This window comes from Bubalus kerabau, chromosome 1, assembly GCF_029407905.1.
Source record: "Bubalus kerabau isolate K-KA32 ecotype Philippines breed swamp buffalo chromosome 1, PCC_UOA_SB_1v2, whole genome shotgun sequence".
NCBI classification, from domain to species: domain Eukaryota; kingdom Metazoa; phylum Chordata; class Mammalia; order Artiodactyla; family Bovidae; genus Bubalus; species Bubalus kerabau.
Genome location: NC_073624.1, coordinates 157,209,067 through 157,280,851, shown reverse-complemented (window position 1 = coordinate 157,280,851; position 71,785 = coordinate 157,209,067). Strand labels below are relative to the sequence as shown.

The 71,785-nt window shown below is 49.5% G+C and overlaps 2 long non-coding RNA genes across 3 annotated transcripts; one reads left to right on the top strand and one right to left on the bottom strand.

Annotated features, from left to right (window-relative positions):
* Nucleotides 1–26,001: 26,001 nt before the first annotated feature.
* Nucleotides 26,002–47,840, bottom strand: LOC129621216 (uncharacterized). Its single transcript, XR_008699150.1, has 3 exons — nucleotides 47,757–47,840; nucleotides 46,738–46,869; nucleotides 26,002–27,530 (listed from the first exon to the last, which is right to left on the bottom strand). It is a non-coding gene; the product is annotated as an uncharacterized LOC129621216 (long non-coding RNA).
* Nucleotides 44,936–51,158, top strand: LOC129621210 (uncharacterized). 2 transcript variants are annotated; one of them, XR_008699148.1, is made up of 4 exons: nucleotides 44,936–45,277; nucleotides 45,392–45,572; nucleotides 47,051–49,653; nucleotides 50,972–51,158. It is a non-coding gene; the product is annotated as an uncharacterized LOC129621210 (long non-coding RNA). The 2 variants fall into 2 exon arrangements; XR_008699149.1 differs by lacking the exon at nucleotides 45,392–45,572.
* Nucleotides 51,159–71,785: the final 20,627 nt, after the last annotated feature.

Sequence of the window (71,785 nt, the reverse complement as noted above, 5' to 3'; positions counted from 1 at the left end):
AGCCTGAGGTTTTGCAGAGAGGTTCTTGGCCAGGCGCTCACCTTCATATCTGAACCCAGTGGGTCACAGGAAATCAGTAGCAAGGTGTCTCTAAATGGATGCCCCCACACTTAAGTCCCCGAATTCTGCTGCGGTCAGACCCAAGCTGGAAGAACTGATCTAGCCCCTTTTCCAACCCAATGCATCTGTTCTCCATTTTAGGCCTGCTAGGCAGCTTCAGCCAGATGGGCTATGTCTTGTTCACACCCACTGCCCCTGAAGGCCCCGCCCCCCACAGTTGGTATACGCCTTTTGCAAGACCTTCTCCCACTCAGGTCCCCACTTCCAAGAATAAGCCTCCCTCAAGCCCAGGATTCACACAGCCAAGGAGCTGCCTCCCTGGATCCAAGACCCCATCTTCCATGCAAACCCAGCATCTTTATCTGTTGTCCTTTGGAGGGGTTCTTTTCTATCAGCCATCAGAGCCTCGTTTCTCAAAAGGGGTACAGCTGCAGACCCGAAATGCCCTTTGCACTGCAGAGGGGAGGAGGTGGTCGGGAGGAAATTATGTGGAAAGCCCAGATTCTACAGCCCCCTCGGAAGAGTAACCAAACACAAAGCATATTGAAGATTCTGAAGGTCCTTGCATAGGAAACACACTGAACCCCATTGAGTCAGTATTCCCCAGGCTCTTTGACCATGGAAACCTCTGTTCCCATAACATCTACTAACGGCCCCCAGGAGTGGCATGTGGTATGTCAGAGACTCAACTTTTGGAACAGCCCCATGAGGGTCTGTGGGGCAGCATAGCCCACCCTTCCTTAGTGGGACTGTGAGGAGGGGACGGGGGTGAATCACACCTGTGTTTGGCCTCTCCCCTGACACTGTGCCCTGCACCCGTGCGGCAGGCAGATGCAGGGAGATGGGTTAGGTGGAAAGCAGGCCTGGGCTCCCCCTCTGCCTTCTAAGCCCACTCCCCAGTACCTTGTCACGTGTCCCCATCCCTTCTCCACAATCAGAAGGACACTGAACTTCACCAAAAGGTGGTCAGTTTTAGTAACCACACAAAACTTCCCGGATAATGAGGCTGCAGATGGTGACCACAGCCATGAAATTAAAAGATGCTTGCTCCTTGGAAGAAAAGCTATGACAAACCTAGACAGCATATTAAAAAGTAGAGACATCACTTTGCCAACAAAGGTCCAGTAGAATGGTCAAAGCCATGGTTTTTCCATTAGTCACGTATGGTTGTGCAAACTGGACAATAAAAAAGGCTGAGCGCCGAAGAATTGACGCCTTCAAACTGTAGTGCTGGATAAGACTCTCGAGAGTCCCTTGGACAGCAAGGAGATCAAACCAGTCAGTCCTAAAGGAAATGAACCCTGAATGTTCACTGGAAGGACTGATGCTGGAGCTGAAGCACCAATACTTTGGCCACCATCTCATTGGAAAAGACCCTGATGCTGGGAAAGATTGAAAGGAGGAGGAGAAGGGGGTGATAGAGGATGAGATGCTTGGATGGCATCACTGACCAATGGACATGAGTTTGAGCAAAGTCTGGGAGATGGTGAAGGACAGAGAAGCCTGCAGTGCTGGAGCCCATGGGGTCGCAGAGTCAGACACGACTTAGCGACTGAGCAACAACAGTGGGAAAACCATGGGCTCTGGGGCCAAACAGACCAGGTCCTGCTCTTTGTACTTGGGCGATTACTTCACCCCTCTGGGCCTCAGTTTCCTGATCTGTGAAAGAACCACTGTGACACCAGCTGCAGGAGGTCGGCATGAGGTCTACCAAGGTACTCTGAGGCGGGCACATGCCCCAGCTCTGACACAGGTTGGGGGTGGGGCCCACAACATGCTGGGATTCCGGATCCTGTCTGGTGCCAGGTTTCCATCTGCTGACACCCATGGTGTACATGCGGGTCTTCAGTGCTCCCCTTAGAGTCTCACTCAAATCAGCAACAGATTTGGTGACTTGGGGCCCTGTAGCAGGGCCTGGTGACTTTCTGTGATACTCCTTCTATTTGCCAGGCCTGCTAGAAAGGAACAGATCAGAGTTGCCATGGGAGCACATGGAGCACTGGCTGAGCAGGACATGGTTCTAGGGTGGAGATCTGGAGATGTTGGTTCTGCAGCTCTGTCTCCATGGGCCTGGCATGGTTCCTTTCTAAAACCTCTGCCTCTGTCTATATACACAGTGGTCTCCAGCTAGAAGTTTTTTGCCTAAGTCCTGGAGGTCTGTCTAACTGCCTCTGGGAGAGGAGGGAGCTGGAGGAAACAGACTGGACAGCTCTTTCTAGTGTGGAACCCAGAGAGTCATCCCACTGGGAAGCCAGAAGGGCTGATGGTCTCTGATAAAGGCTGTGGAGGAGGATACACAGTGAGTTTCTAGCTCCTCTGTCTGGGTCTCCCTGGACACAGAGAGGAAGGGGCTGAAGAGTGACATCAACAGAGTCATCACTGGTCCCAGACAGATGAGCCCGGCACACTCCCATCCCCCACCAGGAAGGCAGCAAAATTCCCACAGACATTCATGGGATCAAGAAGACGAAAGCCTGGGCTCCAGGGCCCAGGAAGAACTGGGGAGGAGGAAAGGTCTGGAAAATGTGGCTGTAAGATATGTCTAGGCAGATGGGGCCTCAAGCAGCTTCACAGGTTTTCACGCCCCAGTGGATATCAGAAGCAGCACATTGGTAGTGTGAGTGCCCGAGCCTGGTGGGGAAGTGGCTGAGGACACTGCCAGGCTGCAGGCGGCTTACAGACCGTCCCGCCACATCTCAGTGCCACCCATGGGGAACACACCTGAGGCCCTGTGGCCTGAAGGACATATCCAGGAAGCCAGATGTCCCACCCACCCCATCACCTGTGTAACAACTCAAATATCCAAAGAAGGGAAGGACCCTTCCTTGGAGCCCTATGTGTATCCCCTTGGTGGAATGAGAATCAGAAATAGAAACTCACTTGTTATGGGAAATTCCATTTCTGGCACACCTGAGCATCTGACTGAGGTTCCCAGCCCACTGAACCTCACTCCAGTTTCAGAACCATCCCCCCACGACTGTCAGAGACACGCAGATCCAGAAGGGCACATGCTGGGGATGAGCTGAGAACCCGGAGCACTCCCTCCATCACTGTCTACTTCCTGGGGACCTAGAGGAGAGCAGCACCTGGTGTCTTCAGGGCATGACAATCTCACTCCACCTCCCAACTGCCTAAGCCTGGGACTTTGTCCCCATTGGGTCCCATGTGCTGTGGATGAAGCGAGATGCAGTGTGATGCCAAGTCCTTAGTGCTGTGCCTGGTGCAGGTGAAGCGACCCTTGGCGAGTGGTGCCTACTGTCCTTACGGTCACAGAAAGTACCCCTGTGCCTCTCCCTCTCCTGGGCATTTTGCCCCACTCCCCACCTCACCCCACCATCCCAGAATGGGCCGCCACTAGTCAGTTCAACTTGTGCTTGGCAGGTGATTGCTAACGTTTCTCTCCTGGCTGACATTTTCTACTGAGGACAAGTCACGGCCACCGCAGCCCCCATCCACAGCAAGGAGGGAGAGGGGACCTGAGTGGACATGGAAGTGAGCCCCAATTGGCTCATTTTGGGGCAGAACCAGCTGCCTCTGGTCCCTCAGTGTCACCTGTTGGAGGGTTGGGACCTAGAAGGACCCTGGATGGATGGGCACTCACACTGGTTCTACCGATATGAAGGCTGTGGAAGGAGGCAGGGCGTGTCCCTGGCCACACTGGGAGCAAAAGCAGAGGCCAGGCCAGAAGCCAGGGCTGCCAGCCCAGTCCCCCGCCTCTCACCCAGGCTCACGGAGGAGGGGGTGGGGAGGACTGCCGACACCTCACGTCTAATGACCGTATCGCTCACTTCCTTGGATCCAGTCCCAAAGGGGTGGTCTTGGGAAGTCAGGAGGCAGCAAAGCAGCCAGATAATCCCCCTGCCTGCTCTCCAGAGATTAGCACAGAGCTAATGGGCTCGATGCTGCCTCCTTCTGCACACCCTACAGAGCTACAGCCCAGACCCTGCAGCTGCCTGGCAGCCAGTAGGACCTGGCGGCCCCAAGAGGCCCCACCAGGTGGGCAGGTGGGAGGGACACAGTCCCCTCCTGGTCTGCAGGTCATGAAATTCCCCCTGGGAGGGATGTCACCTGTTTTCATGGACACTGCCCACGAGCCTGCCAGGCATGGAAGGGCTAAAAGGGAAGGAGAGGGGGGCCTGCTTGTGTGACCCCCACCAGGAGCCCCCGTTTCTGGAGCTGATGCACCTCGGCCACCCCGTTTCCAGTTCTTCTCTTTGCTTTCCCATCTGTCCAGGCACAGGTTCTAACCATCTGACTGCCTCAGTGTCCTGCAGCCATCTACACTCCGGGCCACAGTACCTTGTGCCTGTGGGTTAGAGCCCATCTCATCCTCCACCTACTCATCCTGTCCTGCACACACCTGTCTTTACCAGGTGGCTGGAAGTCTGACATCCAGGTGATGTCTTCCCCTGCACGATCACGGACCCCTAGCCACCCACCTTTGTGGCGGTGCTGGAGCCCAGACCAGCTTATTCCAGACCTAAGGGCAGCCATGTTCTCCTCCAACCTTCTGCTCCACTCTCCACCCGCCACGGGTGTTACTAGTCTGGTTTAGTGTATCAGGCTCATGGTTCCGGCCTTTGTCTCCTCCCTCTAACAGTTTTGCTGTCCGTGATAGATCATGCTCAGGCCCCCTGTGAGCTTGAGGATGCAGTCAAAGGTAGGATGCAAAATACATCTGCAGACCAGCAAGGCATTGCCTTACAGGTGATAGGTAGACCATGGACCACTGACATCAGCCTAAGGCCTAAATGCCAGTGACACACAAGGGGGCACCAACAACCGTGGGAAGGAGTCGATACAACCAGACTCAACAACTGAGTTACATCTCCCAATTTCATACTGAGACAGAAGCCAGAAACGAAGGAGCACCGAGGTCCTGGGATGCTGGTCGCATTCCATTTCTGGATCTCAGAACTGGTTACACGGATGCATTCACTCTGTGAGATCCCATCAAGGTGGACACTGGCTATTCATGACCTTTTCTGGAAGTATCTCGTACTTGAGTAGTGAGTCTATAGAAAAGGCAGTGAGCCTGCAGCTCTGGGCTCCTCAGGCCTGGAAGATTGCCCCAGGACATGCTGAGTTGTGTGCTTTGGGCACACTTCCAAAGTGAGGATGCACAGGGACCCATGCTCACCCCTGCATCCTGCTCTGGGTCCAGCCTCGGCACTGCTTACCTGCTGTTCAGCAGCAAACCCAGGTGAGAGCATCCACAGACTGGATCCAAGTGATTCTCACCAAGCCTTTCATCTAGACCCGGCAGTTGGGCTTAATCCATAAAAGACCAACCTTAAAATCTCCAAGGCAGAACTACTTCCTGCATCAGTTCAGTTCAGTCGCTCAGTCGTGTCCAACTCTTTGCGACCCCATGAATCGCAGCACGCCAGGCCTCCCTATCCATCACCAACTCCTGGAGTTCACTCAGACTCATGTCCATCAAGTCAGTCATGCCATCCAGCCATCTCATCCTCTGTCGTCCCCTTCTCCTCCTGCCCCCAATCCCTCCCGGCATCAGAGTCTTTTCCAATGAGTCAGCGCTTCACATGAGGTGGCCAAAGTACTGGAGTTTCAGCTTTAGCATCATTCCTTCCAAAGAAATCCCAGGGCTGATCTCCTTCAGAATGGACTGATTGGATCTCCTTGCAGTCCAAGGGACTCTCAAGAGTCTTCTCCAACACAACAGTTCAAAAGCATCAATTCTTCGGCGCTCAGCTTTCTTCACAGTCCAACTCTCACATCCATACATGACCACTGGAAAAACCATAGCCTTGACTAGACAGACCTTTGTTGACAAAAAGTCATGCCACACAGCTCCCCTCTAGCCATCAAACCAATTAACCATATTAATCTCCCAGAATCTCGTGCCCAGGTAGCTCAGAGGTAGAGAACCCGCCTGCCAATGCAGGAGATGCGGGTTCAATCCCTGGGTTGGGAAGATGCCCTGGAGAAGGAAATGGCAACCCACTCCAGTATTCCTGCCTGGGAAATCCCACGGACAGAGAGACTGTTGAGCTACAGTCCGTGGGGTCACAAAGAGTTGGATGTGACTCAGTGACTAAACACCACCACCACCACCAACTCATGTCCACTCTTGAATAAAATACAATTTGTCCAAATTCCTTCCCTTTTACTGGTGGGGAAACTGAGGTCCAAAGAAGGAGGAAGGAGCTTGCCCAAGGTCATCCTGTAACTCCCCTCAGCCATGCCCAGATTCCTCCTCAAGGGCTCAGACTGGGTCTTTCCCTGGCGGCCCCCACATGCCCCACACATGATTGCCCTTCAGTGGTTGGGAGCAGGATTATTTACAGGCTTCCTTCTTTTAAAAGAAGACTTCTTAGAGGACAAGGCTTAAGCCACATGGCAATCCTCCCCTGTGGATTCTGAGCATCCTGAAGATAGTGGTGGGGAAAGGGCATTTCTGGGGCACTCAAGGGGGCCCACGGCAGGGAAGCAGCCTTCATCCCTCTCTGCAGGGGGCGGGTACAGACGTCATCAGCCTCAGACTGTGATTTGCAAGGTGGTTCAACACTGTGTGCTGCCGTCAGAGAGAAGGAAGGGCAATCCCTCTCTGCCCCGTGCTCCAGCCCTGGAAAGGATGCTTTTGCAGCAGCCGCCCGAGGGGCCAGTCAGTGAGATTCTCGGGATAAATGCAGCCAGACTGGAAGTGGCTAAGGGGAAGAAAAGGGGAGAAACTTTGCTTGCTGCCCTTCCAAAGCAAATAAGATCCAATGCCCTCCCTCCTCTGCTTCTCCATTCTCCCTTCTGCCCATCCACTCACCTCTCACCCACTCTGGGCTCCCTCCTTCAGGCCACACTCATCCATTATTCATTCATTCAGTCACTGGCTCACGCACTCCTTCGTTTCTCCTTTCACTCCTTGATTGCCTCTCTCCTCATTCTCCTGTCCCTTCAATCATGCCACTGACCCATCTCTTCTTTCCATCCCTCTTCTTCATATCCTATGACGGGCATTACCACGTTCAGATACACCCAGCTCTCCCCTTTCCAGAGTGTGGTTCTCTGCCTGGCTCCCTCCTAGACATTGATGTTTGAGAAAGAGCTGTGGACTCGCTATCAACCTGGCCAGCTGCTGCATCACAGCCCTATGACCTTGAGAAAGTGACCCCACTTCTTTGAGTCTCTATTTCTCCATCTCTAAGGTGAAAATAAAGACACTAACCAACTCACAGAGTGGTTGTGAGCAAGATAAACAGTATAGAGGATCCTGTTTTGGTCTGCATTTAAGTATGCATGTCCACAGTCACAGGAAATGATCTGGAAGAATATATACCACAGCACGAACATTGGTTGTCTCTGGGCAGGTGAGATTTATGGGGATCATTTCTGCCTTTGTTTTCCTTAGCTGAGGTTTCGGTATATATCTTTTAAATAATAAGCATGAACTGCTTTCATAATGAGAAAAATATAAAAGAAATATATTTCAGGAGGGAAAATGAGTAAGTGAACGTGCCTGGTTTGCAGCAGGTTACCTGCCTGCAGGAAGGCTGTGGGCTCATCTTCTTTGTGCATCCTCAGCACCTCCCCCAGTGGCTAGCACCTAGAGGGCACTGATGGACACGTCAGACCTGGCTCCCTCATTTAGAAGATGGGGAGTCTGAGATCCATTGACGGAAGAGATCTGCCCAAAGCCCCACGTAAAGTGATTCTCTGTGGAGGAGCTGAACCCTAGACCTTAAGTCCCCCAGCCAGGCTCTTCGCCCACTGACAGAGACCAGGCAGAGTGGGGTGACTGATAAAAGCCCACCAGCTCCTCTCCTCCTACACCACCTGCTCTCCGGTTGGGTCCTGGCCCAGATTGGTACTGGCTCTAGAATGACTGCAGCCCATGTCCTGAATCTGACATTAGACCATAAGACCCACCAACGTGTCGGAGCACATCCAGGAGGGCAAAACCACTGAGACATGCTGGGGGTCCTATCAGGATTGAAGATTCCAAAGGAGACAAAGCCACCACATCACAGGGCGGAACAAAAGGGAATCCAGTTCAGAGACCCAGCACTGCCTGGTCCTGCCTCCACTGCTCCCTCCCCTTCTCCTCCTCCTCCTCATCCTTCTCTTTCTCTTCTTCCTCATTTTTAGATTAACATCAGGAAGACCCATTTTAAAATAAAGGCCAGTTTCACAAAGTTCACATAAACACCCACACTTGAAAGTGTTAGTCACTCAGCCGTGTCTGATTCTTTGTGATTCCCTGGACTGTAGCCCACCAGGCTCCACTGTCCATGGAATTCTCCAGGCAAGAACACTGGAGTGAGTTGCTACTCCCTTCTCCAGGGGATCTTCCCAACCTAGGAACAGAACCCAGGTCTCCCGTATTATAGGCAGATTCTTTACCATCTGAGCCACCAGGGAAGCCCTTGAAAGTAACACTAAATTTTTAAGGGCAGCAGAGCAGCTCTCTCCCATGACACTGAAACAGGCGTGGCTAGGGGTCCTCGCCCTGTGTTTCCAATTCCCCTTTCATGATAAAATCCTAGTTAAAGCATCAAGGACTCCCAGCATTCAGGGGACTACGACTTGTTTGGATCCTCTACTTTCCCAACCCTAAGGAAACAGCCATTTTAATATCAAGACCCCTCCTACCATCTACCCCAATGGCTAGGGTGGGGTGGAGAACACTGGAGCTGTTGGGGAGGGGTTCTCTAATATCAGGGTCTTGTTGAGGGAGAGAAAGCCCATGCAAGTGGACACTAAGCATTCATGACCATCTCCCAGTAGTCCAGTATTCTAACACTGCACACGATGAGTGTAGTTGGACCAAAGCCTGGCATCCAAAGGTAGAGGAAGCACCAGAGTCCACCCTATGGCACCCATGTGCCCTTTGTACCCCTTCAAGCAGCTTCAACCTGCCCAGAGTCCAGCACCGGAGAGCACCGGGACCCACAGCCTGCAGAGAGAACGGGGGACAAGGAAGGGCTCCGCGTGAGAGCAGATGTCTCTTAAGCAGGGCGTGTTTTACGGAGAGCCCTTCTCTTTTTTGACAAAGACCAAATATATATTTATTTTAAATTATAATATCACGTAGGTCAAATGTATAAAAATAAAATACAATGAAAATGTTAAAGGTAATCCAACATGTAGGGACAAAACAGCACATAAGCCAATGCCACACTCAATGAAAGGAAACCACCCCCTTAGTCACTTGTGGGTGGTTTGTATCTTTCCCTCTAAATTCTGAGAGCCCTTCTCTTTATGAAAGAGAGTAAGAGCAAGGAAAGGAGGCACAGAGGGAGGGAGGCAGCAGGGAAGGAAGGAAGACAGTAGCTAGGAAAAGAGCATGAACTCAAGTGAGAAGACTGTTAAGGACTGAATTGTGTTCCCCCTTACATTTAGTTTTCTTGCCTGGAGAATCCCCATGGACAGAGGAGCCTGGAGGGCCACAGTCCTTGGGGTCGCCAAGAGTTGGTCACAACTGAGCAACTGAGCACATATATATTATATTTACAGTTGAAGTCCTAATCCCCAGTACTTCATAAGGGACCAGGTTTGTAGATGGATCTTTAAAGAGGTAAATTAGCTAAAATGTGGTCATCAGGGTGGGCCCCAGTCCTAACCAGTATAACTGATGTCCTTATAGGAAGAGGTGACTAGGACAGAGAGGCCACAGAGGGAAGGCCACATGAGGACACAGGGAGGAGACAGCAGCCGTCTGCAAACCAAGGAGAGAGGCTTTGCAAGGAGCCCACTGTGCCAACACCTTGAGCTGAGACTCCCGGCCTCCCAGAGCGGGAGGAAAGAGATTCCCGTCACTTAAGCCACCCAGTCAGCGGTATCTGCCCTACATGTTGTGGCTGTTCTAGCAACTAGCACAGGACCTGAAGGCCACTCTCACTCACTCAGGGACATACCATGATTTCACGATAACTTGTTTCTCTTTGTAGGCCCCTTCCTATGGAAATATATATCTATATATTTATATATAGATAATAAATGTATTAATCTTAATTATATCTGTTGTTATTGTTGTTTAGTTGCTAAGTCATGTCTGACTCTTTTGCAACCCCATGGAGCCGTTCCCTTCTCCAGGGGATCTTACCAGCCCAGGGATTGAAACCGCGTCGCCTGCAATGGCAGGCAGATTCTTTGCCACTGAGCCACAAGGGAAGCCCATTAATTACATATACTTGTATGTAATTAGTATTAACACATTAATAATAGATGTTGATATTATATTATTTTACAATGCATTGATACAAAGATATCATATATTAACATGATATACTGAAAGACTTTCTTCAACCTAAAAGTTTTTCTTTTCTTCCGATTTTGAAAGAAATTTGAGCATTTTTGTGAGTGCATGAGAGTACCGTGGGTCCCAAGCACTGTGCCCACCACACCTGTTGGAGTAGTGGTCCTGCACAGTGCTCTCTGAAGTGCCCAGTGCTAAACCCATACCAACGGCCAGGCTGAGACCCAGCTCGGGCAGCTAGGAGGAGCGAGAGCCGAGCTCTTGTGCAAAGGTGCCTTGCCCAGGGTGGGTGGCTGAAGCGGCCCTGCACTTCGCAGAGCAAACAGAACACACTGCCCCTTCCAGGCGGGCTGCCTGCCTCCTGGTTCCTCAACAACGATCCAACCCAGAGGTGGAGAAGCATGCTTTGTATGGCTCCTGGCTGCGTCGCTGACTATTTCCAGGATGTTTTCTCCTGGGTCACAGCAGGCAAAGCCAACAGGGAGAATGAACCACAGCCCTTGGGCAGGCTGTCCCGCACTCCCCTGCCATGACTCAGCCCCTTCCGCTCTGGTCTGGTTCTCCCTCCAGGGATCCCAGAGCAGTGCTGGGAGGAGAGGCCCCAGTCCCCTCCTCTGCAGAATGCAGGGCTGGAAAACAACAGCACTTTTAGACTTTTTTTTTTCCTGCCACAAAGCGTTTCTCCCAATGAACTCCTACATGGGAACCCAGTGGACCAAAAGGCTAAATAGAGAGCCATTCTGCTTAAATCAGGGGCACACTCACTAGGGGGCTCCCTCAGAACCCCAAAGGTCCCAAGGGATGCTTTTTAAAAACCACTGCACTGGATCATCTCTGGGTCCCAGAGTAGGGAGGGAATGGCCTGAGCCCCACACCTAGTGGTCCGCAGAGTCCTCCTACTGCTGGGCCAGGGGCACTAGGGCTGCAGCAGAAGTGGGAACAGGCGGCCAGGGTGAGTTAATAGGGCTGGGGCCCCAGAGGGCTGAGCAGGGGGAATGACAGCGACAGTGGGACCTTGTTGGTGGCGGGGGGGCAGAGGATCTGACTCTGTACACAGCAATCGTGGGCACAGAGGACATAGAGCACTCACAGCCACTGTGATCATGGTCAGTATGGTCAAGGGTACAGGGGTCATGGGACAGCAATCATGGACCCAGTGGTCACACACACAATGCCAACAGACACCGTGGTCACAGGCACCGTCTTCGTGCACACAGCAGTCACAGACACAGACGGCACGCCTACAGAGGTCAGGGGCACAGTGGTCCAGCGAATGGCGGTCATGGACTCGGCACTCATACGCACCGCAGTCACGCACAGCCCACGGGGGCATTTCTGCGGAATACATTAGCAGACTGGCGGCGAGTCCACACCCCTCCTTGGGAGCTTCCTGGCAAACTAATCCCCACATAGCTAGGACGTGAAATCACTGCTTCTTCGGCCTGTGGGCTGCCCAGGTACATCTGGCTTCATTTAGTCTCCGTCATTGAACAGAAAACACATGTGCGTCCTGGCTGCCTCTCAGGTGGGAGTCTGTGTGTAACGGCTTCCGGGATGGGCGGGGCTGTGAGGCTATGAGGAGGGGTCTAAGGCATTCCTTTGAAAAGTGTGTTTCTTAGCACACAAGTGTCCTACGAGACGGAAATTAGCTATATGTGGGGAAAGTGTCCTCGGTCAAGTAAAGTTGGCAAACTCTGTGCTGAACAAAAGTATGCAGAGAATCAGACACTTATCTGATAAATCTGGGATTTATCAGACACTTCGATAAGTGACCCCAAGCAGAGGGGAGAAAGGACAGTGTTTTCCAAGCATCTTCCACTGGGGTACCAGAAAGGAAGCTTTCTGGCTGCAGGTGATAGGAAATCCAGTTGTAAACAGGTTAAACTCTCTGGGAAGGTAATCGCTCAGAAGTGGGCGCCAAGCAATGTCCCAAAGCCAGAGCCCCTCCATCTTCCCCCTCCGCCATCCTCAGAGTGTTCTCCTTGGGGTAGCTCCCCTCACGGGACCAAGAGGACAGGTGCAAGTCCAGAACTCCCAGGCGGCAGACACTATACCCGCCAGCAGCGGAGGGAGACGTTTCCTTCCCAAGTGTGTTTGTGAGCGAGGTAAGCCTTTCCCACAAACCTGCCAAGACCTTCCTTCTCCTTTCATTGGCCAGAGTCGTGACACGTGCTCCTGCTCAAACCAATGGCTGGTTGCTTTAGAGCCACTGTTCCCAAACCGCGGGCTGGGGCATCGCAGAACACCTTTAAAAAAATTCAGGGGTGCTGCAGGATATTTTAAAATTTTAAGGGAAACCCAGTGATACTGGCCACCGCATGAGCTACCAGTTCACACTACTTCATAGTTTCCACATAACACACACTGCATTCCACTGGTGAAGATGCAGCCTTGAGAAGCAGTTTTTGGTGGTTATTATGATAACATTCAAGCCTTGAATGGAAAACGACGTGGCATGGAAAAGGAGGGTGGTGATATCTAAACCAGATTCAAAGTTTGAGACGTTGTGCAGTGCCCAACAGATGCACCTATCCCCTCAGCACCAAACTGTGGTCATTTAAAAATAAATTTACATGATTAATTTTTCTTTTCATGCATGTATATTGGTTCTGGTGTCTCCCATATGGTGAATTGGTTAAAAAAAAAAAAAATTCCACCTGCCAATGCAGGAGACGTGGGTTTGTTCTCTGGATCGGGAAGATCTCCTGGAGAAGGAAATGGCAACCCACTCCAATATTCTTGCCTGGGAAATCCCATGGACAGAGGAGTCTGGTGGGCTATAGTCCATGGGGTCGCGAAGAGTCAGACACAACCGAGCGACTAAGCACACAGATTGTTTGTGCATTTGTCTAATCTGTTCCAGCATAAATATAATATTAAGTTGTTTGAGCCAAGCTAAGCAGGGACACTGTGAAAAAGAAAATCACCGAGACAGAAGGCATGTGAACAAAGTTTGGGAACTTGCAGCTTAGACGTATTATGGCTTACTCCTTGTGACAGAGGCTGGGGCTTGAACCTGCCCCATCTGAAACCCATAAAAGGTTTATATTTGTGCAAACCCTGATAAGGCCTTCCCAAGTGGGTCAGTGGTAAAGAATCCACCTGCCAAGCAGGAGATACAGGTTCAATCCCTGGGTTGGGAAGATCCCCTAGGGAAGGAAATGGCAATCTGCTCCTGTATTCTTGCCTGGGAAATCCCACAGACAGGAACCTGCAGACTACAATCCATGGGGTTACAAAAAGTTGGACACAACTTAGGGCCTGTATTCTTGCCTGGGAAATCCCACAGACAGGAACCTGCAGACTACAATCCATGGGGTTACAAAAAGTTGGACACAACTTAGGGACTACACAGCAGCAGCAGCAAACCCTGATAAAGAAAGAGGGAGGGGGATGTGTTAGGAAGGCAATCTCAATGGTTGCTCAGCTAGGTCATGGCTCTTGCCCATGTAGGGAATGGGTGCTCAGCAGAGCAGACTTTCAGAACTGCTGATCCAAACAAGCAGCTCTGTTCTGTAGGTTTCTCTCTTCCCTTTGCAATGTCACCTCCTGGGACTTGGTGGTCCCCCTACCCCCAGAATGCCTGTTGTGTCCAAGGAGCTCCAAGAAAAGCTGACTGCAACAATTCTCCTCCCCTATCCTTCAGCCCCACCAGCTCTGCTCTGTCCTCCCTAATCCTTCCCTCCATCCACCAGAAGCAGACTGAGACCTTGCAGGCCCCCAGACATGCTCAACCAGCAGCTCCCATCTTCCCTCAAGGCCTAGACTGGACCTCTGTGCTCTGAGAGAGGCCACATGCCAGCCTGTGCTGTCAGACTCCTACCTGGGCTTGCCAGGTGTGGGGCACACATGAAGGCCCCCCCTTAGTGTCCTTCCTGTCAGATCCGGCCTGAGCACCTTTGAGCACATACTGCTGGCTGGGCCAGCTCACCCCTCACACCCCGCTACTTCTCCACCCCATCCCTCCCTTCTCCCACAGGACACCAGCTGCTGGCCTCACTCCTGCCTCAGGACCTTGGTGCCTGCAGATTCCAGGGATGTACACCCCTGCTTCCCACATCCCCAAAGGGCTCCTACCATACCCCATGCAATCCGCTGGTGTTGACACTGCTGTGTTGTACCATGATCTCAACGTGAGCAGGTCCTGTTTATTCCTTTTTTGCTTGTCTTTTGGCTGCCTACTCCATGAGAGAGGGGGCTTCCTGAGGACAGAGGAAGCAGATCCTCAGCAGATCATACCCGCTCCCCTCTCTGGAGCAGCACCTGGCACTAGACGACACCTCTCCAACCTGTTCAGTGAATGATGGATCAACACAACAGACCTAGGAGGTCAAAGCCATGCCCCCATTTCACAGATGAGGCAGGTAAAGCCCAGGAAGTAATGACACTGGAGCCATGCCACAACCTAGATAGACAGAGCTGGGTTTCTTCCTCCTCTCCCAGGTTTTCCAGGAGACCCTTGGGAGCCCCCTCTCCAATGTCCAGCTGACCCCAGTGCTCTGGTCAGTTTTATAGGGAAATGCAGAGGGAAGACCAAGGAGGCAAAACATTCTGGACTCCTATGGCCAACCCTAGGCCTAGCACTCTCACAGGCGGAATCCAGGAAACCCACTGGTCAGGCCTCACTCGGCCACTTCCCTTTCTGTAGCCTTGGGCGTAGACACATACCACCCCTCCCCAACACCTAGGGCCTCGGTTTTCCCAGCTTAGCAATACAGGTGCTAGCTTGACTTAGCACATCACTGGCTTTCCCTCCTAATACCAGATCCCCAAGTTCAAGAGAACACGTGGATTGGCAACAGGAGGAAATAAGAGGAATCTGCTCCCAGAAGCCCCCCAAGGCTGATCCTTCACTCTGCATGGGATCCAAGAACCAGCCATGCTATGTCCCTACCCACTCAACTAGACCTCCTTGAGGACAAATTCACATGTGACCAGCCTCATTTACCAGCAAGGGCCTCAAAGCCCAGGGGGGCCCAAGCTCTCCTAAGGTCGCTCGGCAGCAGGTGGTCAGCACCCAGGAGCTCTAACTGCCGCCTGTGTCTGCTACCAAGCCCTAGGCACCTACATCCTACACACCACACTGCCCTCTGAGCTGCTCCGGATGCCAAACTGCTTGACGGATGGACCATTTTCTCTGTAGGTGGTAAGTATCAGACGGAAATGTTTCCCAGCAAGTTATTTCTAGAGCTTCTCGCAAAGGCAGAGCTCTGAAGGGTTTCCTTAAAAAAAAAAAAAAGAAAGAAAGAAAGAAAAAAACAGTACTTCCACGAGGGGCTGCGATGATGAAAGAGGACGTGGAGCCCACAGGGCCACGTGCCTCACTTGAACCCAGGGGAGACCGCCGGCCCCTCCCGCAGGTGCCTCTGCCAGTCCCCAGGCCACCAGGCCAGATTGATACAACTTTGGAAACATTTCTGACAATTCAGACGGTTCCCACATCTGCTGCACTGAGTGATCCAGGTTTCCTCTGTGGGCGGGGGGATTGCGGAGCTGTGTCTGCTTTTTCTCTCCTTCTCAGACAAGCTCTGCTGGGCTGCAGGGCCTTCAGGGGCTGGCGTAAGCTGATTTCCATATTCTCTTTAGGCCCCGGCCAGGTGGACAAAGGCCCAGTGTGTCTGTGGCCCAGAGAAGGCCCAGTGGTCAAGGGGCGACTTCTGTGTTTTCAACCAGGACAGCCCACAATGGACACAGCACTAAGTCATCAATCATGTCCGCCATGGGCCCTTTCCTGGCCTGATGAGCCAGCTGGTCACCACTGAGGTTCTTGGGGAAGGAAATCCAGGGTCAGAGGTCAGAGTTTGGGTTTCCAAGGCTGGCTTGATTACCAAGTGCTGTGTGACAAGTTACTTGAACCCTCTGTGTCTCCAAGATCACTTCCTGGTTTTCCTGGAAAGGAAATAAATGTGCCTTCCTACTCTAAAAAATAGAGTCACTCCACAGTAGTCTGGGAATGAGGAAGTGGGGTCAGGGAAACGACACTGACTGTGAGTTTCCTCCTGGATTGGGCAATCCTGGGGCATGGCTGGACTTCAGCATGGGTCTGCCACCAAGGAATGGGGCCCTTCGTCATGTGCCAAGTCCTGGAAGAGAAGCTAGAGACAGGTAAGGGGATGGGTAGAGACATGTACGGACCCTTCAAAAGGGCCATCGGGGAGCAGGGCGGCAGGACTGGGGCAGGAAGAACACTGGGCCTGATTTCAAACCCCTAGTGGCCTGTCCCCAAGCAGAGGGGCCCATGGGACAAAGGTAAGATAAAAGTGCCGAAGCTAAAAGGAGACAGATGCTCTGCTCGATGGAAGGCAGACCTTCTCCGCCTGCACACTGAGGAGCTGGCGGAGTGAACTCGAGGTTTGTGCCCCCACACCACCCCATCCCTCATGTGTGCAGGCAGCAGCTGGACATGCTAGCACATACAAGGTCCACAGCAAATCGTCCAACACGTGGCAGCTGCCGTGGCAGAGAGTCCTGTGGTCGAGGCTGACGCCGCCGTAGGACACTGCAGAGCAGAACAAGTCACGCTGAAGTTTCTCCCTGAGACCAGAGGGTTCATATGTGCCTGGTTCGGGCTGACAGGGCTGCACCTCCTCCCCCAACTGCTAAGTGAGCACTCAGGCCCAGGCAAGCGAGCCGCAGACGCTTGGAACTAAACACCCCCACCCCCACCGCTCAGGAGCCCTTGCCGGGCCACATGCCCCACCCAGGGCCTCAGAAGACATTCAGCAACTCCAGTGTGTGCTGCCACTTGGGTTCTAGATTCCTGGCTTTGTGAGGAGTGAGAGGGACCCTATGCCTGTCCAGAGAAGCTTCCCTGGCTTGGGGGCATGGACAGTCACAGGTGGGGTGGGGACTCCATCCCACAGGGGCAAAGAAGCAAAGAAGGTGAAGTCGGAGTCAGTAGTGCCCACACGCAGCCCAGTGAACCCTTTGATGCTATGTGGCGGGGGTGGGCACTGAGGCTAGCGGGCTCCTCACTCCACGGCCCCAGCCGATACATAGAGAAACCACCCCCAAGCCCCAGGCTGTCAGATTCCAAAGCCTTCCACTGGCCAGGCCGCCTCGTGTCAGGGACAAAGCCCCACTGACTGTGGGCTGAACAAGGAGAGGAGAGGGAGTAGAAGGACATATGCTTCGCCCATCGCCTGGGGACAGGTAACCCCCAGACTTTCTCTACAGGGGTCCTCTGAGTCTCCCCTCTGGGGCTGCAAAGGGATTCCTTGCCCCATCTCATACATGTTCAACGCACCCCACACACACATACACACACCGTCTCCATGGAGCAGGCTCTTCCTGGGAACCAGCTTGTCCCACAGAAAGCAAGGATTTGACTCCTGGCTCTGCCAGGCATTCAAGGTTTACCCAGCCTGACCTCCACCTCAGCCTCCCATTCAAGATACAAAAGCGCAAAAACCCACATGGATAAACTAGAGGCGTTCAGGAGGGTCCAGCCAAACCACGGATCTGCCCAGAACCCAGCACGTGTTACACGCACAATAAACAGATTCTCACACGCTCCCAGTCACCTGTCCAGTGACAGGGATCTCACTCCACTTACAGGGCGGCCCTGCCAACTTTTCACCTGATTCTGGTGATAGTGACATCGTCTGAGCATAGAAAGAGGCCCCTCTCTACCATCTTTGGCACGACATACACTCCTTAAGGACAGTCTTTCCCTTTTGCCCCAAGATGATCCTGCAAAGGTGCCAAGATGAGATGGGGCTTGGCTCCCCCTGTAGCCACTCCCCCACCATTGCCTTAATCTAAATGCCTCTGGATCCCACCATCTACCTTCAGAGCATGTGGTTCTAGGACCTACACCAGCCTGAACACCTTCTTTTGGACTTACTATCACATGCTCCCTCCTCCACCTGGCACCCCAATGTCAGTGAGGCTCTCATACTTAACCCCCTCCCACCCCATTCTACTCACAGGGCAGGGGTACTCCAAGCAAGACTAGGGAGACCATCTCAGGGGGAGCTGGAGGATCCCACTGCAGGCTTAGCTTGCTGTAAAGAGGGAGTCTGCATCTGCTCTGACAGCCTGCACACGCTCCCCAATCTGGAGCCAGGGCCCCCCATCTTCCTGAGAAGTCAGATATCTGCTGCCTGCCTGCCTGCGCTTCATCAGAATTCAGCAAAAGGGACATAAATAAATAAAGGAAACTCTGCTAGGCTCCTTCCGCCTAACGATCACCAACATGCAGACGCTTAAAGAGACATTTTTCCAAAGGAACAATGGGTGAAAGCCATCCAGACCGGGGAAGAATTTGCTGTCAGATATTATTGTTGGTTGCATTTAAAAATAAATAAATAAAAAGCCAAAGCAGGGGCCTGGGGTGGGGCAAACATCACGGAGATTTCCATCAGACCCAGGAGGCTTCCTGCATTTCAACTTTTGTTTATTTGTTTATTTTTGTCAATACGTGAGTGTCTGAAATTTGTAACACGCTCACTAGCAGCTAGAAAAATTCCCCAATCGGAGGGCAGTGTTTGAAAACAGTCTTTTTAATTTCTTTCAGCTGGGCCTCTATCGCTGGATCTTTGGTTAATGTGGATTCTTTATTCATGATCTTTCCGCCTCCTCATCTCTGTGCAGCTAATCAGCCGTTGGACATATGGAATTGTTCATGCTCAAAGCGGTTAGCAACGCCCCAGGCCAGACGGGCTTCAGACAAATGTGTCACTCACCTTTTGGGCAGAGCCCCCCAGACCCTGTTAGGCCTTCTTGGGCAGAACCCCTGCGGCCACAAAGAACATGCTCAGGCTGTGCCAGGCCAGGAGCGTGTTCTCCCAGGCTGCGTAGGGCAGTGTGTCAGGTGGCTGGAGGGCTTCCTCTGGCTCCCCACTGCATGCTGTGTGGCCACGGCAATCCTCTTCCCCTCTCTGGCCTCCTTCTGCAGCAGTTAAGTGTGGGGTTGGACTAGAATCGGGAAAAACGCTGAGAGAGGCAAACAGTCCAGGGCCTCTTTGTAGCAGGACCTCTGAGGATCGGGGACTCTCCCTATGTGGGCTGTCTCATGTAATGACAGCCCCTGGTTTGCTCAGCTCACCTACTGCATCAGGGTGAGATGAAAACAGGGTTTCCGCTAGAGCAGGTCTGACTCATCAGACACCTAGACTTTTGTCCATAGACTCTGAAGGTGTCCATCCTGCCCATGAGGCGGCACTGGACTCGGGGCAGAGTCTGCCCTCCTTGGAGGTGGGGGGTTCTCGGCTCTCACTGCTCCACCCTTTTACCTTCATGGTGCTGAAGAAGCAACATATGCCTAGAGAGGATCTACCACTCCCTTGCCCAGACCACAGGATTGCCAGACAAAACACAGGGTGCCCAGTTAAGTCTTAACTTGAGACAAGGAACAAATAATAATTTAGTATATGTCTGCCCCAAATATTGCAAGGAACAAACTCATCCTAAATAATCTTTGCTGCTTGTCTGACAGATACATTTACTTGGGAGTCCCGTTTTTGTTTTCCATTTTTCTTTTTATTAAATCTGACAACCATACCAGGACACAGTGTATAAGGCACCAGACCCAGGCCCAGAACTCGGGCCCCACTCCCAGCTCTTACCTCTTCCCTAGCACTTCTTACCCCCTCCCTTCTTGTATCCTCTGACCCCAAAGCTCTGCAGGTCACTATAATGATGCCTGAGAGTAAGCATCCCCATCCTCCCCAGTAGTCAGTTCTTAAAACTCTGGAAACATACGTGGGTTCTAAACAAATCCAATGGCTCTTTATTCATCTTGAATTAGTGATAGGGGTCCTGCCAGAGCCTAGAACAGGTTCTAGCATGCTGTAAGCATCAGAAAAGGTTTATGGAATGAATGAGGGAATGGATGGATAGATGGGCTGAATTGCAGTCCCCCCTGACTGGCTCTTGGCAGTAGTATTTATGGAACCATGCAGGATGCTCACGTGAGTAAGTTTTCCCAGCATCACAGCATACCTCCATCCTGTGACCCTGCTGCCTTCCAGGCCTCAGGACTGGGGCAGCACAGACACGGGTTCTCTTCAAAGAGAGTCTAATCATGGTGAGGGTGGAGAGCTCTGCCGTGGATCAATCCTGTACGTAAGCCCTCTGCTCGTCACCCCCACTGCCTCTCCATCCTCGTCCAGCTCTCCTTTCAGAGTCCACGGAGCCAGTGAAGCAGAGAAGGAAGGGAGGAGACGGTTGGGAGTGAGCACTGGGCCGTGTCCTAAAGTGCCAGCCAGATGGCCATCTGTGCAGTGTGGCCTCCCTAGGCCTGCAGGGGAAGGAAGTATGAAAGCAGAGCCAGGCAAGGTGGGGATCCAGCCAAGTGCCGCTCTGCAGGCTCCCCCAAGCACATGCCACTTCCTCGCCCAGCAGACAGGCACATGCGCGTGTGCACATGCTCCACTCAGTCAGCTCCCTGGTTGATACTGATGGGTCTCGAGGGGGAAGGGTTGCTGCTCTTTACAACCCACCCAAGATCACAGTCCATCTGCAGAAGCACAGGAAATGCTCAGAGGACTTTCCTAAGCATCTACTGAGCCTTAGGCACTGCTCACCATGGATGGAGACAGTCAGATACGGGAGAACAGGCCTCAAAGACAGGATGGTACCATGGGATAGCCTGAGAATGGGAAAGCCTGATTTCTCCTGGAATCATCTGAGCTCCCCAGATAAACCACAACCCTCTTCTCAGGCCTCAGTTGCAGCATCTGTATAATGGGGACCCCCACCCCCTATTCTGCTCACCTCGTTAAAAAAGAAACTCTTTGTAGACTAGAAAGGACCAGCAGAACCCACAACCTCTGCTTTCTGCATGTGCTTCCAGGACTGAAAGGAGGCTTTTCTGTTTTCGTTGGATGTGCTTTGTCTCCATACAGCCCAGGGTCTGGCGCTTGTGCAGATACTAAGGGCCAGAAAAGCTCAGACAGTGAAGTTGCTAGAGGCTGGTCTCGTGTGTCACACGGGCCTGTCACTCCCTCCTCTGCCCACTGGACCTCTGTTAATGTAGCCCTTGACTCACAGAATGTACTGTCAGCTCCAGCCCTATGCCTGTTTCCCACGCTCTGTGGCCAGCCCTCCAGCCCTGCCCTGGGGAGGCCTGGGGCCGCAAGGTGCCCTGTTCCCAAGCCTGCACGAATCCTCTCTGAGGGCACCTCCAGCGAGTGAGCAGGCCTGGCTGAACCATGTTCATGAGCCAGGAGGGGATTAGAGGCCCCCACTGAGCCCGGAGCTGGGGATTTGGCACCAAAACCCCTCCCTTTCAGCTGGGCAGAAAGGAGAGGGAGCAGAGCCAATGGCCCCAGGGCTTCCTGGAGAGGCTGTGCACCAGAAGCCTCCTGTTTCCTGAGCTTCTGCTGATGAAGCCCACTTCCCTCCACGCCAGCCCGTGGTTGCCCAGTTCCTGAAACAGGCTGCCCTGCAACCGGCACTGCATGCGGGCCTGAGGGCCAGGCTGGGATGCCAGGGACATGGGCCTCAGGTCTCCCCTCCCACCCTACCCACCCAGCTTGCACACCACTCAACAGCCCCTTCCCTTCCTGAAGCCTTCATTTGCTCAGCTCTAGAATGAAGCAGGGAAATAGCACTGCCCACTGAATTTCCAGAATTGAATGGGCCTTAGGAAAGCAGATTCTGTGTGGGGAAGGGGTGTCAAGCACCACCATCTCCCCCCTCACTTCTACTCCCCTTCAAGGTGCTCCTTCCCAGAGTCCGGCCTTCGCTGCCTCAAGGGGAGCTCTGGGGTTTCATAAACCCTGCCCACAGATCCAAAGGACAGAGGAAACGACTTGCCAGGGCCAAGGCTGGGACACTGTGAGCAATCCAAGTAAAAAATGAGAATATTAAATTAAAACTCACTTATCAAGTAAATATCCACAAGGTTATAAATAAATCACTAAATAAATAAGGGCATGGAGGCAGCTCTTTCTGATGGAAGAATGCCAATTAATAAATGTGGAACGGAGGAGGGAAATTTAAATTTTCACCTTTACAACACCACAGTACTAATTATTATAGACAAGATGCTAAAATTCACAGGTGAAAATTTGAGGAGAAATAGAATATTTGAATTGCCTCAAAATACCCCCTCCAAGATGTTTATCAATACAAAGGGCAGAACACACGCAGTAATCTGCAGTGGGGAAACCCTGCCAAGCCCACCATCACCGTGTGATCAAGGTCACCATCACCAATAAAGGGACATATTGACATCAGGTGGTCCCTGATACGATGCACTAAGAAAGGTGCATCACATATGTGGTATTCTTGCCCAGAAAATGTATAACCTCAACCTAATCTTGAGGGGGGAAGTCAGACAAATGCAAATTGAGGCCCATCCTACAAAATAACTGCTCAGTACCCTTCTGAAAGGTCAAGATCATGAACAGCAAGGCAAACGAAGGCACAGTCACAGATTGGAAGGGACTAGGGAGACGTGACAACGAACACGACATGAGGTCCTGGATGGAATCCTGGAACAGAGGAAGGACATGAATGAAAGAACCGGTGACACCCGAGAGAAGTCTATGGTCTAGTACTAGGATTTCCCAATATTAATTTATTGCTTTTAGTCATTATAAATTATATAAGATGCTAGCATCAGGAAAAGCTAGGAGGGTACACAGAAACTCTCTGTACCATATGTAAAAATTTGTATTTCAAGTAAAAAGTTAAAATACCTGCCTATATTCCATTCTCTGGAGCTTTTCACTGATGCCAGTCAGTAGATCACAGTGTTTCCTCCTATGAATCCATCCCTTAAAAAGTGGTGGGTCCTCTGGGCCAGGTGTTTCACAAATACAATTTCACTGAATCTTCATAACGACTCTCTGAAGGAGGTATTAGTAGCCCCATTTTACAGATAATAAAGCTGAGGTCCAAGGCCACAAACTGGAAAGTAGAGGCACCAAGATTCAACCTGAATGCATTCAATCTGAGTCCATCTGAATGCAGAAACGGTAAGTGATGCCTTTACCCAAATGCAGGAGCTCACAGAGCAGGTTGTGGGCATATGAGCGAGCACCAAGCGCAATGCCATGTGGTCCTTCAAAGCACAGCATTTAGATGCCACCTACCTAACCCAAACACAGGGCTGTCCTGTGACAGCCAGCTAGTGGTTAAGAACAAGCCTGTAAGTTTAAGAACTATATCCGTACAAATTCCAGGTCTGTTAGTTATCTATTGTATTCTTTCCAAAGTTACTTAGTCCCTCTGAGCTGAAGTCTCCTCCTATATAAAATGTGGGTAGTGTTTAGTGCCTGTCTATAGTCTGGCTCTGAGCATCAAGCACTTAAAACAGTTATACACACTTCATAAGTGTTAACCATCACTTTTTATTTTCACTTTCTGCATCTGTCTTCAACCACCTGCAAAATGCCAGCTTGATGAGTGGGTTCATCTAAGCTAAACAGAAAGTCAAGGTCCAAGCAAAAGCTAACAGTGCACTATGGAGAGTGGAGCAGAGAAGGGAATCATCTGGCTGTCCTTATCAGCCTAAAATCCGAACCTGGGTAATGGTCAAGAGTCATCTAGGGGCGTTATGGAATTAGAAAAATGTCAAAGCAGGAAAAGATCCCCGGGGTAATCCAATTCCCTGTTATCTTGCAATGTAGTCCCCAGGCAGAGGTGTCCTACCACTGCAGGTGTGACCAACCTAGGGTTAATTTTTAAAAGCGAGAGAATAAAAAGAGGGAAGGAGAGGGAAAGAGAGAAAGAGAAAAAAAGGAGGGGGGGGGAAGGGAGAGGAAGGATATAGAAGAAGGGGAAAAAAGTTCTCACCTAAGGATCTCACCAAGGAATCCTAGAACCTCTGAAATTTGGAACATGAATCAATAAATCTAAGAATGCTACTCGATATCAAAATCTAGGTAACATTTGCCTCCTGCTGGTTCAGTGAAAGCACTATTTTTTTAATGGTAGAATGACTGAAACCAAGCTGAAAACACCCTTGCTGATGTAAACCTGGAGATGGAATTTATAGCGCATCGACAGAATAAGCCCTGGGGTTCTCCAGAGTATTGAAGTCTGTTAAACAGCAGAAGTCTCATCAACTTGGTCAAACACATCAATGACTCGCATCATGTCTATATGTTGGCGCTATTGTAGTAATAGGCTGATTTAAATGATTTTAGGACTGCAGAAATCCATAGTTTTGCATAGCTAATAGGTTGTCCTTAGATGCTGCATTTTGAGGATGCATATCTTGCATTCAAATGCACTGGCAGACCTCCAGCTACAACTGCAAATACTTTGATGCTGAGAGACAGTCTATGACAGAATTTAAGGTACATATCCTATATTTTGTTTTAGGTAGGCTTTGCAACAAACTGATCCCACCTACATTGACTTCTTTTTTTCCTTAATAAATGTTAACATTTTTTACATTTTATCTATTGATTTATTTATGGTTATGCTGGGTCTTCGTCGCTGCACAGGCTTTCTCTAGTTGCAGAGAGCAGGGGCTACACTATAGTTGCAGTACGTGGACTTCTCACTGCAGTGGCTTTTCCTGTTGTGGAGCACAGGCTCTAGGGCATGGGTTTCAGTAGTTGCTGCACATGGGCTTAATAGTTGTGGTTCAAAGGCTCTAGAGCATAGGCTCAGTAGTTGTGGCACACGAGCTTAGCTGCCCCTCAGCATGTGGGATATTCCCAGACCAGGGATTGAACCTGTGTCTCCTGCATTGGCTGATGGATTCTATACCACTGAGCCACCAGGGAAGGCCTCACCTACGTTTACTTCTAACCATTCTTTGCTTCAGTGGCCTCTGCTCTAACTTGGGAAGGTTGGATGAGGTCCATAGCTTTCAACCGTAGGTGCATGTTAGCACTAACTGGGAAAATCTTTTTCAATACTAACGCCTCTACTCTGACCATTTAAGTCAGAATATTTGGAGTGGCTATCACTCTAGTACTAAGTGGTCTACTGAATGTATAATTTAGAGTCCCCCAAGAAACAGAACACAAAAATTATTTGAAGGAGTAACAGCTGAAAGTTTTTTTTTTTAATTTTATTAAAAATATAAATTGACATATCCAAAAAATTCAACAAACCCCAAGGCAGGATAAATACAAGAAAATCACATCAAAGCACATCACAATCAAGTTAATGAAAACCAATGTTAAGAGAAAATCTTTAGTCAGAGAAAAAAGTTTCCCTATATTGCTTATAGGGAAACTTAACTAAAAATTACAAAGACTACTCAAGAGAAACTATGCAAGCCAGAAGACAATGGAACAATGTCTAATGGATAAAGAGGAAGGGGAAATGACTATCAGCCCAGAATTCTATATCAAGTGATAATATCCTTCAAAAGTAAAGACAAAATAGAGAATTTTCAGATAAATAAAAACTTAGAGAAATGATTATCACTAGCAGACATGAATTATAAGAATTATTAACTAAAGTTCTTCCAGCTAAAATATCAGATAGAAATCAGGTCTACACAAGCAAATGAAGAGTATTGGCAATGCTCTTATGTGGGTAGATTAAAATGTACATTTTCTCATTTACTATTTTTAAATGTAGCTGACTACCTAATATAAAGATAACAGTATTCTGTGGAGTTTATAATGTATGTGTAAGTAGAATATATAACAACACTAGCACAAAGGACAGGAAGGGAAAAGGAATTACATTGTTGGGAGGTTTTTACATTATACATAAAGTGGTGTTATATTAATAGAAAGTAGACTTGATACAACTGAGTGACTTCACTTTCACTTTTCACTTTCATGCACTGGAGAAGGAAATGGCAACCCACTGCAGTGTTCTTGCCTGGAGAATCCCAGGGACGGGGGAGCCTGGTGGGCTGCCGTCTATGGGGTCGCACAGAGTTGGACATGACTGAAGCAACTTAGCAGCAGCAGCAGACTTTGATAAGTTAAACATGTATATTATGAATTCTAAAGCAATCACTAAAAATGTAAAACAGAGGGATAGCAAATAAGCTTACAGAGAAGGTAGAATGGAATTCTAAAGTGTGTAGCACTGACTACAAAACAAAACAGGGAAAAAAGTGAAACAAGGAAAAATAGAAAATAAATAGCAAGATGATATGTTTGAACCCAATCTACCAATGACCATTCCAGTTCAAAGGCCCAAGATTGACAGACTAGATTTAAAAAAGCAAGACCAAAATACACACTGTCTATAAGATACACACTTAAATACACAGATATAGACAGTTTAAAAATAAAGGATAGAATAAAATATACCACCCAAACACCAATTTCAAGAAGGTTCTATTCAGCATGGCTATAAAGTCAATGATACTGCAATAACTTTGTATGATGACAGGTGGTGACTGGGTTTATTGTGATGATCATTATATATTGGAATGTATATAAGTACCAAGTCACTATGCTGTACACCTGGAACTAACATAGGTAGATTAAATAGATTATATTTAAATTTTTTAAAGGTAGCAGTAAAAAAATGTTCTATTGTCAATAAAGCTCAATAAAAAGTAACAAAATCATTGTTTTAATTTTGGAAAAGAAAGTTCTATTAACTACATTGATATCAAGTTAAGTAGATTTCATAAAAAGGAATTTTACTTAAAGACAAAAGGGTATGGAAAAAATAAACAGTATGAACAATTTCACACCATAAATTCAAGGGCTTAGAGAAAATTCACAAATTCCTTGAAGGGTATAAGCTACCAAAACTCATTCAAGAAGAAATGGAAAGACTGAATAATCCTATATCTCCTAAGCAAACTGAATTTATAGTAATAATTTTCCTACAAAGAAAGTATCTGTTCCAAAAATTTTCCTGGTAAATTCTATTTTTAAAAATTAGAAATTTTTAAGTTATAAAAAAAAATACCAAATCTATCAAACTCCTACAGAAAACAGAAAGAGAAAACCCTTCACAACTCATGAAGCCAACTTATCTTGAAGCCAAAACCAGAAAAAAATATTAAAATAGAAACCTACAGATCAATACTTTTCATGGGGCAAAAACACTTTTAAAATATGAGCAAACTGCATTCAATGACATACAAAAAGAACAATACACTATGACTCAGGGATTTATCTAGGAATAAAAATTTAGTTTGATATTCCAACATCTGTGAAATCATATGATTATCTCAAAAAACATTAACTCAATTGACACAATTCAACATCATTTATGGTAAAAACTTAACCATATAGCAAGAATATATGCATGTACTTCTGGGACACTTTTTGTTGCATGAGGTCCAGGACCTTGCTTTCCTCCCTGTACTGGCCCTTCTCCCCAGGCTTCAATCATGCTGAGGCCCAGAAGTCCAGTGTCAGGCCTGGGGAAAAAAAAAGGGGGTAGCTGAAAGTGGATTCATTTTCCAAGTCAAAGGCTGAGTCTTTGAGTAACTCAGAAGTGGCCCAACATCCCCCAACCCAAGGTTCAGCGGGGAGGGTGGTAGGGGTGACTAGACTAGGAGTTCTAAAGCTCTTTCTGTTGATACTCTAGAATTTTCACTGCACTTCAGAAATTGTTCACTGATCCATAGATCCTCCAAGCATGGCAGGAATCTGGAACAAACCTGTCCTTCACTTACATGCAGAGAAACTGAGGCCCTGACAGTTCTGCAAGTGAAAAAGTAGAAGTGTTAGTCACTTAGTCATGTCCGACTCTTTGCAACCCAATGGACTGTAGCCTGCCAGGGTCCTCTGTCCATGGAATTCTCCAGGCAAGAAGACTGGGGTGGATAGCCATTCCCTTCTCCAGGGGATCTTCCCAACCTAGGGACTGAACTCAGGTCCCCTGCATTGCAGGCAGATTCTTTACAATCTGCGCCACTGCGCACAATTTAGAGGAAAGGCAAGAACTCTAGCCAGGGACAGGGAGAAGCAGCCACCACCCAGTCACCAAACACAGACTTCCTAGTGTCACCTTGGGTCTTATTTTTGATTATGAACATTTACAAACTTACCAAAAGGTAGAGATGGTGTCATTAATACCCACAAATATATAACTGTCATCTAGACTGAACAACTGCTAACATTTTGTACTATTTGCTTCTTTTTTTTTTGCTAAAATATTTTAAATTACAAATATCACTATCTTTCACACTTAAATTCTTCCCATTTCTTTTAAAAATAAGAACATATTCCTATGTCCATTACAATGTCATTAAGATGCCTAGCAAAATTTTTAAAAATTTCTTAATAATGCCCAGTCCCGATTTGTAGCAGATGCTGCTGGCATCCATCCCATCTCTCCTGGCCCTCCTCCCTGGGAGTCAGTTGCAGCTGCAGTGGGGCACACCCTTACACACCCACACTTCCAGCTCAAGCACCTGCATGTCCATTCGAGGGCAGGCTAGTGCTGCGAGACTGTTTCCCCATAAGGCGGCAAGCTCAAGGTGCCAGGCAGTTAAACCCCAGGAGCAACCCTCAACCACTGAGGGACAGGACTTGGTCACTAGGCACCCAAGCCTCCTTGCCCCTTGAAGGGACTCTGCTGAGTGTGCTGTGTGCAGTCACTAAGCGGGGCCCAATGCAGTTGAACTCTCACGGCCCACAGCAGGAGCCTGCCGCCTAGCTCAGCCTGCACTGATATTCCTCCCTGGCTGTGTCACTCTGCAGCCCTCACTGTGCTTCCTGGTAAACATCTCACACCCTGATTCCAGTCTCAGCATCCACTTGGGGGGGACTCCAAGCTAAGACAATGTTCAAATTTTTCCAACTATCTTAATCATCATGTGTTTTCAATAGGTGAAAACCAAGAGCCTAAACAATGTTGCGGGGGCTGGGTGGGGGGGGCGGGGGCGGGTGGTTGTGGAAGAGGTGGGCAGTCAGGGACAGTAAGAAGACATCCTCAGTTCTGTCACTGGGCCTGGGCTGCTTGACCAGAGGGACTGGACAGCTCTTGGTTTTGCCCACTCAGCTTCTGAGGTCCCGTCCTACAGAAACTGCTGCTTCCTGACTCTCCTCTCCTGGCCCTAAGGTGGGCAAGTGAGCCAGGCCTGGACAGTCAGGGTCCCCCAGTCCTCAGGCCACAGACATTTGTTCAGGGAGGGGCAATGGCCCTGGTGAGCCAAGGAGAGTGGGTGCCAGGATGTGGTTGAAACCACTGGGGAGAGAGCTTTAGTATCTTTCAGGCAGGATGTGAGCCTGGAGCTGCTGGGGCCATTTCTGCCACCTGTGGGGACAGCCAGCCTGAGGCCGAAGTCAACACAAAGAAACAAAGACTGAGAGATGGAGCTGACAAATCCATACAGAACCTGGGTCCAGTCATGCCTGACTCCTGGAACATGAGTCAATCACCTCCCTTTCCACTTAAGCCCGGCAGAGCTGAAGTTTTCTCCCTCCCAGCAAAAAAGTGAGGGCCGACTGCTACAGAGTCAGAATTCTTTGTTCTCTGGGAACCCCTGATTTCCCGCCTCAGTGGTGGTATCTGTGTCGTACACCAGATGTTCAAGGTGGTCAAGAAAAGTGTCTTGAATGGACCAGAACTCACCAGAAAACAAGGTCAAATTCCCTCCATCATCATCCCTTGCCTCCTTCCAGCCTGTTGTCTGCACTGCCTATAAAAATAGCCTGTGTGTGCCCATCACTGCTTTACGAGAATTCCCCAAAGACTCATAATACATAGTAGTTTATACCAGGCTGCGTCCCAAATTTATTTTAAATACAATAATAGCTGGCGAAAGGAGCAAGTCACTTCCCTGGGGAGTGAGCCTAGCCTACCGCCTACCAGCCACCTCTCTTGAAAGGGAAATTAATGTAAAGTTTAAAAATAAAATAAAATTAATTAATAAAAAAAAAAAAAAAAAAAAAAAAAAAAAAAAGAAAGGGAAATTACACGCTCTGGGAATGGCCGACCACTTGGAGACTCACAGAAACCTAGGAACAGTCCCCTTAGGGCCGCCGTGGGTGTCCTCTGGCAGGAATAGGCAACCGCTGGTCGAGCACCTCCTTCTGTGCCAGACATTGCACCAAGTGTTCCGCACACACCGTGTGTGTCTCCTGAAAACCATCTGGAGAGAAAGACCACTGTCCTTATGGGTTAACTAAGAGAACAGCAGGCCAGAGAGGTGAGTGATCTCCCAAGGGCACAGAACATTTGTGATGGAGCTGGTACGGGAGTCAATTCTAGGTCTAGAAAACATGCTTTTCCTGCAATGCCTCTATCTTCTCCCACTAACTTTAGTAGAGGTTCAGTAAGTATGCAATAGGGCTGTGAACAGAAATCCAATTGTCTGCACACTGACCCTCTAGACAGTTGACTGCGCGATGGGGCCACACAGATGCTGTCCACATACAGAGAACATGTTTAGAGAAAAAGGGCTTCCTGAACTGGCTGGGCTTCTTTTCAGTAAGTCTGGAGCAGGTACTGAGCACCCCTGCTTTTTTTTAACAAGGGTCCGAGGCGATTCTTGTGATTAAGCACTGTTGACAGTTGTACCATGGGGAGCTGCGAAAGAAAGCGCCCGTGACTGCTCTTACTCACATTGAAGTAGAGGGAACAGCAACGCCTAGTTACTGAACAGGGTGGGGGCGAGTGGGAGCGAGTGAGGGAGGGACCAAAAATGAAAGAATTTTACTCTGCCCATGGCAGCAAACAGAGGTGGGTTTTTTTTCCCCCTTGAACCAAGTGATGACTTTAGAGAGTTTTCATCTCTACCAAGACGTGTGTATGGGGCTGTTGAGCAGCTCTCACTATTTGGGAAAATAAGATATTTATTTGCATCTTCTATTTCACTTCTCTCGGCATCATCTCTGCTGCAAAGTTGATGGACAGAGCCTTCAGCTCAAAACTCAAGGAAGAGAGAGCCCAGGAATGCCTCAAATGTCTGCTGCCAATATCCAGTGTCCTGGTCCCCCTGTCGGTCCAGGGAGCCATGTGCATGCGTGTGACTCTCCGGGAGAGCCCAGGTGCAGATCAGGACAGGCTTTATCCGGAGCTATTCACCTGGACATGGGAGGAGGTCTTGGACTGGGAATATGGCACTGGAATCATGGAAGTGTATAAGCTTCCATTTCTACATCTGAAAATGGGGATGACAGTTGTATTGTTTCACTGTCTTCTTGTGATGATTCATCACAAGATGTAAGTAATGCATATAAAGTGCCTGCTGCTGCTGCTGCTGCTAAGTCGCTTCAGTCGTGTCCGACTCTGCGACCCCACAGACGGCAGCCCACCAGGCTCCCCCGTCCCTGGGATTCGCCAGGCAAGAACACTGGAGTGAGTTGCCATTTCCTTCTCCAGTACATGAAAGTGAAAAGTGAAAGTGAAGTCGCTCAGTCATGTCCAACTCTTTGCGACCCCATGGACTGCAGCCCACCAGGCTCCTCTGTCCATGGGATTTTCCAGGCAAGAGTACTGGAGTGGGGTGCCATTGCCTTCTCCATATAAAGTGCCCAGATTTAGCCAAAAATTTTGGCTATTATGCTACCTGTTGTTAATATTCTCATTTCATCTAAATGCAGATTCTACCTGCAAAGATCCATTTGCTTTTTCACCTGACTCTGAGCACATAATTATATAGTGTCAGGGGTGGAAGTACCTTCTAGAGATCCCTCATCTAGTCAAAGCTTTGGATTCCACAGATGGGAAAAAAAAAAAAAAAGAAAGAAAGAAACAGAGAGGTTCAAACACTTGAGAAAGTCACACAGACGTTGGTCTAGAGCCAAGACAAGCCCCAGCCCACCCAGCTCCCCGTTCCCCACTACCCCACCAGCAGGCTTGGCAATTTCTCATACTGCAGACATGGTGAGTCTAACAAAAATTTTGATGTATTTAAAAAAAAAAAAAGATTGATTTTGATGTTTTGAGGCTTCGTGAAACCAGCAATTTTAATCAATTTTTCAAAATTGCTAATTTCATCCATCCAAGGAACTCACACACAAACAGAAGGGCTGATTGAAATTTAAATGGCGGCTGGCTTGTTAGCTGAAGGCACCAGGCTGGGTATTTTCATATGCAAGTCTGCAACTGTGTCCCGGCCTGGCAGCAAGAGGAAGCAATCTCCGGGAGACACTCGAAGGCATTAAGAATTCAGGCAGCCAAAATGAGAAGCAACAACATGAAATGATAAAACAAAGACAGATCATTATTAGCGCCAACATAATGTGTTCCCGTGTCCTCCGATCTCATTTAGAGCCCTGCCCGTTGTCTATTGAAACTATAATTAGGATGATAGGAACCAGAGGATTAAAGTAACTTTCTCCCCCGAATTGCCAGGATTTCAAATGAGCGAGATGGGGAGGAGATAAACCTGGGAGAGATTTTAATATTCTGGGCTGCAGCTCCCAGGACAGCACAGGCTGGCAAACAATGGCTGGTTCCTGCCCGAGGCAGCCTGGGGAGGGATGTTACATCACTGTCTGCCCCACCTCTGGGATGGCAGGACCACCTCCCTTCCCAGCCAAACCCGCGCCTTTGTTCTTGATACCTTGCACACCATGACCCCTTCTGGGGTCTGACTTAGAAACCCTTTGCCAAGCCTCTCATTTCCCATAGCCTCTGCTGGCACGGCCTCTTCCCAACATACCTGCCCCATCTATTGCCTTAACCTCCTGTCTGGCCTCGAAGGTCCAGAAGGCAGGGACCACCCCCACCCTCCTCACCAACTCTCACTTGAGACTCTGGTGCCTTTAGTTAGAGGTTACTTTCCTGCCTTAGTCGGGCTCCTCATGGCCACCAAGGTGACCCTTCTCATCCCTTCTATCTAGAAACCCAATATGGGACCCACTCCCCCATCCACAGAATAGCACCAACCCCAGCAAACACTGAATCTCCTTCCCATCAGTCCCCATGCTGCCTCTCTGGCCCCTCCTGTCCCCCTCTGGTGGCACGGGACCACTTGCCCACCTGAATATGCTGCATATTTTGCACCTCAGTCTGGCGCACAAGGCTCCAGCCCACTGCTCCTTTATCTGGCAAAATTCTAGATGTCCTTTGCTGTCCCCTTCTCTTCCCAGAGCCCTGAGGGAGTCTATGGTTCCGTCCTCGGAGCAACCATAGGACTGTCCTAACCCTCCTCAAGCTGTGGCCCTCAGGGTTGGGGACCATGTGGCGAGCCCACAGCAGAATTTAGTTCTGCAAGGGGAGGGACCAGACCGAGCTCAGGCTCATGCTGGAATAGATGGAATCCAGTGCTTGGCCAGAATCATGAAATCAAAGTTCGGTTTATACTGGTCAGCCTGGACATGTTGGTCGGGACCGCAGAGGCTCTTAGCCTGGAGAACTTGTCCCTTCCTGTTTATGCTTTTCCCTGCAGGTCTCATCCACCACAGAGGGTTCCCTGTGTGAGTGTGAATGGGGGTGTGAGAGAGAGTATGTGGGAATGTGTGCCTGGGGTGGGGGCACACACACACACAAGGAGAATCCATACCAGCTGGGCCAAAAGGAACTCTCGCTTCCTGAGTTAGGCATCTATACAAGGGAGGAAGAGGGTCTGTCACCACCTGAGGTCAGAGGAAGAGTCAGCATCCAAGTTTCAACAACCGTTTGCATGAAATGTAATATTGCCTCTTCCAGGCCTTCAGGTTCCAAGTTCTCAGATGCCTCAAGAGCTGATCTGAAAGCGGCAAAAGAGCAGCATCTGACAGTCCCTTGTCAAGTGTCCACTGAGCAACCAGGAAATGCCAGCAATGGTGCTAGGGGCCGGGCCCTTCCTGGTCTCAGTTTCCCCACCTGTGAAATAAAGAGGAATCCAAGTGGCTAAGGGCCCATGCAGCCCTGACACTCTGACCTTTAGTTACTGCCCATTCAGGGTGTAGCTGCTTCATTCCTTCACCTGGGCCGGCAGGGGACAAGCTTTATGGTCCATCAGGGAGAACTCAGCCTTTCTGAATGGCCTCCACATGCCTGCACTTAGAGGGTGGAGTGATGGGGAATGGAAGCACTTCATTTCTGCTCGAGTGACAGGGAAACTGAAATCCAGGGAGGTAAAGGTAGGACCAGCTCGTCCCTGGAGAGGTCCCACCAGGACCCCAGGACCCTCCCACCTGGCCTCTTTCTTTTGTTCTCCTGCATAAAACTACTCATTGTCTCTGAGAGTTGTGGGGAGAGCAGAAAGCAGCTGAGAACCCCTGTCACTTTCCTCACCCCCTCCTTTAAAAGATAGGATTCCTCCACTCAGAGGAAAAGCATGTGCAAATGTGAGTTTTCTGTCTCTGCTTGGTGTATATGTGGGTGAGCAGGTTCACACGAGGGGGGACATGTGTGTGTGAAGGCAATTAGATGTGAACTGTGTGAGTGAAATCAAGTGAAAGTATATGGGTACATGTGTATGCATGTGAGTACACCAGCAGGTATATGTGGGCATGTCATTGTGTGAGCAGCATCATGACCGTGTATTCAGATGTACAAGTAGGGAGATGTATACCCATGTAGGTGTTTTTGTATGTTGTGGTTGGGATTGAGGAAAATAAAAGGCCATAAGAGGCACACCCTTCTTAAGGTGAAAACCGCATAGCCTGATCCCAATGACAAATGTCAATGGCTTTTCCCAAAACCTCTGTCAAATAAAATCATCCTCATTGGCTGACTCTGCTTCCCACATGACCTCACAGATCAGACAAGTTGCATCAGCTAACATCACATGCAGGTTCTCCCTTCTTGGATGCGTTCACTGGATTCCGGGCACCGAGGAAATCATGATGCAATTTCCTTAGAGTTACATGAGAGGCAGATTTCCTTCGAGTCAGGCAGATCCAGAGGCAGCTTCCTCACCTGCAAACTGCATGGATGGTACCCACCTGGTGGGGTTGCTGTGAGGCCCAAGGCCAGCACCTGGCACACCGTAGGTGCTCAGCCAGGTCACCTGTGCTTCACTCTGACCACTGAGGGACCTGGGCTTTGGCTGCCAGGCATCATTAATGCCCACTTCTTTGGTGCTGGACCAAACAGGCTTCGGCAGGGTCACCCCACCCAGCAGCCCTCATTGCACATCCCCATTGGTTGCTCAGTGCCCCAAAGAACAACGGGAATGCTTCCTACACTGCTTCCTCTGGTAAATACCTCTGTGACAGCTTCTTGGCAGGAGCAGCGCGCCAAGGTTAACATATGTTAAGAATATGTGCTGCAGGCAGCCCACCTCAAGGTGGAAGCAAGAGGGAACCGCACCTCCTCAGGGCCTCCCCTGAGCCCGCAGCCCGGAGAGCTGGTTGCCGCGGTGTCCCACGCAGCCTCACCCCGGCGAATCTCAGCCTGGGATAAATCTACCTGGTCATCTCGTCTGTCTTTCCCAGAGTTCAGGACACCCTCTGCTGCATCTCTGCCCAGTTAGCATCCAGCCTTAGCTTATATATACAACCACTCACAGGACACTCACCACCCCAAGGGGAAGCTAAATACCCTTCTAGCACTTTCTTTGGGCCAGGCTCCGAACAGGACACTAGCATGAAGTTGTGAGAAAGTCACAGCCATGCTTTCAAAGGGCTTGCATTCAATAGGTGAATTTCTAACTAACATCGTGCTGAGGGTAGCGACTGCCTGTACACGCTCCCATCAGGAGTCCTGCCCCACCTTTCCAGCATGTTCTCCACCCCAGAAAAGGCATGACCAGACATATGGCAGACCACAGTCTAAAGCTTTGTGACCCCAATAAGGTCCTCCCCCTGCCACATCACAATTTTACCTTCTTCACATCAGATATCCAGGACCGAGGGGAAGCTGAGTGTCACACTCACACAGCCACAGTAGTGTTTGGCCCCAGAAGCCCCCATCTTCTGGGAAGCACACTGGTCTTCCCAGAAGGCCAGAGTTGGGGTGTTCCAGGTTCTGAGAACAGACATCATTTGGTCAACTCGTGGATACGAACTCAAGGCTCTGAGAGGACTTGTGATTACTCCAGAGTCACACAGCTAGGGGAATCCCAGCTCTGGTTGTGCGTCTAGGTCAGCCTGCTACAGGGTTCCAGGGCTTGGTCGGTGAGGCCAGTGGACAGTGGCCTATGCAGGAGGCTAAGTTCATGGGCGGTTTCTACTGGCCATGATGCTGCTGAGAACGTCCTCTTAAGTCATTCTATTTATGAGTTCCATGTCTCAGTTACCATCCCATGATATCCATCATTTAGACTAAAAAGCCTCATTGACTGAATCTGTTTACACTAAGTGACATCTGTGCTCAGGGCTTCCAGGAAGAGTGAAGTGAAGATGGTTGTGGGGGCGGGGCGACAACAAAGAAGATGTAGTATTAATGTTAAACAATGCTAGCTGCTGCATTAGGGAAAAAAGTCCCAGAGACTTAATAGGATACAGTTCTGTCTCTTGATCATATTAAATGTCTAATGCAGGGCAGTAGGAAGCTCTGATCCACACAGTCATGCAGGGAACAAGGCTGACAGAGGATCTGTCATCATGGAACTGTGCCACTTGAATCACACAGCATCTGTGGTTGCTGCAGAGGGGAAAGAAGGGATGGAAGACTCCTACCAGCCCTTAATTGCCTCAACCAAGTAGTGACACATGTCACTTCTGCTCACAGTCTAGAACTAGTCAGCTGGCCCCACTTTCCAGCCAGGAGGGCTGGATATGTGAGGGATGACCATGGCATCTTTGATGAGATGTCTCTGGACATCTCATGTGGCTCTGAACTCATGGATGTGCCTCTGGACTCTCAGAGACTCACTGTCTCTGACACAGACATTTTGGCCCCACTCCTCCAGGGACTTACAAATTGGCCAGGGAGAGAATAAGCTGGTCCATGGGTTTGTGTGACACTGGAGGCCAGAGAAGGGAGAAGTCCATGAAGAGGATAAGGATAATTAGGGAAGGCTTCCTGTAAGAAGTTGACCTAGAAAGAGGTACTCATTCAACAGCAAGGTAGGAACAGATAAGGTCTGCTTGACAAGTCTCAGAAGAAGGAGGGTAGAAGCCATGTAAGAAGGGACTCAGGTCTATGGGGATAAAGAATGAAGCCCTTGAAAGACAGTCTAGGGAACTAGGTTGGGAAGGGGTGGGCAATTAGTATAAAATTGACATTTAGGGGAAGCAGAGGCTCCCTAGGGAAGATTAGAAGCAAAGAACATTTAAAAGGCTCTTCTGGGAATCCTGGAGAGAGGAGATGAAGACAGAGAAGATGGCACTGGGCAGGGACCAGACAGGAAAGACATCTTAAATGGAGCCGGCGAGTCCCCAGGACAATCAACCAGCTGGTGATGGAAATACCTCTGAGCCTGCAAAATCCTGACCTCCATCCCACACAAGAGCTTCTGGAAAAACTGCAGCATTAACCCCACAAGAATGTCTGTTCAACAACTGTGCTGAAAATGAGATGATTTGATTTGGGGAGGTAAAGTACATCTTGAAGTTAAATTCTTGGCTCTACTTTTAAAACCTCTCAAGTGGGTTAGAATAGCTGGCTCTTCCTTAATGGATGGAGCTGGGCACTCCCTTCCCCTACCAGCCACTTGAAAGGATGTGAGGATACATGAGGTCTCCCTTTGGATGGTACATTTCTCTTCTGCATGGGGGTCAGATTGCCCTGGGGCTCAGAGTCAGGGAGGGGACACGCCTGAGAACCTGGATTCTAGAAGGCAACAGGGAGCAGGCCCATCCCCTCTACAGAGGAATCTCTCACTCCTCAAGCCCATCTTCTGTTCAAGAGCCACTGACACAGTCCAGCACCCGGACTGTGTCCCGAGGTCACAGGTGGGAAAGAAGGGTGAGAGGGCATGAAGTCATGACCAGCAAAGACCTGGGAAGTGGCGGTTGCTTGGAGGGTAGGTGATCAGGTTTTAGTGATCTATATCATCTGCTTGGCTCCTCAGGGTAAAATTCCAACAGACAAGTAGACTCATTGGATTCACAAGGAGGCTCAACTTTCTAACAAATTGACCAACGAAATGGGCCACCTCAAGGAGAAGACTGCAGTCTCCAACACTGGGAGGCCCAGACACCAACTTCTCAGTTGTTATAAAAAGGGGTCAAACAGGAGTGAGGCTAATGCCCTGGCTATTCTGAAGTACTTAGGGGCTTATTCAGGATCCCAGTTACCTGACAAGTCTGCTCATTGGCATAGGTGGTGGCATGCCATGGATCACCACATTTGCTATGATTGCTAAGGCTGAAAAAAAGATCAAAGTTTGGAGGGATTTTTTCAGTGAGTGGATTCAGGGTTACAGCACCATTCTAAACTACATGTTATCTTAACATGCTTTCTCACGTGGCATGAAAAGAAACAAAGCTGTGGGTAGTTAGCATGCCAGAACACTGCTTTATCAGCAGCTGAAGTGAACAACCAATTCCTGATATGAGCTGACTGGGAATCAACACAGAGCATTATGGCCTCGAAAATAAGAAGGCAAGCACCACCTGTGTTCTCAGCAAAAGAAATGAACCTGAATTTGGAGAAGCCTTTAGATCAATCCTTTAGCATAAGAGAGACATCAAGGAGAGATGAACTACTTCAACACCACCACCAGAAAGAAAGCAAGCAAATCCTGAATGTGGGACATTCTAGTCTTCATTGAGCCAAAGGCAGGCAACATAAGGGACGGGGAGAAGAGGGCAGAGAAGCTGTTCTGTTAAGAGCCATGAAAACCAAATACAAAGAGAGGATCGAGTTTGGACCAAAGTCAAACAAAGTGCCTGGAAACAAGGACATTTTTCTGAACGAGCAGAAATATTTGAATGCAGGTTGGGGGCATTAGAGCAGTAAACACAATGCCCTCTGAGTTGTGAGTTTCCCAGGCTGGCTGGTGGGAACAGAAACTATAGTCATTCCCAAGTAAGCTCCATGCTCTATCCCTGAAAGTCCTTTCAGTGGTTTTTCCCGGGCCTCAGGCAGCCTCCTCACATGCAGACGCTGATGAGAACCCCGCCAGTGCTGAAGGGGAACTCTGTGCAGCTTTCTGGGGTCCCCTCTGTCCCTCCCCATCCAGCACTCCATCAACTGCAGTTTCCCTGCACCCTCCGCTCCATCCCCTCCAATCAGGGAGTCCACCAGCTCCTTAGGCCTCCCCTCCCTGTGAGGCAGCACGGGGCTGCTCCAGGCAGGTAACCAGGCGCCACGATAGAGCTCGCCTTACTGGTTTCCCTTCCCTCGGGGATCACAGCACTTCACTTACTGATGCCAAATGTCTTGAAAATTGCGGTTTCGTATGATCCATTTTTTGTTCAGACAGGAGGCTAGATCCAGTGCCTGTTATTCCAAGTGGCCAGAAGTGAAGTCCTCCCAACAGCTTCCACAAGTGGACAGAGCAAGAAGGACCATGTACATTTCACAGTCCAGGACTCCAGGGCTCTGAGAAGTGGATCAGCCTGCCAGCCCTGACTTACTATGGACTTTAGCCCTGGCCTGTATTTCAGGGCACTTTCTGCTGCAATAGGCTCCTCAGGTAGGCTCTCCTGGTAAGCCTTATGCTCTGCTGGGGTCTGCACCCAAGATGGGGCCTGGCCTTCTGGGGAAAGGCACTCTTTACTGGGGTCTGGAGAGCTGGTGCTAGCCTTTGCTAGTTGTGAGTTTCCGTCAGCAATTTTTTTCCCCTGTTATCAACACGAAATAAAATAAACATTTGTCAGACTGGAGGTTTTTGGCTTTCATGGACTGTTTCCCATCTGTCTCTTTCTTTCCTTCCCTCTGCCCACTCCTTACCTCTCATTCTCACCTCCTGCCTCTCCAGGCTCGACAGTGCCATTGCCATTCACCCCTAGTGCACGCAGACGCGTGCGCGCACGCACACACACACACACACACACACACACACAGGACTGTGTTCTTTGTTCCCGGAATCACTTGTAGTCTCTTTTCTTCTGATTGCTTTGCTTTCTTTCGCCCTTTCTCCCTCATTGCAGCTCTTTTCTGAGCATCTTTCTATACTCTGGCATGGAGCACCAGAATTCTCCTTCCAACCCTGCCCCTTGCTGGGTGACCTTGAGCAAATCACAAAAGCCTCGAAGCTTTTATTCTCTCTGAGCCATAAAGCCCCATCAGGTACTGAGGGAGTGGGACCAGAGCCCCTTCTACTGACCACCAGCTGCTGTGCTGCGTGAGGCACACCCAAGGTAGAGGTGCAAGGACCTGGGCAGGAGCCCAGGTTCTGCTGCTCCTGAGTGCGTGGCCCTGCATAAGTGCCCAGGCTCCCCGAGTGTCTGGTTTCTAACCTGTAAAGTGGACGGAAGGATCCTGCATGGCTGGTATTGTGGGCCAGGTGTTAGGACTCTCTGCTCCCCTGGGGTGACTTTCACATTTGACACAAATGCTTCACGGGGACTCATGTGGCAATGAGACGACCCCAATCAAGCCTGCTCGGGGGAGGGAGGGTGCGCTCTGGGGACAGAGACCCTGGCCTAAAGCCTTGCTGTCATCCTCACACATCACCCTGCTGCTGCTGCTGCTGCTAAGTCACTTCAGTCGTGTCCGACTCTGTGTGACCCCGTAGACGGCAACCCACCAGGCTCCCGTCCCTGGGACTCTCCAGGCAACAGTACTGGAGTGGGTTGCCATTTTCTTCTCCAGTGCATGAAAGTGAAAGTGAAGTCGCTCAGTCGTTTCCGACTCTTTGCGACCCCATGGACTGTAGCCCACCAGGCTCCTCCTTCCACGGGATTTCCCAGGCAAGAGTACTGGAGCGGGGTGCCATTGCCTTCTCCACACATCACCCTACTTAGCCCAATTTGCCTGATACGAAGAACAATGCTCATAGCTAAGAATACATATATATAAATTATTTTATCTTTTGGGTCATCTTTACTTGAGAAAATTAGAAAGATACAGTAGAGTGTATTACGAAAAATTAAGGACAAATTTTAAAACAACTCATACTCCCTTCACTCAAAGATAACCAATAACCTGATTTTTCTTTCTTTATATATATATAAATTGTTGTCATATACATTTTTCTCATATATATATAAACACAACTACACATATTTTGATATTATAGACAGGAAGGAAAACATATAGATGCCTGCTGTGGCAAGAATTTCATAAGTCACATCAGTATCTTTGCAAAAAATATCATTTTCATTATTTTTCTATATGTGGAGTTCGTTTCTTTCTTGAGTGCCATTCTCCCTGATGGCAGAAGTCCCAAGTAAACTCAGTCACTTAAAGCTTTCTCCTCAGTAGATGGAGATTTCAACACAGTTGGCTGAGAACTTTTCTCTCTCTACCTCACTGTTCCTGAAAGGCTGGTCTAAGATGCCCATGAGGCTGGGACAGGAGCTATGAATAGGGGTCCAGAGAAGGCACCTGGTCAGCTGTCCTGCACTGGGCCAGGAAGATCTCCTGGAGGAGGGCATGGCAATCCATGCCAGTATCCTTGCCTGGAGAATTCCATGGACATGCTCGGCTGTGGACACCCACGAGACCATCCATGTGTCCCCGCTGACCCAGGCCACTTGGTCCTCAGCCCATTCATGAGGCCCCTTCATGGTGCTGCCGCCTCCTGTGTCTCTCAACAAACACACACCTTGCTCAAAGGAGCAGGGAAATTTAGCTGCCCGTGGGTTTAAGGGCGGCTCCCACAGGTCACAGCAGCCTGTGGGAGAGGCCAAGGAGCCAAGGCGCCCAGAGAGAAGGAAGTGAACTGCTTCCTGCTTTACAAGGCCAGTTTGCCATGTGCCATTAACATCATGCCTGTCCATGTACCCAGCTCACCCTGTCCCTGTTTACTAATTACAACAACAAATACCAAGCTAGTGCTCTCTAGGGCAGGCACTGTACTAAGTCACTTTATGCATAACAACTCATTGCATCCCCACAACCACCCTGTCAGACAGATTATTGTTATCATCCCTGCTGTTATAGAAAAGGAAACTGAGCCCTCAGGAATTTAGGCATCTCATCCCAAACCACACGGCTGCAAAAATGCAGAACTAAGATTCCCCGCTAAAATAGCAGGACCCTGAGCTCACACTCATGACCAACATGTCACGTGCCCATGACTCCTCTGCATAAGCAGACACACAGACACATTTTGGGTCCTACTTTTTCACTTTAAGATTATAGCACTGGAACAACTGTTCTCAAATTAGGCCATTGGGAAGGATCAGAGTCCCAGAGATGCCTTCATCCTCCCCTTGTTTGGCTGGCCAGCATGGAGCATCCACCAGGGGCATGCCAGGCACCACGGTACCGAGCAGAACCAGGCATGGTCCCTGCCTGCCCAGGCAAATCCAGCCCCTGGGGAGGGAGATAAATGAGATTTCCCCTGGTAAGACAGGGAGGGTGACCACCATGCCTCTCTCACAGAGCTGCTGTGCAGACAAGATTAGATAATTCGCCTAAGTGTGCAGCACACGCCTGCATATGCCACTGGATACATATCACCTATCAACAAGATTTTAAAATGTCACCACCCCATGATACAGGGCAGAGGAGAATGGCATGCCTTCCTAAACGGGCGCAGTTGAGCAGTAACCTAGGGAGGAATTCATTGGAACCAGCCACCAGAGAGCAGATGCTTCTGCCCACCTGGGAGCTGCCCAGGGCTCATCCCAGCCTCTATGATAGGACGGGAGGGAGGCAGGTTAGACAGTGCTCCAGCCACGGATCTGCCACAGCGCCAGGAATCCCCAGTCATTTGAGGGTTCCTCCTCAAGGCTTGTAGGCTCCTGGGTGTTCCCTCCCATCTCTGCATAGCATAAACAGAGAGAAAGTTAAAGGGTCCATGGGGCAGCTAGCTGGGCATTGGTGGAGAGGAGTTCCAGCCCTCCCACAGGACATGGAGCAGCTAGTCCTATGTGTGGGTCTGGAAGCAACCACCATGCCCTTGTTTACAGCGTGAGTGAAGGAGACATAGGCCAGTTGCTGGGTGTCTTCCAGCCCCCGTGAAGTCCGCCTTCCTGCTGCTGCTGAGAAGGGCCCTACACAGAACGCCTGGAGGCCCGCCAGAGGTGGAGGCGGAGCCTGCTTGGCACCAGCTCCTGGGAAAAAAAAGCTGCAGAGAGCAGCCAATTCCCAGAAACTGGAGCCCGGGGTCTTCAGCAGCGAGGACCAGACTGCTCTCCCCCAAGCTGCAGGCCTGGGAGGAGCGTGTGGGCAGGGAGACAGGGCACTGTGAGTGGCACATCCAGGTCTGAGAAAGGCCATCCCAAAGTCCCCAAGAGCTAAGCACTTCTGCTTCCCGGCTCCCTGCCCAACCCCCAAGTCCCAAAAGCTGGCAGCCACGCAGGGCTCTGGCCCTGGGGTGTCAGCCAAGGCTGACCCAGGCATAGGGATTTCACAGCAGGAAAGAAAAGCTGCCCCTGTCCACTTGCAGAGCTGGTCCCACACCATGCCTTTGTCCTCAAGGAGAGCTGGTCACAGGCCCCTGTCCCCAACTGACCTCCAAGCAAGTGGAGGCTCAGAGGGTGGAGGTGAACTGTCCGAGATCACAGCAACAGGCCAGGACTCGCAGCCCGCCCTCCTGCCTCACTGCCTGCCTTCTCTCTCAGTCTGTCCACACTAGCTCTCCAGGCCAGGTGGTAAGGCCACACTGAGAGCTTCATGCAGTTAGCTCTAAGTGGCACAGGGCGGGATGAGCGCCTGAAAGGGACAGACAACCTGGCTTCCAATCCCAGTCCTCCTGCCCAGCTGCTGTATGGCCCCAGGCAAGTTTATTTCCCTCTCTGATCTGTCTCCTCATCCAATATAGAAGATTGATACCTGGGATCCGTCACACAGACAAGGCTGTGGTAGACAGCGAAGGAGCTCAGGCATCGCACAGTGCTGACCGCAGTCACTCTTTCATGCTTTGTGAGGCTAAACAGAGGCAGGACCTGGGTCCAGCCTAAGCCGGCTGGGGCCGAAGCCATGAGAACAAAGACAAGCTCTCCATTTTCTCAGCAGGAGATCATGAGCCCAGCCACTCACCTTTCTGGGCATCAGTTTTGTAAACGGATACAACACTCAGAAGGTTGCTGTTATGATTAAAGAGCAAGTGTAAAACACCCTCAAGAAGGGTAACTATTAGCATAAATATTACCCTATTGGAGATCAGCCCTGGGATTTCTTTGGAAGGAATGATGCTAAAGCTGAAACTCCAGTACTTTGGCCACCTCATGCGAAGAGTTGACTCATTGGAAAAGACTCTGATGCTGGGAGGGATTGGGGGCAGGAGGAGAAGGGGACGACAGAGGATGAGATGGCTGGATGGCATCACTGACTCGATGGACGTGAGTCTGAGTGAACTCCGGGAGTTGGTGATGGACAGGGAGGCCTGGCGTGCTGCGATTCATGGGGTCGCAAAGAGTTGGACACGACTGAGTGACTGATCTGATCTGATCTGATTGGAGACAGCCGAGTAGCCCCACTTGACTTCTTCAGGCTGTGAAAATAACAAACATCTTTTGACACTGAGTTTAATACATAAAAGGTTGTCCTAGGCCAAGGCCACCCCGCTCCCACCCCGTGAGGCAGGGAGATGAACCCAACCACCTTCAGTTTTCTGTTTGCAAAACTGAAGACTGAGGCCCAAACTTTGAGGGATGACTAAGTGAGACTAGGATTCCCATGTCTAAGCTGAGAGTAGACCCAGGGGTGCACCGACTCCAGACAGACAGGGAGGGAGACATGGGGTGCGCTGGCCCCATGCACACCAGAAAGGGGACCCTGGGATGCACTGGCTTCACACAGACTGGTTACAGAGCAGAGGAGCTTTTCAGAGCAGCTTCACAAAGAGCTAAGTTGGAGACCAAGAACCACCAAATCCTCCACGTGGCACAGGCAGGCCCAACTGAAGCCCCCTCCCCCCACCGCCTGTGGCTCAAGCCCATCTGGCAACCCTTTAAATAGGGCAGGAGTGTTTATAGGCTGCAGGCCTTGGCCCGGAAGCCTGAAACTCCTCTGCTTCCTCAAGGCATCCGGCAGCCAGGTGGGGTGGATCCAGGGCTGCAGGATGCAGTGAGAAGACCCAGCTGGGCCCGAGACTTCCCTCTTCTCCCCAGGTGGAGATCAAGCCTGCTATTGCCCCGGGTCAGCTCTGGTATTTTGATCCTAGGAGAGGTCTTGGGGGGAGGGTAGCTGCCGAGAACTGGGTAGGAATGCGGAGACCCTAGGGTGCAGGTGGAGCTGTGCGTGTGTGCTCAGTCACTTTACCCATGTCTGACTCTTGGAGACCCCATGGACTATAGCCTGTCCGGCTCTTCTGTCCATGGGATCCTCCAGGTAAGAATACTAGAGTGTGTTGCCATACCCTCTTCCAAGGGATTCTCCTGACCCAGGGATCGAACCCTTGTCTCCTGTGTTTCCTGCATTGGCGGGAGGGTTCTCTACCCTTAGGGCCGCCTGGGAAGCCCGGAGGTACAGCCAGGTGTGCAATGGCCTGTGGGTATGCCAGTCACCACTGCTCTGCTAGGAGGTGAAGAGGAGCCACAGGAAGGAGGGCCAACACCTGGGAGGCTTTGCAGGAAAAAGGGAGCTGTCAGGAGGAGCAGAAGAGCAGCTGGACCCAGTTCCAAAGGTCTGCACGGAAAGAAACATGGGTGCAGAAGTCTTCGCTCAAGTATGGGGACAGCTGTGCCAGCCAGGGATCCCCAGAGCTAGCCCTGCTGTGAGGTGCCCTGTGACTGGCACCCTTGCCTAGTGCTAGAGTCAGTCACCTAGAGTCCACCTTTGTGGGAGAGGAAAGGTGGCCTACCTGCCACAGCCAACCCTCCATCAAACCCCGCTGAGCTTGCCTACTCCCTGTGCTCTGGATCTGCCCACTTCTCTTGACCCCACTTCCATCTCCCCTGCCCACCCCACATCGTCTCCTACCTGGACACTGCCCCAGCTTCCCTACTGGTCTCCCTGCGTTTCCTCTCCACCCCCTACAATCCATCCATCCCTCCCCTTTTCCACGTGACAGGGGCTCCCCACTGCATCTCCTCTGCTGACTTCTGGGTCCTCCAACACTTAGCACATTGCCCAGCATAGTAGGCACTCAATAAACATTTGTTAACTGAATGAAAGGAAGGAGGAAAGGGAGGGAGGGAAGAGCAGCAAGGCCTCTTGCCCAAGGGAAGTCAGACACGAAAGAGGGAATCCGGGAGGTTGGCACAAACGCCAGGTCAGCCAGAACATTTCACTCCCCTCATTTTAACCCAGGTGGCAAGCCTGCTGGGCACCAAGCTGGGCTTGTTCTTTCCTAGAGTCTGTGAAACGAGCATTATAAGGGGCCCCTGCGGCTTCCTGGTCCCTTCTCCCTCTGTGACAAGCCACTCTGCAGAGCCCACGTGGGCAGTCAAGTTTTCACTCAGACACCTCCAGGGGCAGCTCACAACCCATCAGCACCACCCATGTTGAGTATCCTCTGACTCCCAGGACTTGGACAATCCCAAAGAGGGTTATTCAGTGACATGCTTAAGCTGACCAGCACCCTCACGGTAGAAGTCAGCTGTTCAGGTCCCCAGATCCCCTTTCTCCACAGACCTCGGCCACTGCTCTGCCAGAAATCAGCGCCTCTCCCCACCCACCCTGGCTGCCTGCTCTGGCCTCATGCCAGTTGTTTAATGCCGCTCCTTGAGTTTGGAGCCCAGAACTAAACATAGCTTTCGTAGGGGCCCTGGAGGGAAGCTGGCCAAATGTGGGAAAGCTGACAAGGAGAATGAACACCTCACATTTGTGCCAGGGGTGGACGCCATCACCTGGTGATTTAGACGTTCTCAAGAGCTGCCACTGGGTGAGGGGAAGCTTGACCTCAGGCAGGGGATGGGGCTGGTCTTGTGCTAGTGCTAAGGATGTATTTTGTCTGTTTCCAAATTCGCCACTGGCTCCACCTGAAAAGAATGGAGAGGGAGCCACGTTGCAATCCTCTGGCGCCACCTCGTCTCTTCCCCACCTGCAGACAGCCCATCACCCCACACTGCCGCCCACTGAAACAGTCTTCCAGGGGAGCTATGGGACCTCAATGCAACCAGGGTGAGCGGTTACTAAGATCTTAATGTATCATTCTTCCAGATGAATTAGCATCGGCAGGATCCAGGATTTAAGCCAAAGCAGCAAAGCAATGATGAGGGGATTTCCGGCGCTGGCCAGCAGATGGGGGCTGAAGAGAGGACCCAGGAACCCTCCCAGGATGGTTGAGACCATTCCAACATCGTCAGCATGACAGACGCAGGCCTGGGCTTGGCCAGGTTCACCATTCGCTAGCTGTGTGGACCCATTGCTGAACACTTCTGACCTGGTTTCCTCATCTGTACACTAGGAGTGATGCTCCCACTTGTACCAAATGGATGAAGGGCAAGGACATAATGAGGTCAACCGCCTAGCACAGAGTGGGTGCTTTGTCACCATTTTCCTTCCCCCTGCCGCATCCCAAGCACCTAGGCCATTTTCCTGGAGGAGTGGACAGAGAAAGGGCTGGAGCAGAATGCATTATACTCTGGTTATTTCTTACAGCCTAAGGTCATCCCAACCCTCCCTTTACTTTTGCCTCAGGGCAGTCTGCAGAGTCTAAGGGGGCTCTGAGGATCAAATGGGTCCCACCCCTAGTCCCTTCACATCCTGAGAACTCCATGCCAGAGGTCCCCCAGAGTTGTCCCCGGAGACAGGGCTCAGCATCATGTCTTCGTCCTCCTCCAGCTGGCACTGAGTCCAATGGTTTGTTAATCTAACTGCCACCCCAAAGCTTGGTGACCGAAAACAAGCCTGTGTATATCATCACCTCTCATGTTCCTGTGGATGCACTGGGCTCAGCTGGGCAGTACCCACTCCAGGTCCCAGATGGGACTTCAGTCAGATGTCCTCTGGGGCTGAAGTCATCTGAAGGTCTGATTGCTTGGACAGCCCAGATGGCTCCCTCACGTGCCTGGGCTGTCATCCATGAGAGCACCCACACGTGGCCTCTCCACGTGGTCTGGCCATCTTATAGCCTGGCCACTGGCTTCCTAGAGGGCACACCACATCCAAGAAAGCCAGGCAGAAGCTTCAAGGCTTCTTACGGCCTCCTCTTGGAAGTCTTGGTACGTCACTTTCATTGCATTCTGTTGGTCAAGCAGGCCCAAGCTCAGCCCAGATCCAAAGCAAGCAGGATAGGAGTCCACCCCCAGATGGGAAGTGGGTAAAGTCACAGAAGAGCATACCGCATGGAGGTATGGCAGGCATGTTTGGAAAAGACAGCATTTTGTGCCCATCAGTCTGTTTTTCCCAGGCAAAGAACTTGTGCTAAAGGGGTAGGGGGAATGAGCACTGTCCCAGGGGTCAGACAGATCTGGCCTTACTGGCAGCCCATCCAGGGGCCAGCCAGTAGTCACCGACAGTGCCAAGGCAGCAGTCTCTCCCAACTAGCTCTGAGTGTTTCCCCTCTTGCATCAGGGGTAGTTGTAAAGATGAAATGAGGTCACCTGCTTCTTCATTCTAGTCTAACAGCTGTTCATCAAGCACCTGGTTTATTCATTCATTCAACAACCATTTGCTAAGACCACCCAGAGAGGAAATCAGTATGGCCAGGGTTTGATGGAAGACATGTGCTTGCTCAGATGACTACAAAACACTGCCCAACGCAGCAAACCCAGGTAGACAGTCGATGGGGCGCAGGCAAGAGGGAGGTCGGCTTCGGTTAGGGAAGGAAAAATGGGGGAAGGCTTCTACCAACAAACACATGGGGGAAATGATGGAAGGCTTCTACCTTCAAACACAAACCTCTACTTGAACCTCTTCTTGAAGGACCCATGCAGGTCTCCCAGGAGGTAAAGAGGGAAGAGGAAAGGTCCGCAGGTGAAGCAGCGTATGAGAAAGTACGGCAGGTTTAGCAAATGGCAGACCACCTGGATGGCTGTAAGGCAGAGAGGGATGAGGAGTGGGCGTGGGGATACGGTGAGGAAATGTAATGGGGAGGGGGATAGAAAAGTAGGGATCTGAAGGTTATGCAAAAGTTTGGACTTCAAACAAAGGAGAAGTCCTTGAACAATTTTATCATGATCAAACCTATCCTCTAGGCAGTTCAAAAGGGTATGTTGCATAGAATGGCTTAGAAGAGAGTGACACAAAAAGCAGCAGGATAATGTTATTTATTATTCGATTACTGTATTTAATTACCAGGTTCCAGGCCCTGCTCCAGGCTCTTTTACAATCACCAATCTACTAAACTTTATGACAAGTGTATAATCTAGGTAATATGATTATCCCCATCTTACAGATGAGAACACTGAGGCACAGACAGGGAAAGTTATTTGCCCAAAGTTACCAGGCAGAGACGAGGCAGAGCTGAGAGCCAACCCGGGTGTCTGGCTCTATAGTCTGCCTGTTTCGCGGCGGGCTTGCTCTGCTTTGCCGTAATCCAGCTGAGAGACACGGCAGTGCCTCAGCAAGGGAATGGGAGGGGCAGGGCAGGTGTTTCTTGTCCACCACCGAGTTCCCAAGGGCTGACCCAGAGCCTGGTAGGAAATAGGTGCTCAGCGACCACATGTGGGCAGAGCACAAGCAAAAGGAAGGAACCCCACAGCCCATGCTGAATCTCCACATCGCAAGGATTACAGGCCTTCTTTCACGGGGCATCCTGACCATCATATCCCCCATCAGCCCAGCCCACCAGGCACTGGAGATGCTGATTGAGAAATAAGGTGCTGAGCTGGCCCTCAGACTGACAGGCAAGACCCCTCAGAGACTTGGGCAGACAGATGCAGACTCATTTTGTACTGTCTGCCGCAGTGTCCAGGGACTCCAGGGACCCCAGAACCAAGTGGCACCTCCTCCACAGGGAGCCCCAGCCCCCTCCCCTACCGCTGCCTCCACCTCTGTCCCCTCCCATCCCCTTGCAGAGAGTGCTAACAAAAGCACTGAAATGAAGCCCGTTTAGGGCTTAGAAAGAGTCCCCTGCTGGAAGGATGTCTGCAGTCGAGCTGAGGAGGCATCACTCTGCAGCACACGCTGAGGGTCTGCTGGGAATTTCCTGAGGGGCTGGTGCCGAGAGAAGCAAAACGGATGCTCAGGAGGGACAAGATGCACTTCATAAATAGTTAGCGCCATCCAGGTACAGAGGCAGGCTCTCCCTGGAGCCAGGAATTAGAGGCGCCTGACTTGTCTCATGAAATCCTCAGTAACTGTGCCGTCCATCAGGGCTCCAGCAAGAGCCCAGCTCTCTGGCTCCAGCTCTCCTGTCTTCCTTCTTGCAAGACGTGCCAGTGGGGAAAGACCCAAAAGGGGACGGGAGTACAGACACAGGGCTTGGTGAGCAGTGAATGACTGGGCAGGTCAGAGCATCCTTTCATTCTGAGGTCAAAACCATGGAGGAGTGATGGAGGGAGGGAGAGGGAGGACCTTTTCATTCTTAACCAGCTACCTGAACCAGTGATCAGAACCCCACAAAGCACAGCCCAGCAGAGGGTCTATTAAGAAGCCAGTGGTTTATTCCATCAGCCCTGAGGGAAATTTACTGCATGGACCATTCATATATTTTTCCTTGAAGCAAGCTCTGTATCTACAACAAAGGAGGTCTAGGAGAGAAGACAGACCTCAGTTTTTATAGCTGAGCTCATGACACAGAGTGTAAATATTCAAAAATGCAAGAAACAAGTTCCAGAATCTCCTGAAAAGATGCATGTCACCAAATACAACCCTTTTTTATTTTTAAATTCACTTGGATAAGATGCCACGGAGCATATCCATCAGACCTATGGGTGCCCCCATCAGATTGGTCTCACCCTGGGACACCATTTGGCTCCTGGGACATTGATGGACCAGCAGGAAGCAGTGTGATCACTAAGAGCAGCAGTGGAAGCTCCTGAGCCTGAATTTCTTGAGTTTTGCTGTGGCCAGGACACAGCACCTGCACGGCTGTGAGAGCACGGCCAAGTGTCTTCATCTCACACACTCGTCTCCACTCCTCTGGGTCTCAGAGATTCCTCGAGACACTAACATTCAATGATTCTTATCTTTCAGCCCTGCTGCTGCTGCTGCTGCTAAGTCGCTTCAGTCGTGTCCGACTCTGTGCAACCCCATAGACGGCAGCCCACCAGGCTCCCCCACCCCTGGGATTCTCCAGGCAAGAACACTGGAGTGGGTTGCCATTTCCTTCTCCAATGCGTGAAAGTGAAAAGTGAAAATGAAGTCGCCCAGTCGTGTCCAACTCTTCGCGACCCCATGGACTGCAGCCTACCAGGCTCCTCCGCCCATGGGATTTTCCAGGCAAGAGTACTGGAGTGGGGTGCCATTGCCTTCTCCCATCTTTCAGCCCTGGTCAACTCTAAATCCCCTGAGAGATGTCCAGAAAGAGAATCCACTGACTGGACCTCAGGGCATCAGTTCAGCCCAGAGATCAAGATAGGGTATTTTGACCCTGACCAAGAAAGGGGTTCAAGTGCTGGAGGCTGGTCCAGGAGTCGGCCAGGGATGAGACCTATCTCATCCAGCTGGCCACTCAGGCTTAGATGTTGCCTGACCACCACCCACCCCCTCTACCCACCTCACAAAAACCTGAAGGAACCAAGTGATTATGGCCTTGGTTTTCTAATCTGTAAAACAGAGTTTTATTTCTTTGTTTTATCATAAAACAGAGTCACTGTGTATATCAAGCCCCACTGGTTACATGTTCCTATCCTTCCTGTCCCTTCTACATTATTTTCCCACAAGATGGATAGCAAAGCTACCAGACAGGAGTCTGAGTTGGGGGAAGCCTTTTCAAAGTTTTAGCCCTGGCAGACTGTGGACCACAGCAGGTCACTGGATTCTCCCAACCCAGGAGGAGGCCAAGCAAGGATGATAAGTCCCATTGCTTAGTCAGAACCCCTTCAACTGCCCCCAAAACTCAAGCAAACCAACCTTCTCAGAAAGAGGAGAGGTCTGGCCTCAGGAACAGTGGGATCCAGGCATTCAAAGCCCCAGGATACTCTCTCTCCCCATCCTCCATCTGTGCTTCTCTGAGCATTCACTTTATTCTCCCATTTTCAGGTTTTCAGGAGGATCAAACACTGGTCACAGGGATCTCTGGCTTATATCTAAGTAAACTGGTACCAAAAAATGATCAAACACTTTTCTGGGCCATCTCAAACAGCAGAAATCCTGGGGAAGGGCTCTGACTGGTCTAGCTTGGAGCATGCAGGCACCACAGAGCCTAGGAGGGGTAGACAGGCAGTTGCCAAGAGAAGGCAGGTTTAGGGGCAAGAGTAAAGGCAGTAGCCATCATACCCTACTCAGCAAAGGAGGCTAAAGAGGGTAAGGAAGGAGGAAATATTTTGAAAAGTGGGAAGTGCTGTTCAGATGCCACACTTGGCCTGGAGGAAGCCACTGTCTTCTGGGTGCTGGACCAGTCCATGATAGGGTGCAATTCGCCTCCTCACTCAAATGCCCCCAATATCCTATTCCCAAAGAGGTGACCAAATAACTTATTTTCCCAATTTCAGCATCCACAAGGTTGCCCAGGTTCTGAATAGAGCTGCCCAGGAGAGAGGCTGTCTTCAGCCCTGCAAAGGAGCAAGAGAAAGGTTTCTGGCAGACAAGGACACTGTGAGGATCGCACAGGCCGTGGAAAAGGAGGTGCAGAGGCAGGACACGACAGCACGCTCAGGTGGCCCCAGGATGGTTCAGCATCCTCTGTTGCTGGACCCCGGCAGGCAGGGCTGGATCCCAGCCCCGCCACGGGCCTGCACCTCGGTGCCGATGGTCCTCATCAGGTAGAAATGTGAGGCCTCTAGCATACTCAAGTCTTGTTTCTCCTGCCGCCTACTCGACATCCAGACAAACTCCTCTCCGCTTCATGTTCTTTCTCCTGGTCCTCATTGGTCCCAACTCATCAGAGGCAGCGGGGTATGGTGGAAAGACTATGGATGTAGGAGCCAGGAGCCTTGTTTCCATTCTGCCTCCCATTTACCGTGTAACCTAAGGCAGGAGTCACACCCTTTTGGGCCCTGCCTGCCTCCTCCACAAACCAATGGAGGTTGACCGCTCACGGTCAGAGGCCCTTCTAGATCTTTTTGGAAGAACGTGGCATAGCTGGGTGTGGCACTGCCATTTTTAACCCCTCTGCATCTCACTTCATCCCTACATGTCAACTCAGCCACACTTAATTCCAGCCAATTAGCCCCTTACAAGCTGGGCCACTGACAGGACAGCAACAAGCAATGAAATAAGCAAGGCAGGGTGGAAAGGGAGAGATATAGCAACACTCTAGGTCATCTGTACCAGACTTCTGGACAGGAAGCTTCTCAGTTCAGGGCAGCTGTACACCAGGCTGGTTACCAGAAAGGGGTACCTCTCGTCCATCAAGGGTCCTCTCTTAGGGTTTGGTACTTCTATACGCATCACACCGTGTACACACTTGGAGCTGTTTTTGCTCTAAGATATCCATTGTACAAGGACAACAGTGAGCCTCAAGGAAAGTGACATGCCCAAAATCACACAGCACATCAACGCTCGATCCAGGGTTTCAAGCCTTGATTTCCATTCTATGTTAAAACCAAGGCTGCCTTTTAGATGGACTGTGATATAACCGGAAGGAAAGTTATGACCAACCTAGACAGCATATTCAAAAGCGAGACATTACTTTGCCAACAAAGATCCATCTAGTCAAGGCTATGGTTTTTCCAGTAGTCATGTATGGATGTGAGAGTTGGACTGTGAAGAAAGCTGAGTGCCGAAGAATTGATGCTTTTGAACTGTGGTGTTGGAGAAGACTCTTGAGAGTCCCTTGGACTGCAAGGAGACAACCAGTCCATCCTAAAGGAGATCAGTCCTGAGTGTTCACTGGAAAGACTGATGTTGAAGCTGAAGCTCCAATACTTTTTGGCCACCTGATGTGAAAAACTGACTCATTTGAAAAAACCCTAATGCTGGGAAAGACTGAAGGCAGGAGGAGAAGGGGACAACAGAGGATGAGATGGTTGGATGGCATCACAGACTCAATGGACATGAGTTTGGGTAAATTCCAGGAGTTGGTGATGGACAGGGAGGCCTGGCATGCTGCAGTCCATGGGGTCACAAAGAGTCAGACACGACTGAGCGACTAAACTGAACTGAACCCAGCCCATCCCTGGAGTCATCTCCCTCTCCTCTCTGTCTTGTTCCACAACATGCCCATTTGCTCTGCAGAGCCACCCCAGACACTGATGCCTTTTTTCTTGCTGCTGCTCCCACCTGGCTTGCTTTCCTCTGAAGCCTCTGTTTCTGCAGATTCTCCCTGCAGGATTCTACTCCTGGACTTTCAAGACATCTTCCCTGACTCTCCCAGCTCTCAATAACCTTTTTATTGACTTGCATCATGCTCAGAATAAAAGCCCAGGGCCACCGAACTCCATGGCTGTCCTCTTCCCAGCTCTGTAGCTTCTCCAACCCTCTCTGCATCCTTCTCCTGCTCCAGACACACTGGGCTCCCTGCAGTTCCCCAAACCGTGGAGCCACTTCCCCCCAGGGCCTCACACCTGTGGTCCTCCTCCTCTGGCCAGTGTACTCAGCGGATGCACACTTCATTCTGTCCCCAAGCTGCCTCCTTAGAGAGGCCTTCTCCACCACCCATTTACTCTGCTTTTGTGCCCCTCAAGTCTCTATCCTAAGGCTCATTCATTTTCTTTCAAAGCACTTATGATTGCGTGAGATTATACTAAGTATTTAGTTAGCTAGTTGGTTTATTATCTGTCTTCTCCATTAGAATGCAAGCTCCTTAAGGGCAGATACTTTATCCACTGCTTTACTTCATACTCCTAGCACAATGTCTGGCCCATGGGGCTCTCAACTAATAAATCAATGAATGAATAAATGAACTGTTGAAATGAAATTACAATTCAGAATTAGAATGAGCTAGGGTGGAGAAGGAAATGGCAACCCACTCCAGTGTTCTTGCCTGGAGAATCCCAGGGATGGCGGAGCCTGGTGGGCTGCCATCTATGGGGTCGCACAGAGTCGGACACGACTGAAGCAACTTAGCAGCAGCAGCAGCAGCAGGATGCCCCTGGTGCGCCCAAGGTGAATCTTGTTCCTTGCCCACATACATAAGTGGAATCATTCAAAACCCGTATGTCAGCACCATGCTGATGGCCCAGTCACATGTAACCCCACAAAAGAAATAGCATATAATGAACAGTCTTTAAAAGAAAACAACTCCATTTTACAATAGTGTCAGAATGAGTACTTAGGAATACATTTAACAAAAGAATGACAAAACTTATACTCTCAAAACTACAAAACATTGTTGGAGGAAGTTAAAGCTTTAAAAAAAACAGAAAGGCATCACATGTTCCAAGATTAGAACACTTAATACTGTTAACATGGAAACACTCCTCAAGTTGATCCATAGATTCAATGAGCTACCTATCAAAATCCAAACTGGTTTCCTTGCAGAAATGGATAAGTGAAAGTCACTCAGTTGTGTCCAACTCTTTGCGACTGCATGAACTATACAGTCCATGGAATTCTCCAGGCCAGAATACTGGAGTGGGTAGCCTATCCCTTCTCCAGGGCATCTTCCCAACCCAGAAATCAAACCAGGGTCTCCTGTATTGCAGGCAGATTCTTTACCAACTGAGCTATAAAGTTAAGAAGTGAAGTTGGTCAGTCATGTGCAACTCTTGGTGATCCCATGGACTGTAGCCTAGCAGTCTCCTCCATCTGTGGCATTTTTCAGGCAAGAGAGTACTGGAGTGGGTTGCCATTTCCTTCTCCGGGGGATCTTCCCGACCCAGAGATCGAACCCAGGTCTCCCGCACTGCAGGCAGACAGACACTTTATTCTCTGAGCCACCAGGGAAGCCCAAACATTTTGCCCCCCAGTTGTGTCTGGCTCTCCAGGCCAGAATACTGGAGTGGGTAGCCTTTCCCTTCTCCAGGAGATCTCCCCAACCCAGGGATGAGGGTAAGCTGATCCTCAAATTCATATGGAAATTCAAGGGACCCAGCATAGTCAAAACAATCTTGAAAAGAAGAAGAAAGTTGAAGGAATCATTCTTCCCAACTTCAAAACTTACTTCAAAATTATAACAATTAAGACAGTGTGATACTGGTATAGGATAATTACATAAATTAATTGATTAGAATTGAGAATCCAGAAATAAACTCTCACATTTATAGTTCACTTATTCTAACAAGCATGACAAAATAACTCAGAGGCAAAAGAACAGTCTTCAACCACATGGTGAGAGGACAACATACAGAAGAATAAAATTGGATCCCCACCTCACACCACAAACAAAAATGAACTAAAGTGGACCAAAAACCCACCTGAAAGAGCTAATACTATAAAACTCTTAGAAGAAAACATAAGGATAAATGTTTGTGATCTTGGATTGGACAATGGTTTCTTCAATGTGACCCCAAAAGCACAAGCAACAATAGAGAAAAATAAAAATCAGACTTCAACAAGATAGAAAACTTTTCTGCTTTAAATGACACCATTAAGAAAAGGAAATGACAACCCATGCAATAGGAGAAAATATTTGCAAATCACATATCTGATAATGTCTGACTTGTATGTAGAAAACATAAAGAACTCTTATAACTCAATAATAAATGAAAAATAATTAAAAATGGGCAAAGGATCTGAAAAGACATTCCTCCAAAGACAACATAAAATGGCCAACAAACGTATGAAGAGATAGTCAATAACATTAGCCATTAGAGAAATGTAGATCAAAACCACAGTGAGACAGATCTTCATACCCACTAGGCTGGCTGGATTAAAAAAGTCAGAAAATAACAAGTGTTGGTGAGTATGCAGAAAATTACATTACATTACCATATGTAAAATAGATAGCCAACAGGAATTTGCTGTTTGCCTCAGGAAACTCAAACAGGGACTCTGTTTCAATCTTGAGGGGTGGGATGGGATGGGAGATGGGAGGGAGGTTCTTAAGGGAGGGGATATATGTATACCTATGGCTGATTCATGTTGAGGTTTGACAGAAAACAACAAAATTCTGTAAAGCAATTATCCTTCAATAAAAAAAATAAATTAAAAAAAAAAAGAAAATTAGAACTCTAATACACTATAGGCAGGAAAGGAAAATGTGACATTTTCCAAATATCCACTTAGGAAAAGAGTCTGACAGTTTCTCAAACAATTAAACAGAGTTATCATATGACCCAACAATTCCACTCTTAGGTATATACACAAGAGAAATAAAAATATATGTACAAAAACATGTATACCAATGTTCACAGAAAGATGAAAACAGTCCAAAGGTCCATCTATGGAAGAACAGATAAACAAAGACTGTGACGTTTACCCCCAGTGGAATATTATTTAGTCATCAAAAAATAGAGTACTGATATATGCTGTCACATGGATGAACCTTGAAAACACTAAGCTAAGTGGTAAGTCAGTTACAAAAGACCCCATGTTATATGATTCATTCATATGAAATGTCCAGCACAGGGAACATATAGACACAGAATGTAGGCGAGTGGTTGCTTAGGGCTGGGGGAGGTAGGGGAGATTGGAGAGTGATGGCTGGAGGGTACAGGAGTTCACTTGGGATGATGAATATGTCCCAAAATTTATTCTAGTGATGGTTGAACAACTCTGAAATTCATACTGAAAACCACTGAATTAAATATTTTAAATGGGTGACTATATGGCATATGAACTATATTTTAATAACATGACTATTAAAAATTAAAATAGAAAACAATTACCATGCTGGTCAACGTAGATAATCCACTTGACAGATGGCCCTCCCTGAATTGGGCCCTGGTCAGCCTCATAGGCCTGAGTCCTGCAGCTGACCCGACCCACCTGAAATGTGATGAGTCCCGAGTAGAGCACTTGGAACCAAGGTCACTGTTGCTAAGTTGCTAAGTCGCTTCAGTCATGTCTGACTCTGTGCGACCCCATAGACGGCAGCCCACCAAGCTCCCCTGTCCCTGGGATTCTCCAGGCAAGAACACTGGAGTGGGTTGCCATTTCCTTCTCCAATGCATGAAAGTGAAAAGTGAAAGTGAAGTCGCTCCGTCGTGTCCGACTCTTTGCGACCCCGTGGACTGCAGCCTACCAGGCTCCTCCGCCTATGGGATTTTCCAGGCAAGAGTACTGGAGTGGGTTGTCAATGCCTTCTCCATCTACACTCACTGCTGCTGCTAAGTTGCTAAGTCGCTTCAGTCATGTCTGACTCTATACGACCCCATATACGGCAGCCCACCAAGCTCTCCTCGTCCCTGGGATTCTCCAGACAAGAACACTGGAGTGGACACTTTCTGAAAACTGTAAGGAAGGCCCTGTGGAGTGGGGGGCCTGGGCAGGAGCCAGGCCTGTCCAAGTCTAAGGACAGGAGTGTCCCAGGGTATTCTGAGCATTTTCAATATATTATTACTTATTTCCTACAATAACCCCAGGATGGCATACCAGGGCTAACTCAACATAACAGCCACCTGTTACGTGTCCAGGGATTCTACAGGAAGAATATTAAGTATAGCTATTACTTTAAAAGTAAGTTACATAAATTCAAAACCCATCACTTCCCAATTATCTTACTAAATTTTATTGTTATCTATGCTCTTTGAGGTTATTCACATCTATTACATCTGTGGGTTGGAGATAGTATATGATGGTAGCTATCAAGTCTATCTTCCTAATTCTGCTTTTAATGATGTCACATGGAAATCATCGAAGGCTGCAAATCAGGACTTGATTATTTTTTTGTTCTTGTTAATTTCCTAGACTTAAGAAAGTGATAGAGAAAATATTAATCATGCAAATGAAACTTAGAGGTGTGCCTGAGTCTGCAGCTGTTGCAGCACCCAACAAAAAGAGAAAATACTTTTCTATATTCAAAAAGGGTCATCCGATTCAGCACAGAGGTCCCTCAGGTATCTGAGGAATGAGTGAAGCTTGTATATACCTTTCACAGTTTCACAGCTATTTGTAAGGCCTCCTCAGACAACCATTTTGCCTTTTTGCATTTCTTTTTCTTGGGGATGGTCTTGATCCCTGCCTCCTGTACAATGTCACGAACCTCTGTCCATAGTTCTTCAGGCTATCAGATCTATCAATGAGATCTGTCACTCTGTCTATCAATCCCTTGAATCTATTTCTCACTTCCACTGTATAATCAAAAGGGATTTGATTTAGGTCATACCTGAATGGTCTAGTGGTTTTCCCTACTTTCTTCAATTTCAGTCTGAATTTGCAATAAGGAGTTCATGATCTGAGCCACAGTCAGCTCCCAGTCTTGTTTTTGCTGAGCTTCTCCATCTTTGGCTGCAAAGAATATAATCAATCTGATTTTGGTGTTGACCATCTGGTGATGTCCATGTGTAGAGTCTTCTCTTGTGTTGTTGGAAAATGGTGTTTGCTATGACCAGTGTGTTCTCTTGGCAAAACTCTATTAGCCTTTGCCCTGCTTCATTCTGTACTCCAAGGCCAAATTTGTCTGTTACTCCAGGTATTTCTTGACTTCCTAATTTTGCATTCCAGTCCCCTATAATGAAAAGGACATCTTTTTTGGGTGTTAGTTCTAGAAGGTCTTGTGGGTCTTCATGGGATCATTCAACTTCAGCTTCTTTAGCATTATTGGTTGAGGCATAGACTTAGATTACTGTGATATTGAATGGTTTGCCTTGGAAACAGAGATCATTCTGTCATTTTTGAGATTGCATCCAAGTACTGCATTTCAGACTCTTTTGTTGACTATGATGGCTACTCCATTTCTTCTAAGGGATTCTTGCCCACAGTAGTAGATATAGATTTAACTCAGAATGGTCATCTGAGTTAAATTCACCCATTCCAGTCCATTTTAGTTCGCTGATTGCTAGAATGTCAACTCTTGCCATCTCCTGTTTGACCACTTCCAATTTGCCTTGATTCATGGACCTAACATTCCAGGTTCCTATGCAATATTGCTCTTTATAGAATTGGACTTTGCTTCTATCACCAGTCACATCCACAACTGGGTGTTGTTTTTGCTTTGGCTCCATGTCTTCATTCTTTCTGGCATTATTTCTCCACTGATCTCCAGTAGCATATTGGACACCTTCCAACCTGGGGAGTTCATCTTTCAGTGTCCTATCTTTTTGCCTTTTCATACTGTTCATGGGGCTCTCAAGGCAAGAATACTGAAGTGGTTTGCCATTCCCTTCTCCAGTGGACCACATTTTATCAGAACTCTCCACCATGACCTGTCCATCTTGGGTGGCCCTACACAGCATGGCTCATAGCTTCACTGAGTTAGACAAGGCTGTGGTCCATGTGATCTGTTTGGTTAGTTTTCTGTGACTGTGGCTTTCAGTCTGCCTTTTTATGGAGAAGGATAAGAGGCTTATGGAAGCTTCCTGATGGGAGAGACTGACTGAGGGGGAACTGGGTCTTATTCTGATGGGGTGGGGTGGGGCATGCTCAGTAAATCTTTAATCCAATTTTCTGTTGATGGGTGGGACTGTGTTCTCTCCCTGTTATTTGCTGCTGCTGCTGCTAAGTCGCTTCAGTCATGTCCGACTCTGTGCGACCCCATAGATGGCAGCCCACCAGGCTCCCCCATCCCAGGGATTCTCCAGGCAAGAACACTGGAGTGGGTTGCCATTTCCTTCTCCAATGCATGAAAGTGAAAAGTGAAAGTGAAGTCGCTCAGTCATGTCTGACTCTTAGCGACCCCATGGACTGCAGCCTATCAGGCTCCTCCATCCATGGGATTTTCCAGGCAAGAGTACTGGAGTGGGGTGCCATTTGAACTGTGAACTTCCAGATGTTCAAGCTGGATTTAGAAAAGGCAGAGGAACCAGAGATCAAATTGCCAACATCTGTTGGATCATCGATAAAGCAAGAGAGTTCCAGAAAAACATCTATTTCTCCTCTATTGACTACTCTAAAGCCTTGACTGAGTGGATCACAACAAACTGTGGAAAATTCTGAAAGAGATGGGAATACCAGACTACCTGACCTGTCTCCTGAGAAATCTGTGTGCAGGTAAGGAAGCAACAGTTAAAACTGAACATGGAACAACAGACTGGTTCCAAATTGGGAAAGGAATACATCAAGGCTTTATATTGTCACCCTGCTTATTTAACTTCTATGCAGAACACATCATGAGACACGCCGGGCTGGAAGAAGCACAAGTTGGAATTAAGAATGCCGGGAGAAATATCAATACCCTCAGATATGCAGATGACACCACCATTATGGCAGAAAGTGAAGAGGAACTAAAAAGCCTCTTGATGAAAGTGAAAGAGGAGAGTGAAAAAGTTGGCTTAAAACTCAACATTCAGAAAACTAAGATCATGGCATCTGGTCCCATCATTTCATGGCAAATAGATGGGGAAATAATGAAAACAATGACAGACTTGATTTTTGGGGCTCCAAAATCACTGTGGATAGTGACTGCAGCCATGAAATTAAAAGACGCTTGTTGCTCCTTGGAAGAAAAGTTATGACCAACCTAGACAGCATATTAAAAAACAGAGACATTACTTTGCCAACAAAGGTCCTTCTAGTCAAAGCTATGGTTTTTCCAGTAGTCATGTATGGATGTGAGAGTTGGACTATAAAGAAAGCTGAGTGCCAAAGAATTGATGCTTTTGAACTGTGGTGTTGGAGAAGACTTTTGAGAGTCACTTGGACTGCAAGGAGATCCAACCAGTCCATCCTAAAGGAGATCAGTCCTGAGTGTTCACTGGAAGGACTGATGCTGAAGCTGAAACTCCAATACTTTGGCCACCTGATGTGAAGAACTGACTCATTTGAAAAGACCCTGATGCTGGGAAAGACTAAAGGCGGGAGGAGAAGGGGATGACAGAGGATGAGATAGTTGGATGGCATCACCGACTCAATGGACATGAGTTTGGGTAAACTCCAGGAGTTGGTGATGGACAGGGAGGCCTGGTATGCTACAGTCCATGGGGTCACAAAGAGTCAGACACGACTGAGCGACTGAACTTCACTGTTTCACTTTCACCTTATTCATCGCTGTAAACAAAAGTGCCAACCAAGTTTGACTGGAAGTATGTTTGGGGAGCCAGCTGTTAAATGTTTATAAACACATACTGCCTCTAAGGCAGGTGCTCTCTGTAAGCCCACCTTACAGAGCGGAAAGTGGTCGGGGTTGGGTGCAGAGCAGGATTCCTACCAGGCACCCTACTCTTGGAGGCTGAGCTCTCAAGCACACAGCAAAGGAAGGGGAATCCCAGACTATGGTAGGCAAGTCCCCAGGGAAAGCCCACTTTTGATCCATGCTGTCTAATTCCCCCACCCCAGACAAGGAGCATAGGACAGACACAGGACTGAGCAGGACATGCAAAGGGCAGCAAGGGTGTCCTGAAAGGGCCACAGGAAAAAGGGCAACTGAATCAGGTCAGGGCTGAGATAACAGCTGATGGAACAAAGCTGCGGGTGCAGGGTCAGGAAAGCAGAGTGAGTCTGGCTGCCTGAGACTCCCACAGCAGAGGCCTAGAGCCTCAGTAACTCTTCCAGGGCCTGTGGACATGGGCAGGAGGTGCCTGCCATGATGCCAACCAGGCTCAGAAACTCTCCCATCTCCTGGGCCATTTCAGGCTCCTGTGATGTGCCCTCTGCAGGCAGCAGGCTACCCTCAAGCCCATGAGGAGATGTGGATAAAGAGAGCAGACTCAGGGCTACTTCAGGGGTAAGCTGAGCTGGCCCTGGCACCTCATCCTCACCACTTGGCCTCACCTCTGAGGCCCATCTCCCACCGCTCAACTCCCTCTCCAGCCTGTCCCATAGTGCATTCTATACTGTAGCCATGCAAAACTCCCACTGTCTCTGGATAAGCAGGGCCCTTTCCTGCCTCTGCACCCTTACACAGATGAACTCCTCTGGTGGGGAATTCAGGGAGGGCTTCACAGAGGAGGCAGGTATCTAAGCTAGACACTAAAGGAGTGAGCTAAGGTTTGGGGGGAAAAGTTAAAAATAGCCCACGGCTCCCTCTTCCATGGCACACGGCACGTATAACATGAGCAGCCCCACCGTGATGCTGTAAAACGCTGTAGCAGAGCTTCAGTCTCTCTAGAACACAGTAGGCACTCAGTAAGTGTGCAGGCCACACAGCTCAGGCAGTTGCCCAGCTGTGAGGCCCGCAGTCGTACTAGCTGGGAGCCACATGCATTTGCTGATACAGAACAATGTTTGACCTACAAAAGCAGCAATTTCATGTGTTCCAACCTAATAGCCTCTTTGTGACTCTGTAAGTGGGGTTAATTGCAGTACCACTCTCAGAGGATTGATGGAGGGATGGAATGAATTAACACCTGTGCAGACACCTGGCTGGTGCCTGGACCAGGGCAAGTAGGTGCTCCCAGCAACCTCTCACAATTTGTGGCTCTTGCTCTGTGCCGGGCGTGGTCCTCACTGCACTGCCTTGTTAACACACCTGCTCCTCTAACACTCAGCCACAAGTCCTATTTTAGCCCCATTCACAGAGGAGCTTACCCAGTCATGGATGGGACTGGACAGCTAGAAATTCAGGAGAAGAACCGAGGGAGGCTCCTGAAGCCCAAAGCACTGGCACAAGTGGGTATCAGGGAGAAAGCACAGCGCGTCTCACCACCAACTGGGGAGTTCACAGAGAGGTTGCCCACTCTGGGAGATCTTCTGTCCAGCACTTGGTAAGGACTTGGGGCCACTTAGTCCCGCTGGCCAGGCTGGGAGTCAGACAAATGAACTGAAAGCTGCCACCTATTAGACACAACTGGGTCTGTCTCTCATTGTGTCTGCACCACAACCTGCTGAGAAGGATGAATTCTTCTGTGCTTCCATCTTCCACTTCTCACATGATTCTACTTTTGGCCAACCCTAACTCAGAACCCCACAGAGAAGGGGATTCTGGGAAATGCAGGTCCCCTCCCTGGCCAAGCTGGCAGAACCCAACCCCGCACAGATGGTGGTTCCAGGAATAGCATCATGGAGTGAATGGGGGCGGGGTGGTGTGGGCTTGCCCCGCATGCTTCCCGTTTCTCCTTCTCCTGCTAACAGAAGCCCACCCTCCTGGAGAGAGCCCACTGTTCATGGGGCCAGGGAGGTCAGACTCTGCCATCTTCGAGCAGCTACCACTCAGCCCCCTCTCCAGCTGCCCCTGCCCACCTGGCTCCTGCCACCCCAGACACACGATGCCTGTTCTCAAGATCACAACTTGGCATCCAGAAAGAACCCCCAACTCAGGATATTCCCCTCCCCCACCTCACTTCTGGGCTTCCTTCTTTGCCTACCCATCCCCCATTCCTCCTAGCCTCAATTCGGTCCTGGTATGCTGTCCTTTTCACAAACTACAGTGGCTCAAGGGAGGCAGAGCTCATTCTCCCCAGGCAGGTCCTAGTAGTCTAAGCCAATCAGCACAGCGGATTGCCATGGTGCCTCACTGGTCCAGGGCAGTGTCATCTCGGAAGCTGCCCCCAATTAAATTATAATCCATGCCTGGGAGAGTGATTTCACCCTCTCCCACTAGACCAGAACAAGAACATACACAGCCTCCAATGTTGCTTACAACCATCTCTGGACTGTGAACTGAAACCAAGACAGTGGATGACTGAGTGGAGAGAGACAGATAACCTGAGTCCCCCGTGACACCACGGAGATGCTGAAACAACCAGCCCTGAAGCCTGAACTGCCACTGTTTAACATAATAAATCTTTTTCTGTCGCTTGTAATTCTAAAAGCATCCTGACAGAGACACCCACTTCTGGACCAGATGCACTCCTATTCTCCCCTGCAAGCCCAGGACAAATGTACTTTTCCTTCTGGGAAATCTCTCCCCGCCTCTAAGTAGAGTCCCTCCCTGGAGTGCCCACAGTGCCCTAATTCTTCGTCTATTTCAGCACTTTGATCCATCCTTCATTCTGGTTCCTGAGCTACCGGCTCCCCTATGAGCTGCTGAGCTCTTTAAAAGCGAATCATCTCACTGAGACTAGAGAAAGATAAGTGCATCCGTTTAATCTCATTCACTCCACATTCACTCAGCAAACATTTGCCGAGAGCCTGGAAGACAGTATCAGTTTTGCGTGTATGTGCCTGGAAAATCCCATGGGCAGAGGATCCTGGTATGCTGTGGTCCATGGGGTCGCTAAGAGTCGGACACGACTGAGTGACTTCACTTTCACTTTTCACTTTCATGCATTGGAGAAGGAAATGGCAACCCACTCCAGTGTTCTTGCCTGGAGAATCCCAGGGACAGGGGAGCCTGATGGGCTGCCGTCTATGGGGTCGCACAGGGTCAGACACGACTGAAGTGACTTAGCAGCAGCAGCAGCGGCAGCAGGGTTTGGAGATGGATGGAGTACATTCACTGCTGGAGAGATAAACAGACAGACAAACTAAAGGACAGGATTAAGATACCAACAGAGACTTCATTTGTACCATAGACTTGCTCAGTAGTGGGGAGAAGTTGCCCTTGAAACTTGGGGTCTTGCTCTTCCTCCTGTGTGTCTCCTCCTGAGTGTGTGTGTGTGTGTGTGTGTGTGTGTGCGTCTGTGTGCATGTGCAGATGAGGGGTTTGGGAAAAGGGAACTGAGAAAGCTTTGGGAAGTAACAAAGTGCTGAAGCCAAGAGTGCTAGGGCCCTGTGAGAAGTGGCATCCTTCCCCACGCTTTGAGCCAAGGGCAGGCTCAGAGGACCCACGGGTTCACGCATCCAGCACACGTGACAGTGTCTCCTGTGTGCCAGGCACTGTACTCAGCACTTGGGATTATCCATGAACACCGAGTCAGTTGACCCTGCTCTGGCTCAGAGGTCAGGAAGTCCCTTCCCTGAGATCTGGGGATATCCATCTTCTCCCTCCAAGGTAAAGACAGAGATGTTAGCATCAGAATCAGCTTTTAGGGTCATGGGCCTAACCCCAGACATAGAGCTAGGTGACATCTGGGGTCTCTTCACACCTCTGAGAGTCTATGATAAGTTCATGCTAACTGATCCTCTAGAAGGCTCATGCCTGCACCCCAAACCTCTGAACAGAGCTTCACTGCTCCCGGGCCCATGCCCTTTCAGCTGTGAGGAATGCCAGGCATGCAGGGTGAGCCCTGTAAATATTTCATGCCTGTCCGATGGCAAATACACCCTCATAAGCTGTCTGTCACTCAGGATTCATGCTGTAAGAGACAGAGACCAACCTGACAGCCGAGGCCAGAACTGGAACTGACTCTTACAGAATTCAGAAGAAGGCCGGATGACTCAACTGACCCAGCTGGACCTCAGAACAACGGGAACCCAAGCTGGACCAGAACCTTCTCTCTCCATCTCTCACCTTGACCTCTCTCTGCACAAGGCTTCATTCTCTCTCCTAAACATGACTCAAAACCCCAAAGCTGAGTGTTTCTGGCTGTTACCATCCACGTGCCTGCCCTGGAGACTTCTTTCCAGTTCCATCCTAAAAAATTTCAGGCAGGGACTCCGACAGGCCCTGGGGTGCAATGCCAACACCAGAGAAAGTGAGTCCTCTACAAACATAGGAGCATCTACAGGAGCCTAGTGGTGGGAGCAAAGAGAATAGAAACTTCCAGAAGATGGAGAATGTTCACAAGAAGAGAAGGGTCCCTAATATAGGGAGCAGATGCTGATGCAGGACTCAATAGTTGCCCACTGTAGTCCAGAAGCTGAATCAGAAGAAAGATTTCTAGAGAGTCACTTGCAAAAGCCATTCCCTTCCCTTGCCATCTCCCAGTCTCTGATAACAGAATTAGCTGATAACAGGGAAAAAGATATATGTGGAACCTAGAGTCAAAGAACTAAGTTTCAAACAGAACTCTGTCACTTACTAACTACGGCAGGTCACTTAACTTCTCTCCACCCTGATGTCCTCATCTGTTAGACAAGAACAGGTTCTCATGGGTCACATGCAAGAATGTTACCAGCAGCTGCCTCCCTCATTAACTGCAACAGAAGACCCGAAGTGAAACATAAATCCTGGGTCAGCCACATGGACTGCAAAGCTCCTAGTGCAGTTCAGCTCCATGGAGTCACATGTGGGAGCCCTAACAAGGAAATCTAGAAAGCCTCTTCTCACCGCCTCTAGGACATCCATCCGCCTTCTCCCAAGCATCCTCCAGCCTCTAGAAGTCTCTGTTCTCCTTGCTCCCACCACTAGACTCCTGCAGATGCTGCAGGGTTTTTCAAGTAGGCCATTTCTCTGGCCTTGAAGGGCTGCTTGGTAAGTGGGAGTGGGAAGGTAAGTGATTGGCTTCTCTACCCGCCACGGCCAGGGTGTGCACCCGGAGAGGGTTCCCTTTCCTGCAGTAAACAGCTGCCACAAACAGCAACTCTACCTTCTTTGCCCTGCTCAGCTTGGCTGACTAAATTTCCCCACGTCCCGTCATTCTCCTGCTCAGGGATAACCATGGCTCCCACTGCCACCGGCTCTATCCAGATCCCCAGGTGCTCCAGGATCAGGTACCAGACTCAGCACTCAGCCCCACCTCCTGACTCTCACGGATCACCCGCTGATGCTCCACTCGACACTGCTTCCTGATATGCCCTCCCCTCTGCCCTCACCTGGCCCATCCTGCCCAGCCCTGAGGCACCTGATGGGTCCTCCCCACCTGAGGAAGCTGCTCGCCACATGTCCACCCTGACCTCTGATTCCTCACCTTCTTTCTTCCTGAACCCTGTACATAAGGAAAGGCTAAACTGGGCCATGCTCTTGACAGGCCTTGACTTTGAGTTCCCGCACATGGTGACCAGAATACCTGCTCTCCTGAAACTTAAAATCTGCCCAGGAAAATAAACAAATTTCTACTGGATCCTTCTCTCCTACCTTCTCCTCCAGCAATTAGTACAAGCTGAAATTATAAGTTTTATTGGAATACAGCCAAGCCCATTCCCTTCCACGTTGTCTACAGATGCTTTTGAGTTACAATAGCAGAGTTGAGCACTTACAACAAAGACTATACAGTCTTCTGAGCCTAGAATAGTTACCTCTTCCTTTATAGAAAAAGTTTGATGACCCCTGACCTAGAACACCAGGAGATGTTATCCAAGTCAACATTATAACCCCCAAATTAAAAGGGTTCGAGGCTCATCTTTTATTGTGAAGACTCTGGTTAATGCTACATTTTCTGTTTTATATGCCTATGTGCACACATTTCACATGAAAGTAATTTTTCAATTACCCCCAGGCATATAAACATGCCCAGAAGATGCTCCACATTTTAAAGATGCTCCAAACATGGGCCAAACCACAGCTTAGGAGTCACCGCCCACAGCAACAAGCTCGGTTTGCCTGGTCAGTCAGTCTCCAACTTCCAAAAAGTGTGTGATTTCGGGATGGGAGATAGAAGGTTGGAGTAAGGCTGGGCTCAGGGTGCTAGAGATGTGGACATAGATCAGAAGCTTCACATTTTGGGTTCTTCGGGGGAAAAAAAGAACATAGGAGTAATGAGAAGATGCCAACCACAGGCTTAAGCCCTGCCTCAGATACTGGTTTTCTATGTGCACATGCTCAAAGTCAGTTGGCCCCTCTAGGCTTACTCTGTAGCCTCTAAAGCCTTCGCAAACTCTGCTGGTTTTGACCTTCAAGGTGTGGGTTCCAGGAAGAGCATCTTCTGTTGAATTTCTTGGATCCATAGGATGTTGCCACTAATTTGTTCTTTACGAAAACCATTTGCAAACCATTTCTCCATGGAAACCCCCATTTATGGGGTTTCCACAAATTTTAAGGGACAACTGGGATGGGAGGTAGAGCCCAAGAGGGTGGAATTTGAGGTCCACACCAACCTTAACTCTGAGATTTCCTATTTCCTGCTTTATAGTTGGAAGGAAAGGATCTGCTGATAAACTAAAGTTTGAAAACCACAAATCTAAGTGACTCACTCAAACTCGAACACTTACGGTGACAGACAGATAATGTAAGTTAGCATATTAGGCAAATCCTGGGGCAATACAGAGGGGTAAGGCCTGTGGCAAATCATCTAAGAAAAGCAGGTGTCCCTGAGAACTAGCCAGGATGACGAACTTATTGTGTCCAGTTTCTTCAATTTATCAGTAAATCTGAAATTTTATATCAGTATTTCATAATTATTAAGGGTCAAAACAGATTTCTAGCTGTGAATCACATGAGGCCAATGGACAGTAAGACTGCAACTCTTGGCTTGGGCATTGTCTTTGAGAAAAACCAGCCAGGAAGAGTTGCTATTTCCTTGAATTCATTCTCAGGGCAGTATGGGGCAGCAGGAAGACCCATTAAAAAGACAGAAATTCCAGTCCTGGCACTGGCCCTTACTGGCTGTATGAATTTGGATAAGATCCTGGAACTTTAGCAGGTGTCTGCACAAATCTGATGATGATAGCGCTTCCCAGGCGAGTGGGAGGGAGGGAAGAACAGAGAACACTGCAGGTAAAGGCAACTCCTGGCACACATGGCTCAGGGGGGGCGCCCAACAAAGGGTGTGCTCACTGTTTTCCTCTGCTGGGCGGAGCAGGAGTGCTTGGTACGAATGGATCAAGAGCATGGGTGGGGGTTCTCCAGATCAGCCCCTGGGGTGCTGCCAGCCCAGAAAGCCCCCATCCCCCTACTAAGAGGGATGAAAAACGGCCACCTCCCATCTCTGCTCTTCAGTAGACAGATGAGATGCAAGAGCCCCACTGGAGAGGAGCCGGGTGCCTGGGCCTGTGGCTGTCTGGAGGGATCATTAATAAGATAGATGTTCCTAATGGCTCCAAGAAGGATCATGGAGCTACTCATTATCAGGGCTTGAAATCGCTAATTATTCCTTTCTCTGCAGCTGTCACTGGCCGCGCCCACCCAAACCATGGTGCCCCAGTGAAGGTCCTTTCTCTCGTGGCCAACAGGGGGCTGTGAGCGCGTGCACAGCAGCCTCGGGGCTGGGGGCAAAGTCTTCTTCCTGCATTAAATACTTATTAAAGTTGATTAGAACTCAATGCACCATAAAATCTCTTTCAAGTCAGTAAAATGCCTTTGGCTACAGATTTCTACCCGCCCCCACCCCCACCCCACCGAATTCTATCCAAAAGGAACTCCCAAGCACTCAGAGAGTACTGGAAAAATTAGATGAGGGTTGAAGAGGGGGAGTGTGGCATTCCAGATGCGGGGGAGGGGAGGTGATTTAGAAGAGTTATGGGAAAAGATAGCGATGCCTGGAATGAAGGGCATCCATGACCAAAAAGGAAGTGTGGATTCAGGTGGGCTGGGAAGGCTGCCGGATGCATGTATTTTTAGGAATGATACTACCTTGGACCTAAAAATAGGAGACATGGCTTTCTTTAAAAGCTATCGAGGCCCTATTTACATTTCAGAGCAAACAGCATATTGTTTTCATCAGGGGGAAATAAGCACTCATGTTTACCTTATGTTTCCTTCAAAATATTTGCATTTCAAAGCCTTCTGAGCTTTAAGTTTCAGAGCTGTTCAAAACATGGCACCTGGGCTTCTCCCAGATGGGCCATGTTTACAGCAGAAATCCATCCCACCCAGCCAGAATGGCACCCCTGAAAAGGGCAGCTCCTCCGTTAAGGCCCATGGCACTTCCCCAGGGGCACCACAGCTGTGACCAAAGGTGGTGGCCAGATGAGGGGTGGGAGGACCAGGCATCCCAGGCACAAAGCTGCTGTATGGGCTCTGCAACTTCCTTTATAGACTGTGGATGAGAGAGGAGCCTTAGGGGCCTAAGGAAGAAAAGGAGGAAAGGGACCCTGGACCCTCAGGAGATGTTACAAGTGAGGCCGGACCAAATGAAAGAGTAAACATCGCAGTGCCAGAGGGCTGGACCGAATGACCTAGACTACCTCTTCTTGCCCCCAAACTTTCATTCATTCATTTAACAAACAATTAGTGAGGGCCTGCTATGGGCCGGGCCTCAGACTAGGGACTAGAGTCACAATGATAAACAAAGCAAGCAGAGGTAATATTTATTAGAAGTTACCCTGTGTCAGTGGCTTCCCAGATGGCGCTAGTGGTAAAAAACCTGACTGCCAATGCAGGAGACATAAGATGCAGGTTCAATCCCTGGGTCAGGAAGATCCCCTGGAGAAGGGCATGGCAACCCATTCCAGTATTCTCGCCTGGAGAATCCCCATGGACAGAGGAGCCTGGTGGGCTACAGTCCATGAAGTCACAAAGAGTCAGACACCACTGAAGCGACTTGACACCCGGTGTCAGGCACTGTTCCTGGCTGTACATTAAAATCAACTAGAGAGGGCTTCCCTGGTGGCTCAGAGGTAAAGAATCCACCTGCCAATGCACGGGTTCAGTCCCTGTGCAGAAGAGTTTGGGAAGATTCCAGATGCCTCAGAGCAACTAAGCCCGTGTGTCACAACTATTGAGCCTGTGCTCCTGAACCCGGGGGGCCAACACCACTGAAGCTCTGGCACCCTGCAGCCCGTGCTCTGAAACAGGACAAGCCACTGTAACGAGAAGCCCACGCATGGCAACTAGAGAGTAACCCCTGCCTGTCGCAACTAGAGAAAAGCCCAAGCAGCAGCAAAGACCCAGCACAGCCAGATATTAAATCAATAATTTTTACAAATCAACTAGAGGGCTTTTTAAAATCCCAGTGCCCAAGCCACACCCCAGACCAGTTAGAGTTGAGTCTCTGCAGGTGCCCAGGAATCATTAAGTTTTTTAAACTGACTGCATGATTCCCGTGCACAGCCACATTTGAGAACTAGCATTCTAGGCATTCCACACACAGGAACTCATTCAATCCACAAACAACCTTCTGAGGCAGATAAGAATTCTTATCCCCTTTCTAACAATGGAGTGCAAAGATGCTAATTAAGCCACAGCAGAAGAGAAGAGACAAAATTTTAACCCAGGGGTTGGGTTCCAGACACTGCCATCCTAACAGCTCTTGCTGCACTGTCTCCCAGAACCACTCACTGTCTTCACAA